The sequence below is a fragment of the Phocoena sinus genome, chromosome X, assembly GCF_008692025.1.
Source record: "Phocoena sinus isolate mPhoSin1 chromosome X, mPhoSin1.pri, whole genome shotgun sequence".
Lineage (NCBI taxonomy): Eukaryota > Metazoa > Chordata > Mammalia > Artiodactyla > Phocoenidae > Phocoena > Phocoena sinus.
The window spans coordinates 43,212,549-43,272,027 of record NC_045784.1 but is presented as its reverse complement, the minus strand read 5'-3'; the positions used below and the strand labels follow the sequence as shown (position 1 = coordinate 43,272,027).

The following is a 59,479-nucleotide window of genomic DNA, read 5'->3' as shown; positions in this document are numbered from 1 at the left end:
AATGAATCTTTCGGACTAGCACCTTTTCAAGAGACCTCAAAGTAAGAGGCTACCCTGTTATTACTGTGTCCTACTCCCAGCCACTGGTCTGCTCATTCAGGATTAATTTAGTGCCTAACTGTGTATACTTCATCTCCCAGTGTGAGGCCAATACAAGGTTTTATCCATTCCAAGCTGCACAAGTTTGACCTGCTTTTAATGTAAACCTCATATGGACTGTACCACACATACAGAAAAGCTCATAGACCATGGGTGACCCATGTCATGAGTTTCACAAGTGAACATACATGTGGAGCCAGAATGCAGGTTAAGGAACAACATCACCAGCCAGGGCTCCAGAAGCATTTAATTTCTTAACATCTCTGGAATCAGGCTGTGTCTTACAAGCGCTGATGGGTCATAATTTAATTGGCAGTACTTTTTTGTCTTTCTTAGCGATACATAGAATAACGATGCATTTTGTAATCAATGGTGACTCAAGATCAGGGACACCCAGTAATAACAATAGTAACAACAGCAGTAGCAGCATCTGATGCTTACAGATGCCTACAAGGAGGCAGGAACTTTGCAGACACCATCTACTTTAATTTTTATCTTCATTTTAAAGACTGAGGAAACTGAGTCCCGGGGAGGTCAAGCAACTCACCCACAGTCAACTCTTTTACTACAGGTCTGTGCTTGCTCTAGCCTGTGCTCCTGGGGCTTCAGAGGTTGTGTGATGTAAGGTCTTTTCCAGGACAAAGCCTGCCCAAGGGGTTACAGAACTCTGGGTTTGGCGAGGGGAGGTGGGGGAGAAGTGATATGATAGGCCCTTCCTAGACTCAGTGCTCGCCACGGGAACCGACCAGGGTTGGGTGGGTAGTGGAGTAGGGGATGAAGAGTAATGAAAGAATTAAAGGGAACCTGAGGCTGCCCCCTTCTCCAGCTTCCACGGCTGCGGGAGAATTCTTAAGGGGCAAAGCCAGCTCCACTCCCCACACCTCTGCCCTCCCCTAAACCCTCAAGCTGCCCTTGGATGGTTCAGAAATTCTTCCACTAGTCTTGCAGATGGAAGAAGTCTGCCCTTTTTGAATTCCTCCTCACCTTTATCTTCCTCCCTGCTTTCTTCTTCCTCTAAAGGTAGGAAATCTGAGATCTTGAATCCACCAGGTTTCAGAAATGGGAAGGAGTAGGCACCTCTATTCTAGGCTTTGATGTACAAGAGTTTCTAATTACTCCTTTGGAAACAGCTTTAAACACCGCGGACAGTTTTGAGTTGTGCTTTTTTTTTTTTTTTTCCTGGAGAGAAAGTTCTAGAGGACGAGGGTGACCCAGTGGGATCCCAGTTGGAAAAGGTTACATATTGTTGCCCCCATTGTATAGATGAGGAAACTGAGGCTCAGAGGTGAGGCATCTTGCCCGGGTTCTAGAGCAGATCTATCTGATTATTAAGTCTTTGCTTCTTCCATTGCCATTGGCCAGGACTTGGTTTGCACTGGGAACTGGGCAGAACCAAATTTTAAAATTGAGAGGGAGATCCTGCCCATCAGGATCGTAGTGTGTGAGTTGTGTGCATGGAGAATGGGGAAGTCTGACCATCGAGTACTCTCTTGATCTAATATTATGTTGATTGGACGTTTTTTAAAAAAAAAGAATAAGTAAGTGATTGAACAAATAACTCTCTCACACATTCACCACACTCAGCCTCACACCAAGCTTTTTCCCACCTCAGGGCCTTTGCACTGGCTGTTCCCTCTGCCTGGAATGCCCTTCTCCCCAAATATTCACATGGTTGATTCCTCTCTCTTTAGATCCAGAATAACGGTCACCTCCTCCAAGTGGCTTTCCTTGAACATTCCATCTTAATGTCACTTCCCCTCAGCACATCATAGCACTTATCATGATCTATAACTCTCTTTTTAAAAAATTAATTAATTTTATTTTTTGGCTGTGTTGGGTCTTTGTTGCTGCATGCAGGCTTTCTCTTGTTGGGGCGGGTGGGGGCTACTCTTCGTTGCCATGCGCAGACTTCTCATTGCGGTGGCTTCTCTTGTTGAGGAGCACGGGCTCTAGGTGCGCGGGCTTCAGTAGTTGTGGCACGCGGGCTCAGTAGTTGTGGCTCGTGGGCTCTAGAGTGCAGGCCCAATAGTTGTGGAGCACGGGTTTAGTTGCTCCGCGGCATGTGGGATCTTCCCGGACCAGGGCTCGAACCCGTGTCCCCTGCATTGGCCGGCGGATTCTTAACCACTGTGCCACCAGGGAAGTCCTATAACTATCTTTTGTTTCGATTTAATTCCTTGTTTCTTGTGTGTCTTCTGCCCTAGAATGTTGACCTCACAAGACCAAGAATTTTTGTTGTTTTTTCCCCACTGCCCTATCCCTAGCCCCTAAAGTAGTTCCTGGCAATAAATATCTGTGGAAAGAAAGAAGGGCTGAAGGAAACAAAGAAGTACAGGCTAAATGACCGAGGGAATAAATGAATGTATACCTATAAGGTTAAATAAATGAAATGGGAATAAAAGGGACTTTGGGGAAAAAGGACCCCAAATTCCCACATTTGGAATATAAAGGAAGTAAGATTTAAAGAAACAAAAAGACAGTTATTTTATTTTTGTTTAAAAATCCTTGAGTGAGAAGAACTGAGAAATTTTGTATAAAAAGGTCCCCTACTATTGCTAGGGTGAGTGTTGGGGGGGCAGTCAGAGATAACAGCACTGAAGGGGTGGGTGGAGAAGAAACAGGGCTTAGGGGCCTGGAAGCTGAGAGTGGAGGGTGGCGAGCAGGGCTGCCAAGGGAGTGAGCACAGAACAGTGGGAGGGGTGGTGACTCAGTCGTCCCATTCATCATCCTCATCGTCATCGCCAGCCTGGTCCTCCCCTTCGTCTAGAGGGAGAGAGAGAGTGGAACTCAGGATGGGCAGGAGGGTTCAAAAGCCCTAGGGAGGGGGGTTACTAGGGCCTGGGAGGTTGGGGCTCAGGACCCTGGGGGACTGAGATCTCATGCTTGGAAATTAGATCTGGGGCCTGTGTGTTGGATGAAGAAGGGACCCCCTCAGAGGAGGGAGATTTAGGGGTAAGGTAGGGACTATAGCTGGGGTCTGGGTTCTAGTTGGAATCGAGGTTAATATTATTGTCAAAAATGTGTGGTTAGTTGGGATATTATTGTCATACAAAGGGTTGATTTTAACAGACTTATCACTTAATGGGGTGGATTTAAATATTAGCAAAGGTGGAGGAAATTACAATATTATGGTTTCATAATGGGTTACGGTTAACATTGTTGACACGGAATGGGGTTCATGATGATGTCATGGTCAAAAGATGAGGTTCGTTATGATATTGTCATGTAATGGATTCATGTTTATCTTGTGAACAGACTCTGGGGTTGATGTTAGTATTATTGTCAAAGTTGGAGTTAATTATATTATTGTCACATAATAGGTTGAGGTTAATATTATCCTCATATAATTGTCATATAATGACAATACTGTTGACACGTTAAGGGATTAATGTCAACATTATTGTAAAAGATTGGGTTAGTTATAATATTATCACATAATGTGTTAAGGTTAATCTGTTGACACATGGAGTTAGAGTCAATATGATGGTCGAAGATGGGGGCTCCTTATTATCATCACATAGCGGCTAATGTTAATACTATTGAACATATGGGATTAATGTTAATACTATTGTCAAAGATAGATAGAGTTAATCATATTACTGTTACATAATGACAGTTAACGTTGTAGAAAAAGAGACTGATAAAAGATTCATGTTCATGCTCTCATCAACATATGGGCTAATGTTACTATTGATGGTGGCTGTTAGGGGTGTTTTTAGGCTGACACTAGCTGGGAACCAGGGTCGGGGTCCTGGCAGGATGGGCTCCGAATGGCAGGCTCGCAGGGGAGGGGGGGCTCTCACCCGAGGAGTGGATGGCTCTGCTTCTCTTCTGCATCACGTGCATCAGGGCCCCCACCAGCCCCTCGGAGCTCTGAGGTGGCGGTTGCAGCGCTGAGCTCTCTGGGGCCCCAGGGGTCTGCAGCAAGCAGGGTCCAGCACACAAGGCTCAGGGCCTGTGAGAGAAGCGCTTCTCCCCGCCCCTCATCATCCTTTCTCCTCCCACACACTCCAGTCTCCCCACCAACCTCCCAACCTTATCACTCAACCCCCAAATCCTGGAACCCCCATCAGTCTCGGCCCTGGCCCCCTAATATCCTGACTTGTGCAGCACACCCCAGAGTCCCAGTCCCCCAATCCTCCATCACGCCGGCCCTCACCTTGTTCAGCTGAATTCCCTGCCGGATTTGATCCAAAAGCGCCCCCCGACCCCCACCAGGGGCCAGGCCCCCCACAAGCCCCAGAGAAGGAGGGGGTGGGGGAGCGATCGGTCCGACCCCAGAGCTGGGTGGTGGCAGTGGTGGTGGTGGTGGCGGAGGCAGGGGCGGCCCCCCAGCTCCAGGGGGGGGAGGGGGCGGTGGTACAGAGCGTCCAGTGGCTGGAGGGGGTGGTGGCGGAGGGCCCCCTCGGCCCGGGGGTGGGGGTCCCCGGGGAGTTGGCGGGGGAGGAGCACCTCCCGAAGGTACAGGGGGTAGTGGGCCAGAGCGACCCTTGTTACTCCCCACAGCTGGGGGCCGGGGGGGCTGGTTCCCTCCTCGGGATGGCGGTGGGGGCGGTGGAAGCGGCTCTGAGGGGGAAAGATAACACAGAGCTATTATTATAGTTTTCTTTAGAGCCTCAGTTTTGCTCATTTGTAAAATGGGTACCCTAACCGACCAACTCCCAATTTGAGCGGTATAGGGGTTTCCATGAGGACTGAGTGCCTACAATGTATCTCTTAGAGATCAGCTACCAGGGTTGGAGAAGAAGGGGGTGTCCAGAAAGAAGGTGGCTCACCCTGGCGCCTCATCTCCTTCCGCACAGCCTCCAGCCCACCCTGGTTCTCAATGAAGTCATAGATAAATTTGGAGGTCTCCGCGTCAGTGAGCTGGGCCTCACTGATTCCAGCCCTGGAGAACAGGCTCCGCAGATCTGGGTCCAGATTGTTCACCTGCCCAGGAGGTAAAAGGCCGGGGCAGGGGTGTGAGAATAAGGTGGGGAGGGAAGGGGCACAGATTATCATGGGGTCCACCCCAGAGAGGGATCTAAGAGGGGTGTGGGAAGGGTGGGGTCTGGGGAGTAGGTCTGGAGCAGTGGACTATGGAAAGGTAGGTGGGAGTTGAGTGGGGTCCAGGGGACTTTGGAGTTACTCACGTCAAATCCATTCTGGGGGTCCCACCCCACGTGGCTGACATGTCTGGGGGAGGTGAGGAGACCCCAGTGAAGCCCCACGGCCCTTCCTTCCCTCTCTTCCTAGTGAAGCCCTCTTGCCCTCTCCTGCCCAGAGGGACTCTGAGGGGCCAGAATTAATGTATGAGTCTTAAGTGAATGAAGGAGTGAGAGCAGTAGTTATGGAACTAGAAGGGGTCCATAGTTTGTGGTACCCATCTGTCCGCCCAGCCCTCTTTCCACCATCCATCCACCCATCTATTTGCCCACGTAGCCATTCACATTCACCTGTTGGACCATTGATCTATATACATTTGTCTCCCCACTCATCTGTCCACACACATCTATTTACCCATTTGTCCACCAATCTGTCCTAACCCACACTTGTCCATCCACCCATCCATCTACCCATGTGCCCATCTTTCCATCCATTCACTCACTTGACTACCCATTCAACCACACACTTCTGTCCATTTACCCATTGAATTGTCCATTCATCCACATATCTGGCCACCTATCCATCCCCATCCACCTTGTCTGTGAACAAATCAGCCCACATATTCATCCACTCACCCATCCATCTACCTACCCATTTCCCATTTACCCATCCATTCATTCTCCAATCCACCCATTCATTCATTCATCCAATTATCCATCTACCCACCGATCCACTCACCCACCAGCCCACCCAGGGTGGGACTAGGGTGGGACTAGCTTGAGGTGAGTGAGGAGCAAAATTTCAGGAGGCACTCACTCTCTGAGTCATGAATTGTAGTTGCATGGCCCGGAGAGTGACTGCCTCTGTAAAAGTTGGGAACCTTGGTGCCTTTGGTGCCTCTCCCTAGTCCCCGGCTTTGAACCCACCCACATACCCATCCACTCATCTACCTACTCCCCCACCCATCCATCCATTTTCCCATCCTTCCATCCACTCAACCATCCTCCTATCCACCTGCTCATCTGCTCCCCCACCCCCAGGATCCGTGGGCCCACTGGGGAGAGATTCTCACTTGAATCCACTGGGTGCACCAATATCAGCCTTGCTGATCTTTTTCTTCCCTGAGCGTTTCTTATCACCTGGACCAGGCCCAGGTGCAGGGAGCCCACGGTATCGTGAATTCGTGATGTCTGGGTTCTGGATGTCCACTGTCACCAGCCCCAGGGACAGTGAGCCAGCTGCTGGGCCTGTGGGGAAAAATGGGTGACTGGGCCACTGACCCATTTACCTACCAACCAGAGCATAGGAGCAAGAGACAGGAAGATGGTTGAGGGAATCTGTGTGTTTGATGGTCATGGAGGGAGTGGATGAGGGGTCCAGATAGGGTTTATGGAGAAGCGGCTGGGTGGGTGCCACAAACCATCCATACATTCACTGATTAATTAATTAATTTATTTACTCATGCTTATCACTTAAGTACTGACTCATTTATTCACTGGCTCATGGACTAATTTGTTAAAGTATTTGTTCACTCATTCAATAGTTACTTTCTTCACCGATTGAAATGTTATGTCACTTATTCATTTATTCACTGCCGAATTCATTCAATCACTCATTCATTAATTAATGAATCATCCATCCACCTATTCATCCATTTATCCACATACCCACTCACCTATACATCTCTACACCCACTTATACATCTATCTATATTTTCATCCTTCCATCAATTCATGCCCCCGTTCAACCATCTTTCCACCACCAATCCATCCACCCACACATTCACCCACTTATCGCTGCACCCACCCACCTACTCATCCATCCACCCACTCCCCACCTGTGTATCCATTCACCCTACCACCACCTGCCCATGTAGAGACACAGGAAAGAATAGCACTCACCCCCTTGGTCTCCACCTGGGTGTGGAGGCAGGGGTGGGAGCCCTCCTCTTCTCTCTGGGAAGACGGAATGGGTAGAGAGCTATCGCAACCCTGCCACAGGCTCCTGGGCTAGCCCCTTCTTACTCTTCCTTGCACTAGAGGACTCACCTTCACTGGCTGGCACTGGTGGAGTGGGGAGCTGGCGCCTGTCTGTGGAGAGACAGGTGGACTGGGAACCAGAACCATGAGAGGGGCTTTTCCAGCTCCCTACTCTTGCGCTCACTTCTGCTCAACCTCTTTTCCTCCCCCAAGGCCTCCTCACCTCCACTTTGCCTCTGATTTCGTTTTTGTATCTTCTCCTGCACCAGGGTCCGGAAGGCCTGGGCCTCACCCTCGTCTGCGAAGTTCAGCCCCGCTTGGCAGTCCTGCACGTGCGTGGGGGGGTCAGTGGCCTTCCAGGCCCCCCCCACATTTCCCGTCTCCTCCCTGCACCCCAACTGAGGCCCAGGGGTTAGGTGGTCACTTACATCTCCAGCGAAGGTGTGGAAAAAGGGGGTGGGAGTAGAGTAGACCAGCTGTGAGTACAGCTCCTGTTCCCAGAGCAGCCGGCCAGCCTGGAGAAGTGGGGAACATACTGGCACTGAGGCGTGCCCTGGGTGGCAGGCCTCTGTTTTCTGGACAGGGAACATGGTATACAAACTTGGGGCCCAGGGGTCTGATTTGGAGATTTCCAGCTCTGCATCGGAGAGTTGGGGGTCTAGGTGTCAGATGTGGAGGGTTGGGGTACAGTATGGGAATCAGACACTTCAGTGAGAGATTTGGATTTGGGGTCCAGGGCCCTAGATGTGGAACTTGGGGGCTTGAATTTGAGGATTTTGGACTCTAGTCCTAGGAAACTGAGCCCATTCGTAGAATCATCCCAAATCCCCCCTTTTATGGGGGCCTTCATTTGGGCAGGTAGGGCTCCAGTATTAGGAGTTGGGGTTGAGATTTGAGGTTCAGACATATAAACTTGGGAGGTTTTTTTGGAGGTGGGTTTAGCCAACGTATGTGCAATTTGAGGTTTGTGGAGCAGAGTTATGGCTTAGGGGTTTGGTCAATATTTTATGGCCCTGGGATCTTGATGTGGTCCTACTGGATCCACCTTTATGGTTTAGAAGGATGAATTTGGGGTTTATGCTTAGAGAGTTTAGGTTGAGGATTTGTGGAACAGATTTATGACTTAGGAGCTAGGCAGAATTCTGGAGTTCAGGAGTTCTGATGGGCGATTTCTGAGACCCAAAATGTTGAGTTTCGAACAGATTGGAGGTTCAGGTAAAAATACAGTACTCATTTTTTTGGAGTTTGTGGAACAGATCAGACTTAGGAGGTATACTAATATTGGGGGTTATAGATCTTGACATGAAGACTCTGGGGTCAGTCATCGTGGACTTAGAAAGACAAACCAGAGGTTGACATTTGGATGAAGTCTTTGGTTCTGGGGCTCAGGGGTTCATTGATCTGCCTGAGGGCTCAGGGCTATGGACACAGCTCCGGGTTTGTCGGTTGAAAACTGGGTTGTCTGTCCAGTGGGGGGCGGGGGTCACCTGAAGGCCGTAAAGGCGAATGAAGTAAGACTTCTGGGGGTTATCCTTCACGAAGCACACAGCCCCACAATGTTCCTTGGTCCAGTGCTCGGCTCCACGGGGCAGCGCCAGGTACAGCTGAACAACCGCGGTGGCCAGCGTCTGGGAGGGGAGAGCAGGACTCAGTGGAATCTGGTCAGGGGCAGCCAGAGGGTCTGGGAACCAGACCTGGTCCTTCCTTGCCCATGGCTGTCATGGCTCTGAAGGAAGAGCTGCAGCCAGAGGGAAACTGAATGGACATCAAGATCTTCCTGGGATTGGTGAATGGGGGTAAGTGGATTCTAGGAGAGATGATGGAGAGGAAGAGGAGGAGGGGAAGAAAGAGAAAGAGAGGAGGATGGGGAAGATGAGGAGAGAGGAAGGAGGGGAAAGGAGGAGAGGGGGAGGATGGGGAAGATGAAGAGGCAGAAGAGGAGGAGGAGAGGGAGGAGAGGAAGAAGAGGAAAGGGAGACAGGGAGGGCCAGGAGATCCCCAGCTCACCCAGCATTTCCGTCCGAGCATCTCAAAGAGTCGCTGATTCTCATGGTCCTGGAGGAGGGTGGAGGGTATGTTCTGCTGAACCCCGGGTCCTCCACGGCCCCCAGGCCTGCCTCCCGAAGGGCCCCCACTCATGGTGCCTCCTGCCCTTGTCCTCTCCGGCTAGGCTCTGAGTGCAGGGTAAGAAGAGGAACTTTCGCAGCGAGCAGGGGAACAGGAAGTGCAAAAAACCACAAGGGAAACAAGTCCTCCAGGGGCCCCTCGGTGGGCCTGGCCTCCTCCTCCTCCCTTAGACTGGGGCCCTCCTCCATTTGACTGGTTAGACCCATGTTTTGGACCAGCTCATGTCCTCCTCCTTTTTTCTTACTGTCTGGGGCCCATCTCCCTCTAACTAGCTCGGGCCCTCCTCCCCCTGGTTGGCTGGCAGCAAGAGCTAGGCCACTGCAGCATTTTTGCAGTGTGGCGGGGAGCAGTCATGGGCTGGGCGGCCTCCTTCCTCCCCAAAGCATCTAGTTAGTCTGGGCCCGAGGTCCAAGGCCCCTAGCGCTAAAGGGTTGCTGTGCTAAAGCTTTTCCTTTAATTACACAGCGAGCGCCTGGGATCCCACCCCTCTCCTGAGACCCCAACAACTTGCTCGCACCCAGCTCATCTTCCCCATCCCTACCCCTGCCTCCCTGCAGCTCCCAAATTACTTGCTGCTTATCATCCCCTTTTTGTAAGAAATGGATTTTATAGCATATATAAATGCCTAAACAACATTTTGTTTAGTTGCTGTTGCCTTTGAACTTTTGAAAGTATGGGATATTTGGAGACTTGTCTTTCTCCCCACTCAACATTCTATTTTTATCTAACAAACATTCATGTAGCACTGAACGTGTGTGCCAGGCACTGTTCTGAAATATTGACTCATTTAAATACTGACTCATTGAAATCCTCACATCAGCCCGGGGGACACACACAATTTTTACCATGCCCATTTGATGGAGGGAAACTGAGGCACAGAGTGGTTAAATGATTTCCCCAGTAGCTCCTAGCTAGCAAGTGGTAGAGCCCAGACTGCATGCCAGGCAGGCTGGGTACAGAGTGTGCACTTTTCGTCAGGATGCTCCACGCCTGCTCTGTTACTAAGATTCATATTTGCCTGTTACTGCTATATAGTATTCTATTGTGTTACTGTACAATTTGTTCATATTCTCCTGTTAACAGACATCTGAGCTGTTTCTGGCTTTTGTGGTTGGCAGCAAGGCTGCTGTGTTCCCTCCTGTATGCATCTCCTGGTCCACGTAGGCATGCACACTCAGGAGGGGAATTGGGGCGTTGTAGGGTTTGCGTAGTTCTAACTTTAACAGACTATTTCCCCAAGTGGATGCCAGCTCGGTCCCCACTCCTCTCTGGGCCTGTTGCCTGTTTGGAGACGTGAAGTTCTCAGGTACACATACAGCAGCTTGGGGGAGCTGAGCATGTCTGGGGTGTGCCTGGCATTCCCAGGTACCTGAAGGGAAACAGCACATCTCAAGGCAGGACCCACAGTCCTACCTGGAAACCTGTATGGCTCCCACACCTGCAGATGCCAAGCTTCTCTCCTAAACCTAGGCTCAAGGCCCCTTCTGGTGTGGCAATTCCAACCTCCCTCCCTCCTTTCTCTGTTCACAACCCAGCGAATGGTGCTCCCAACTTACCAGGTGATTTCATACCTCCCGGCCTGGAGCCCCTTCTAGCCTGTTCATTAGGGCAAGGTCCTGCTTTTTCCTTAAGAAGCCACTGCATTCATTCATGTTGACACTGTTCATTGAGCTCTCACTGTGTGCCAGGCGTCTCTCCAGTATCTGGCACTAACTAGACACTCAATAAATGTTTCTTGAAGGAATGAATGAGGGATTAATGTCTAATTTGATTTAGTGTTTTCTGATCTTTATCTAAGTGCCTCACACTTATGTACTCATTTCATGGGCACAGACGACCCCCTGAGGTAAGCACTCCAGCTATCTACATTTTACTGATAGGGAAGCTGAGGCCCAGAGAAGCTTAGCTAACTTGCCTGAGGTCACACAGCTTGTGAGTGGTGGAGCTGAGGCCAATTATGTGAGAAATGGTTCCTAAACTGTTAAATGCCACATGGGGCCCCAGATAAAATTCTTCTGCTCCTTTTCTGTCTTTTGTTCTCCTTTCTCCGCTCCTAGATCTGTCCCCTTTAAGTCTACATCAGGGGGCTTTAAACCTCTGCTACATTTGCTGGTTATTTTGTAAATTAACATTTAAAAGTTGTATATTTCCTGTTCTTACTTCTAAGGAGCAGACAGGTTTAAAACTTATATTTTTCTCCAAATGAAAAACCTAAAGTAGATTTTTATTATTTTAGTCCCTAATAGAATGAGTTTCCCCACCCTGGAAAACAGTGATTTATTCATCATTTTACAATCATTTTTCATCTTATTTGGATTATTGAATTGCTCTGGTGACCTGCACTAATAATTTGGAGCTGGTTTATTTTACTTTTATTTGTTCCCATCAACTCTTGCTTTTCTGTACTGGATGACAGTATTTGGTGAGGTGATGACCTCAAAGGTAATTTGCTCTCCTGGGCCTTCAAATAGATTAAAAAAGAACAAAAACCCTAATCTAGCTTTTCCGGTTGTTCTCAGCGGGAGAGTGGATTGAATACTTACAAGTCAGCCCACCACAGAGGGGAGCAAAAGTTTTAACGTACTTCTTAGTAATCCAGTGAATACCCAGGAACCCCCAAGAACCAGGATATGCCTAATAACTTACACCCACCTGATGCTCCCCCATCACCTCTCTCTGCCAACCCCCAGGGATCACCAGACAGAGAGTCATTTCCTGTTTATATCTTGTGCTTATTTTGCTTTATTTTGAGGGGATATTGCTTACAAGATTCTGACTGCCATGCCTCAAGTCCTGAGTAGGTAATAAGACATTGTCGGTTATAAGACATGGGAGTGTCTTCCACACCCCAGTCACTGCCACGCGATTGAACCCACGGAGGAGATATAGGAATGGGCAGGGTCCTGCTGAAATTGCACACAACTGAGATTGGGACTTGAACCCACAGGCTGGGACTCGAACCCAGCCAAAACCCAGATTGGGACTTGAACCCACTGTCTTTTAATTGAGATCACACACCTGGTCTCAGAACTTAATGAAGTTCAGGTTCTTGATGTCTCCTTACAGAAAGAATTCAGTGAGAGACAAAGTGATAGGTAAGAAGTGGATTTATTTAGAGAGAAACACACTCCACAGACAGAATGCGGTCCATCTCAAAAGGCAGGAACGGCCTTAGGAGAAGCACTCCACAGAGTGTGGGCCATCTCAGAAGGCGAGAGGCCCCGAAATACAGCGTGGTTAGTTTTTATGGGCTGGGTGATTTCATAGGCTAATGAGTGGGAGGATTATTCCAACTGTTTGGGGGAAGGGGCGGGGATTTCCAGGAATTGGGCCACCACCCACTTTTGACCTTTTATGGTCAGCTTTGGAACTGTCATGGCGCTGATGGATGTGTCATTTAGTGTATGCTAACGTATTACAATGAGCATATAATGAGGCTCAAGGTCTACTGGAAGTTGAATCTTCCACCATCTTGCACCTAGTCGGTTCTAGTCAGTTTTTGTTATGTCCTATGGCTATGCCATTCTTTTAAAAGTTATGTCCTGCTCCTTTCCCTCCTGTTTCACTACCGCTGTCCTCAAAGGCCAAACTGAGGCCAAGGTGGCAAAATTTCCTTTGCCATGCCATCCTTCTCCTCCCCCTTCCTTCCTGCCCCTCGTGGTCCTCCCTACCCCTGACTGAGGGGTGCTTCCTGGGGACAGGCCTAAGGAAACAGCAGTTCCCAACCCTTGGACCCAATGCTCCCTTTTCATAAGAAACATTTTGGGAGGCCTCTTTTTACCATCCAGGAATGACAATCGTGGATGTTACGAGTCTTGGTGGTGTGGAGCTGTCCCCCAGCAACTCAGGCCCCTGCCTATTCAATGCCAAAGCACCTCCATCATTGTGATAACCAAAGTCTGCCTACCAGGAATTCCCCAAACACACTTCCAGGGCAGGCAGGAACTGGACCCTCGTCTGCCTTGTTCATTGCCATACCTCCACCACCTAGCATAAGACCCTGCATGCAAAAGATCAATCAATATTTGTTGAATAATCGTTGTACGGTCTAGATATCTATGCTGTGATTTACTGCCCTCTTCCCACTGGGCTCCCCTGTCCTCTCTTCACCTCCCTGCATGGGGAAAGAGGGAAGAAAAACAGCTCAGAGTGTGCAGGGGACAGCCCCTCCCACAGAGATGTCTACACTGTTCACTGATGCTATGGGCAAATGGGTGCTTTAGGGGCCCTCAGGAGAGGGGCTGATTTCTAGTCCTGGTCAGGATGGAGTGAGGACAGGGTGGGCACAGAAAAGCAGAGACGACTGTAGAGATAAGAATTGCTCAGTGGCTAGAACCAGATTCTGGAGCCCTACAGCCTGGCTCTGGCTCTGGCACTTACCAGCTGTTTAAAGTCTTGTAATCCCTCAGTGCCTCAGTTCTCTCACCCATAAAGTGGAGATAATAATAGCAGTGACTGTTGGGAAGATTAAATGAGATAATTCATGTGATGAGGGCAGAGCTTAACACGTTATAATTTTGCATTGTTGTTTGTTTTCATGGAATAGCTGAGTAACTTGGATGAATTAACTATCCTTCCCTCAGTCTAGCATTCTCCCCACTCCTGCACCAATCCTCTCCTCCCCCTCCTCCATCAGACGTTCAGGTCCCACCACCATTGGTGGATGGTCAGAGACTGAACACGGCCCCCTTCCCACTGCCCTTTCTCTACTTTTCCTTGCTGCAAAGTCCATCTCAGAGATCCATTGTGTGGGCCCAGCTAGACTCTTCCAGGGCCGTGACATGTTCCTGGAGACCTCCCTGCCAACCTCGGACGTCCCACCCACCACATGTTTCCTGCCCTACTCCTCCCATCAGCACGGGAAAACACTGTGCCAGCCAGCTCTCTCCTTCCCTTCTAGGTTTGTGCTGCTAACCTCAGACCAGCCGGGGAGCTAAAGGTCCCCTCCTGGTCCCTACACTGCCCACAACCTCAAAGTCATCACCAACTTTCCCTAAATGGGTACTCCCTACCCCCTACCCCGATCTGTGACCCCAAGTGTCTACTTCCCAGTCTGTGACACCAGAAGGATACACACCCGAATGTGTGTGACTCTAAGAGCTTCAACTTTCCGGTCAGTGGGTCCCAAGGGCCGCCCACTTCCTTGACTTTGTGAGCCCAAGACTATTAACGGGGCAGTCTGGAATGGACCACTGCGGGAGTGGGGAGGAACGCAAAATGGAACGGTCGCCCAGGATCATACCACTGCGGAGGGGGTGGCCATCTTGCAACATACCATTTTGTGGGGGAGGGATACGACGGCTGCCTCATTCCCTAATGGAGAGGGGAGTGTCACAATTCTGCTTGTCCCAAGATGATTCCCACCTGCTTCGGGCGAGCCTCACTCTGTGGTCTCACCCTCAGCCTTCTCACATCTGCCATCTTAACCACTTTCACCACCCCCTCGATTCCTTAATTTCAAAGCAGCTCGCGACGCACCGAAGCCGGCAATTGGCTCACAGGTGGGGAGAGCAGGAGACCGCCGTGGCCTCTGATTGGTCGATGACCGAGTTCTCGTCCTTGTTGTTCTTTGAAGCTACGCGAGTTCGGAGAATAACATAATCCCGCCTCCGCTCCCTTGCTCCGGGCTCCCATTGGTCATGGGTTCGAGGCATGCGCAGTAGATGCCAGTCCAGTGTTCCGGGCCACTTAAGCTGGGTTTTGGGGATTTCGGGTGGTGGGTTTGAATACAGCCTCAGAAGTTCAGATTGTTCAAGTGTAGGAGGGGCAGAAGGTGGAGTTTACTGTTGGGGTTTACTAAGATCATACATCAGGGCGTGGCGCCTCGTGCACTGGGCGTTAACAATCGTAAAGTCTGTAACTCACCCGCTAGGGTTTTCATGCCTGTGCCATGGTTCTTCGTTCATTTATTCTATAGTTTACTCAAAATAAAAAGCGTTCTTTGAGTTAGGGTTTTAGGAAAACTCTCAAAAGTTACTTTAGTTTTTTTAATTAAATTTTTTTAAAATTTTTAAATAAATTTATTTTATTTATTTGTTTTTGGCTGCATTGGGTCTTTGTTGCCGCGTGCAGGCTTTCTCTAGTTGCAGTGAGCTACTCTTCGTTGCAGTGCACGGGCTTCTCATTGCGGTGGCTTCTCTTATTGTGGAGCACGGTCTCTAGGTGCACCGGCTCAGTAGTTGTGGCTCACGGGCTCAGTAGTTGTGGCGCATGGGCTTAGTTGCTCCGTCATATGTGGGATCTTCCCGGACCAGGGCTCAAACCCGTATCCCCTGCATTGGCAGGCGGATTCTTAACCACTGTGCCACCAAGGAAGCTCCTCAGAAGTTACTTTAATAAAATTAAATCCTGCCGCAGTAGGACGGGCACCGTGGGGTGTCTGGCTCTCCCAAGACCGTAAATCGCAGAGTGAACATCTTGTGGTCTTCGAATACGGTGTACTAAAATTATTAATTTTACTGACAAAACAGGTACAAAGCTTACAGCAGTTAAAAGCCCTAACTGGCGAGGCCTTTGACAAAACGTGTTTAAGAGAATAAACACTTCACCCAGTATTCAATGTGCAAAGTGATGGTTTTGGAGCATTAGCCCTGCTCAGGTGGGACAGGATTGCTATGATTGACATGTGTTATTTAATATACATCATAGGCAATATAGCCAGTTACCGATTTTAAAGTCTGCAACTTTTACATTATATATGTAAATTAAAATACAAATATAGATTACATTGAATTATAAAAAATATGAATAAATACATGATTCATAGGGATATAGATATAGATGATATAGATGGAGCAGTGGGGCCCCTGTTCACTGCCCTGAGTCGGTCACATGCTGAAAGGGAGGGGACCGTTTTTTGGGGGTTTTTTAATTTATTATTTTTTTTTGCCGTGCCGCGGCACTTGTGGGATCTTAGTGCCCGACCAGGGATTGAACCCGGGCCATCCGCAGTGAAAGTGTGGCGTCCTAACCATTGGACTGCCGGGGAATTCCCTGGAGGAGACTGCTGATAATTTAACACAGTGCCCCAAATTTTAGGAAGGCTGATCCCTGAGTCCCCTGCTTTCACCAGATAGGACAAGTTTCCCTTAATTCGCTTGGAAATTCCAAGTCTATGCCCAGCACTGCCTCCACTGCTGAAAACACAAGCTGGCCTTTATATCAGCTCTGATCCTAGGAAGATTGTTATTTTAAGTGTGTACATGGGCACTTGGGGTGCTGGGTAGAACAAATCAAAGGGTTGGTTAAAGTGTAGGCCCTTGGTCATTACTGAATGTTTCTTTCTGATGGTGGCTGTATTTGTAACATACATACTTCAATTTAGTATCTCCACTCAGGGGCCATAGATAGAGGGGGGTGAATTGTTTTTGTTTGGGATCTTGCCCTAATGGTTATAGTATGGTATAACCCAACATGCAATAAGCTATATAGTCTCTATTACAGAAATATACCCCGAAGTGATACAATTAAAGAAGACAGAGGGAAACAGAAGAAGATCTTTATCTTATGAATAAAAAGATGAGCCTATTTGAATAAAATAAAATGCTTTTTTAAAAAAACCTCCAAAAATATGGCTTGCACTGTATGTCTGGAGCCCTTTAAATTATACAGATTTCATCATCATCAACTTGTTTATACCCTGATTACAGGCAACTTGAAGAGAAAAAGAATTTTTTTTTAATCTGCTAAGTTTGGCAATTATGGGAGAACCCACCGTGTGTGTTTATAATCTTATAATCGCTAGAGCTTTCAGAAAATTGGGTGATAAAGATGTACATATGCATAGTGTTAGCATAGCTTGTGTGAGTGCTACAAGTTGGACAGGAAGCTTTAAAAACTTCTTTGAGGGACTTCCCTGGTGATCCAGTGGTAAAGAATCCGCCTTACAATGCAGGAGACGCAGGTTCCATCCCTGGTCAGGGAACTAAGATCCCACATGCCGCGGGGCAACTAAGCCCGCGCGCCACAACTACTGAGCTCGAGCGCCTGGACGACAGCCCGCGTGCTGCAAACTACAGAGCCCACGTGCCATGGAGCCTGCGCGCCACAACTAGAGTAGAGAAAATCCTCGCGCCACAACTAGAAAGAAGCCTGCACACCACCATGAAGAGCCCGCATGCCACAACTAAGACCGGACGCAGCCAAAAATAAATCTTTAAAAAATATACATATATAGTAAAAACTTCTTTGTTGCCAACAATGGTCTTTTGAAATCAAAGTAAAATCTATATATTTTTTTTTTTTGGCCGCTGTGCACGTCATTCGCGATCTTAGTTCCCCGACCAGGGATCGAATCTGTACCCCCCTGCAGTGGAAGCGCAGTCTTAACTACTGGACTGCCAGGGAAGTTCCCACAAAATCTTTTAAAGAAATGAAACTTTTTGATTTTCTTTGATTTATGACTGAAAGTTGTTTTGTCAATGTTTAAGAGTATTTAGGCAGCTGGGTGGGGGGGGGCAAGCTACACGATGGAATGGGGCAGCAAGACGCAGGCCCAGGACATTCTGGGGAGCAGGGATTAAAAAAAGAGAAAAATATTCATCCTTTCCAAGCTTTTTTTCCCTGATAATTAGTAACAGTCTTATCAAAGACAGATGAACTCCTTATGTAAAATTTTGATTATAAAAAAATTATAGCAGTGCCGGGTATTCGGCAATGAGTGAGGCCAGTTACCAAACAGAATCTCTCCTCCCTCCCCAAATCTCTGAATACCTGCTTGTGATATCCCTGAAGGTCCTAATGGTTTGGATTTCACAAAGGGTAACAGTAGATGCCAGGCTACAGTGCAGTTAGTGGCTAGACAGCTTCTGAGCCTCATCCCAAAGATTTATTCTCCCAAAAGAAATAAACCTTGTACTCAAATCAAAACAAGTAAATGGAGTAAAATATCTTGTAATGTGTTTATAACTAAATGCATTGCGTAGATTGTTTGCAAAGATGATGCTATGGACCCAGTTGTGTCCCTCCAAAATTCATATATTGAAGTCCTAACCCCCAGTGTGACTGTATTTGGAGATGGGGCCTTTAAAGAGGTAATTAAGGTTAAATGAGGTCATAAGGATGGACCCTAATCCAATATAACTGGTGTTTTTATAAGAAGAGGAAGAGACACCAGAGATGCATGCGCACAGAGAAAAGTCCACATGAGGACACAATGAGGAGGCAGCCAACTTTCAACCAAGGAGAGAGGCCTCAGGAACCAAACCTGCCAACATCTTAATCTTGGACTTCCAACCTCAACTGAAAAAATACATTTCTGTTGTTTAAGCCCAATAGTCCGTGGTACTCCATTAGGATAGCCCGAGCAGATTAATACAGATGGCCGCAAACGTTCCTCCCCTGTCTGTAGCTGAGTCCCCTGGCAATGTGACTTTGCAGCTCCCCATCCAGAGGTGGAGTCTATTTCCTCACCCCTTGAACCTGGGCTGGCTTTGTGACTTGCTTTGGCCAACAGAATGCAACAGAACTCCCATTATGTGAAATCTAGAGCCTAGGCCTCAAGAGACCTTGCAGCTTCTGCCTGGGCCCTAGTACAGTGCTGCCCTGAGCCCTCCATGCAAGGAAGCTGGTTGGGAGGTTGAGAGGGAGTGTGAAAGAGAACCAAAGCACCCCTGCTGACAGCGGCACCAACTGCCAGACATGTGAGCAAGGCCATTGGAACTTCCAGCCCAGACGATCCTTCAGTTGACTGTAGCCACAGGATTGAGCAGAGAGATATCCAAGAGTGGAACCACCAGCTGATCCCAGCTCAAATTGCCTACCTACAGGATTGTGAGCAAATACACTGTTGTAATTCAAAGTCACTAAGTTTTGCAGTCCTTTGCTTTGCAGCGGTAACTAAGCTGACACAGCATTCTTCTCTCCCTGCCTAGCGCTGAGCGAACCTGAACATATTCCTAAAGGGAAAACGTTTTTTGGGCAGCCAAAGGGCCAATTCTTTTCTTTTCTTTCTTTTTTTTTTTTTTTGCGGTACATGGGCCTCTCACTGTTGTGGCCTCTCCCGTTGCGGAGCACAGGCTCCGGACGTGCAGGCTCAGCGACCATGGCTCATGGGCCTAGCCGCTCCGCGGCATGTGGGATCCTCCCGGACCAGGGCACAAACCCGTGTCCCCTGCAACAGCAGGCGGACTCTCAACCACTGTGCCACCAGGGAAGCCCTCTTTTTTTAAAAAAATATCTTTATTGGAGTATAATTGCTTTACAATGTTTTGTTAATTTCTGCTGTACAACAAAGTGAATCAACTGTATGTATGCATATATCCCCATATCCACTCCCTCTTGAGCCTCGCTCCCACCCCCCCCATCCCACCCCTCTAAGTGGTCACAAAGCACCAAGCTGATCTCCCTGTGCTATGCGGCTGCTTCCCACTAGCCACCCATTTTACATTTGGCAGTGTATATATGTCAATGCTACTCTCTCACTTCATCCCAGCTTCCCCTTCACGTCCTGTGTCCTCAGGTCCATTCTCTATGTCTGCGCGAAGGACCAATTCTTGTCCATAAGCCAGGGAACTCCCACAAGGAGGTAGAGGAGACACTCCAGCCCCATGTCTGGGAGCCCCATTATGACACTCAACACTTGTCCACTTCAATTCTCTTTCCCCAGATTCAGAGTCCGTAGCCTTTGCTGTCTTTGAAATTGTGGTAATAACTACTGGAAATTCAAAAAAGAAAAAGTTTTTTTTTTAAAGCAATTATGAGCCTTCAACCAAAGAAGTGTCACTGCAAGGTTTATATCTATATTTATGTCACTTTTTATTTTATTTTTGGCTGCATTTGGTCTTCGTTGCTATGCGCGGGCTTCCTTGAGCGGGGGCTACTCTTCGTTGCGGTGCGCGGGCTTCTCATTGCGGTGGCTTCTCTTGTTGCAGATCAGGGGCTCTAGGGCACAGGCTCAGTAGTTGTGGCACGTTGGCTTAGTTGCTCTGCGGCATGTGGAGTCTTCCCAGACCAGGGATCGAACCCATGTCCTCTGCATTGGCAGGTGGATTCTTAACCACTGTGCCACCAGGGAAGTCCCCTCTATCTCATATTTTGATTAAGCTTTGAATAGGTTTGTTTTTGATCAACATAAAGGCTTACATGCTAACAATACTGCCTTGAGATATTAGCTCTCAACTTCCAGCCTTTAGTTTCCTCAAAGTTATTCCCTGTGGTCAAGTGACATTTTTCATTCAGGAAAGTGGTATCACAGCAATCCTTCTAAACCTTCATTGAAATAGGAAACTGAAACACATCCCCACTTGGCAGAGGGAAAGCTGAACCACAAGGCTGAGAAATCTCCAGAAACTCAGCTAATGAGCTGAAAAGGCTTCTGACAAGCTATGTGACCTTTATATGGCCCTTCTTCAGACAAACACATGTGTATATACTTTATATGAACACTCACACAGACAAGTGCATGCGTGCTTGTGAGGACTGTTAAAACCATAGATTGGTCGGGGGCCTCAAGGTGAAAAGCCTAATTATGTGGACTGATCAAAGTAATTTGGTAGGCAACACCCCACCCTAGAGAGCCAGTTATTCTTTTAAAATAATTCAGTGAGGTTTTCACACAAGAGTTTGGGATTCGATCTTAGGCAGGAGAGGAACACCTGTAAAATTTATAGAATGTATTAGATCTGCCTAATCAAAATTCATTTACTCAACAAACATTTTTATTGAGGTATAATTGACATATAACATGATATTATTTTCAGGTGTACAACATAATGATTGGTTATTTGTATACATTGCAAAATGATAACCACAATAAGTCTAGTTACCATCTGTCACCACATAAAATTACAAAATGTTTTTTCTTGTGATGAGAACTTTTAAGATTTAACTTCTAGCAACTTTCAAATATGCAATACAATATTATTGATTTTAGTCACCATTCTGTACATTACATCCCCATGACTTATTTATTTTATAACTGGAAGTTTATACCTCTTGACCTCCTTCATCCACCTTCCCAACCCCCAGTCCCTCTGGCAACCACCAATCTGTTCTCTGTATCTGTGAGTTTAGTTTAGTTTGATTTGGTTGTTCGTTTTGTTTTTCAGATTCCACATATAAGGGAAATCATACAATATTTGTCTTTCTCTGTCTGCCTTTTTTCACTTAGCATAATACCCTTAAGGTCCATCCATGTTGTTGCAAATGGCAAAATTTCATTCATTTTTATGGCTGAGTAATATTCCATTGTGTATATATACCACAACTTCTTTATCCATTCATCCATAGATGGACACCTAGATTGTTTCCATGTCTTGACTATTGCAAACAATGCTGCAGTGAACATAGGGGTGCATATATCTTTTCAAATCAGTGTTTTCGATTTTTTTGGATAAATACCCAAAAGTGGAACTGCTGGATCACGTGGTAGTTCTATTTTTAATTTTTGAGAAACCTCTATACTGTTTTCCATAGTGGCTGCACCAATTTACATTCCCACCAACAGTGCACAAGGGTTCCCTTTTCTCCACATCCTCACCAACACGTGTTCTTTCTTCTAGTTTTTTTTTTTCTTTAATTATTTATTTATTTATTTTTGGCTGGCCATGCAGCATGCAGGATCTTAGTTCCCCGACCAGGGATCAAATCTCCGCCCCCTGCAGTGGAAACACAGAGTCTTAACCACTGGACAGCCAGGGAAGTCCCTCTTTCTTGTCTTTTTGATGATGGCCATTCTGACAGACGTGAGTGAGGTGGTATCTCATTGTGGTTTTGATTTGCATTTCCCTGATGATTAGTGATGTTGAGCATCTTTTCATGTGCCTGTTGGCCATCTGTATGTCTTCTTTAGAAAAATGTCTGTTGGGCTTCCCTGGTGGCTCAGTGGTTAAGAATCCGCCAGCCAATGCAGGGGACACGGGTTTGAACCCTGGTCCGGGAAGATCCCACATGCCACAGAGCAACTAAGCCCCTCGCCACAACTACTGAGCCTGCACTCTGGAGCCTGCGAGCCACAACTACTGGGCCCACGTGCCACAGCTACTGAGGCCTGCATGCCTGGAGCCCATGCTCCGCAACAAGAGAAGCCACCGCAATGAGAAGCCCATGCACTACAACGAGGAGTAGCCCCCGCTCACCACAACTAGAGAAAGCCAGTGCACAGCAACAAACACCCAATGCAGCCAAAAATAAATAAAAATAAAATCAATTTTTTTTAAAAAAAGAAAAATGTCTATTCAGATCCTCTGCCCATTTTTAAATTGGATTGTTTGGAATTTTGCTATGTAGTTGTAGTTATATATTTGGATATTAACCCTTTATTGGATATATAATTTGCAAATATTTTCTCCCATTCCATAGGTTGATTTTTCATTTGTTGATGGTTTTCTTTATTGTGCAGAAGCTTTTTAGTTTGATGTAGTCTCACTTGTTTATTTTTGCTTTTGGAGTCAGATCCAAAAAATCATCTCCAAGACTGATATCAAGGACTTGCTATCTTTGTTTTCTTTTAGGAGTTTTATGGTTTCAGGTCTTACATTCAAGTCTTCAATCCATTTTGAGTTAATTTTTGTGTGTGGTGTTAGATATTGGTCTAGTTTCATCTTTTACATGTGGCAGTCCAGTTTTCCCAACACAATGTATTGAAAAGACTGTCCTTACCCCATTATATATTCTTGGCTCCTTTGTCATGAATTAATTGACCGTATATGCATGGGTTTATTTCTGGGCTCTCTATTCTGTTCCATCGATCTATGTGTGTGTTTTTATACCATGATCAAGTTAGTTAACACACTCATCACCTCACAGAGTTACTGTTTGTGTGTATGTGTGTGTGTGTGTGTGGTGAGACCACTTAAAATCTACTCTCTTAGCAAATTTCAAGCGTACAATACAGTATTGTTACTATAGTCACCACACTGTACATTAGATCTCTAGAACTTATTCATCTCATAACTGGATGTTTGTACCCTTTGATCAACATCTCCCCATTTTTCCCAATGCCCCTCCCCCCCCAGCCCCTAGCAACCACTATCTCATTCTAAAGACATCATTACAGCATTGTGTCTTTTAAAATCCAGTTAACTATGTTTCCCAAACTCGGCTAACTCAGCAAAAATGAGGGATTTCTCAGTCTCAATAACTTGGTTCTATTTTGGACACAGAACTGAACATTTCCCTGCTTGAGTAAATCTGATCTTCTCACTTCCACACAGGGAAATTTAGGACCCTAAACACCAAATCTGCCCTTTTATTAGAACATGAAGCTGCTGCCAATGATGGGAGGTGACAACTAAGCCAACCAGAGCACCATCAGCTGCCCTTTCCCCGGCCTCAGTGTAGAAATTTCTTGAGTGTGCCCCCTGCAGCCATGAATTGGAACTTTCAGGATCAATTTCCTTTTTGGCCTAATACATCATTTGCAAAACAAAATTATTTGGCGTCTGATGGCCTGCAACTGTAGTAACCACCTACTGGTTTGGTCTGTTGTCATTGATAGCTGAACGCTTGACGTCTTCTTGGTTCACGCTTAGTTGACTCGAGTTTTCAGAGCCAAAGTGAATTGGATCTCAAACTGAATCCTTGCCCCCAGACAAAAGCTCTGTCCCTGCTTTAATACAGGGGATTGACCTGATGAATTACTCAAGCATCTCTACTCCCTGAGAGGTCTCTTGAATATCTACTGTTCAAGGTGTTCTGCCAGAGGCTTTACATACATTCTCTCCTTTAACCATCACAACCAGTCCACAAGGTAGCTACTTTTGTCTGCATTTTACTAAGGAGGAAACTGAAATTCAGAGAATTTAGGTGACCTGTTTGTTCAAGGCCACACAACCAGCACAAATAAAGCTGAGTGGTGTCTTCTAAAATTCGGTCCCCTGTTCCCCTATCCCCTCACCTCACTCATCTATCAAACTCCTATTCATCCTTTGGATTTTAGCTGAGGCACCTCTTTCCACAGGACTCCTTCCCTGACACCCCTAGCTCAGGTTCTGTGCCTCTCCTGTGGGCTCCTGTGGCCCCTGGACTTACCCCATCATCCCTCCTCTGTAATCCGTAAGTGGCCAAGAGACTTGTGGCTTGACTTTACAGTTTCAAGCGTGTAGGAGATGTTCAAGAAATAGCTTTGGGATGAGTAAATAAATGAATGCATGAACGGTGCACTCCCCAGGTTTCCACAAAACCTCATAGTCTCCCATAACCCACAGTAAGCCCAGCGCTGAGCCCTCTGGGGTGGGGGACAAAAATGAATGAGTCCCGCCCTTGTGGTTTCTTTGCTAGTTGAAGAGACAATCCAGAAAACAATGATTGGTAATGCAGTGTCCTCTGAGCTAGAGGAGAGGGTGCGGTGGATGGAGGGCAACTGAGGCAGGAAGATCAACTGATGTCATTGGCGAGGAGGCAAATAAAGTTTGGTTCATCCAAATTAGTTTCTCGATCCAAATATGAGAACAATCACATGAATATAAATTATGAACTGGGGAATCAAGCCTGATACCTTCATAGTCAGATGCGGATGGATAGGCTAAATGCACTCTTACCTGTGAGTGATGTATTATCTACAAGTAGGTATTATTACAAGTGATGTAATATTTGTCAGTAATTCCGGGGCATTTTGCATGCCACTTGTCCCCTTCTCCCTGCTCTCACCTTCTCAAGCCCTAGTCTTCCATAGAACCTGCCCTCCTTGGTCACGGTCATGCGTTGCCTTCCCGCTGGACTTCACCCAGTCCTTGCTCAGCCACGCCGGCTCTGCTGGTTCCATTTTGGGGCAGCACGGGCCTCGGCTGAGCTGTGCTCTCTCTGAGGCTGATGGCAGTCCGAGGACAAGAATAGAGCGTGCCTCATATTCCTGTGTTCCCTCCACAGTGCCTGGGTTAGAGCAGGCCGAAAGATAGAGAAAGGTATACTATATGTGTGTGATAGAGAATTTATTACTTCCTTAAAAATGTTTAGAGCAATCTGTCTATCAGACTGTGATTCAGAGTTTCCTGGTCTAATAGTTTGTGATTTCACTCCTGCAAGCATCAGAGGTTTGCCTCTGCTTGAAGCACACGCTAACTTCAGCCCAAAGCCAAATAGCTCTGCTCTCATCATTCACTGGCCAGCCTGAGGGCAGCTGGATGAGCCGGAGGGAGTGGAATTTATTCTTTTTTAAAAAAAATTTATTTATTTGGCTGGGTCGGGTCTTAGTTGCAGTGCATGGGCTCAGTAGTTGCGGCATGGGCTTAGTTGCCCCTCGGCATGTGGGATCTTAGTTCCCCGACCAGGGATTGAGCCTGCACCCCCTGCATTGGAAGTGCGAAGTCTTAACTACTGGACCTCCAGGGAAGTCCCTGGAATTTATTCTGTATGTTCTTTTTGTCATCCTGAAAGGAAAAGGACTATCGCTTTTTTGTTTTACTTTTCCTTCTGTAATGTATCTTTTTTTCTTTGCAGATAAGAATAGATAATATTGTGCCTTTAATTAAGGAAAATAAAAGCAATTTGAGCACATTGCTTCAACACTGCAACTCGAGCACCAAATTACAAGAGAAAGGGAGAAAATCCCCTTTTCATCTGTTGTTATAAAATTCTTAGGATTTATAGATATTATGTACCTACTGTCAATAGTTCTAAAATGCTCAGGTTAGTGTATATAGGCTGGTGACAATTATAGGCAAGAAATGTGAAAGGCATACATATTGAATGTAAAAAAATATAAATAATAAATGTAAGAAGGTGTTGTACAGCAGAAACTAACACAACATTGTAAGTTAACTATACTCCAGTAAAAACTTTTTTTAATGTAAAAAGGGAATTCCCTGGCAGTCCAGTGGTTAGGACTCCATGCTTTCACTGCCAAGGGTCTGGGTTCAATCCCTGGTCAGGGAACTAAGATCCTGCAAGCCATGCGGCATGGCCAAAAAATAAATAAATAAATAAAATTAAATCAATTAACCTTAAAAATATATACAGTGCTTCAGGTTTCATGGGAGCCATTTTATTTGCAGAAGGTAAAAGTCTAGTAGGAACACAAGAGAGAGGATAGCTGAGAGAAAGATCGCTGAGGAGGTAGGAGGCAATGGGGGTCAGAGCCCAGGGAAAGGGTTGCCTGGAATAGGAGAAGCCATCTCTACCCCTCAGATCTGAGGCAAAGAGGTGAGAGTGCCACAGACAAAAAAAAAACCATGATAATGCGGTAATCATTTCACAACATACACATATATCAAATCATTATGTTGCACACCTAAAACTAATACAGAGGTATATGCTAATTATATCTCAATTTCGAAATAATAAACATTTTTTTAAAAAAGGAAACGAACAACCTGATCAAAAAATGGGCCAGGGACTTCCCTGGTGGCACAGTGGCTAAGAATCCGCCTGCCAGTGCAGGGGACACGGGTTCGATCCCTGGTCTGAGAAGATCCCAGATGCTGTGGAGCAACCAAGCCCGTGTGCCACAACTACTGAGCCTGCGCTCTAGAGCCCGCGAGCCACAACTACTGAAGCCTGAAAGCCTAGAGCCCATGCTCTGCAACAAACAAGAGAAGCCACCACAATGAGAAGCCCGCACACTGCAACGAAGAGTAGCCCCTGCTCGCTGCAACTAGGGAAAGCCTGCACACAGCAACGAAGACCCAAGGCAGCCAAAAATAAATAAATAAATTTATTTTTTTTAAAAATGGGCCAAAGACCTGAACAGACACCTCATCCAAGAAAATATACAGATGGCAAATAAGCATATGAAAAGATGCTCCACACCATATATCATCAGGGAAATGCAAATTAAAACGACAATAAGATACCACTACAGACCTATTAGAACGGCCAAAATCCAGAACACTGACGACACCAAACGCTGGTGAGGAGGTGGAGCAACAGGAACTCTCATTCGTTGCTAGTGGAAATGCAAAATGGTACAGCCACTTTGCAAGACAGTTGGGCAGTTTCTTACAAAACTAAACATACTTTTGCTGTACAAGCCAGCAATTGCTCTCCTTGGTATTTACCCAAAGGAGCTGAAAACTTATGTCCACACAAAAACCTGCACGTGGATGTTTACAGCAGCTTTATTCATAATTGCCAAAACTTGGAAGCAACCAAAATGTCCTTCAGTGGGTGAATAAGTAAACTGTGATACATCCAGACAATGGAACATTATTCAGTGGTCAAAGGAAAAGAGTTATCAAGCCATGAAAAGACACGGAGGAACCTTAAACACACATTACTAAGTGAAAGAATCCAATGTGAGAAGGCTCCAACTAAGCCCGTGCACCACAAGTACTGAGCCTGCGCCTAGAGCCCGTGCTCCGCAACAAGAGAAGCTACCTCAATGAGAAGCCTGCGCACCGCAACGAAGAGTAGCCCCCGCTCACCACAACTAGAGAGAGCCCGCGTGCAGCAACGAAGACCCAACGCAGCCAAAAATAAATAAATTTTAAAATGTTTTTAAAATAAAATAAAAGTTTAAAATAATTTATTTAAAAAATTTTTAAAAAGGAGAAAGGACATAATCTCAGAATATAGCCACATCATCCTCTGGGGCTCCAGAGACCCAGAGAAGGAAGCAAGAATGGGGGTTAAGATGGCAATGACTGAGCAGGAAGGAGAGAAAAAAGGTAAGGAGAATTCCATTTTTCCAGATCATGTAGAGTGGGACATCTGCTGGAAGAAAAAAGGAAATAAGCTTGGGGTTAGTGGTAAAACTTTGGAAGATCTTTTGAGGGAAATGGGAATTTCTTCCCAGAGGCAAACAAAAGGTCTGTTTGATGGTGTTAAGGCCCAATAGCACCTGTGATCCCTTCTTGGTTAAGAAATTGCTGCAGCTGCACCTCACTAGTTATTAGTATGATTTGGGGAGAAACAGGGAGATAGCACAGAAATTATGGTCTATTTGTGGAAGACTGGAAAAGTCTGATTGCAAGCCAAGAAAATGAAATCTTTTGTGGCAAAGAACGCTAGAAAAGCTTCTCACAATTCTAATAGCAGGTCCTTGAGGAAGTCAGTAGTCTTTGGTCAAGAGAACAGTGGTGGCAGCAGCATCTCCTTAGCCCTGGTTCCTCATCTGGCTCATCTTCCAGGCACACACTGTGGTTGGTTGTTGCTGTGACTGCTGGGGCAAGATAAAGCCTGTTCATCTCTCCTGAGTCTGGGCACGTGTTTTATAGCTTCATCAGGGTATAATGTACATATCATAAAATTCACGCATTGTAAGTGTACAATTCAATGATTTTTTAAAAAAAATTATTTTTGGCTGCATTGGGTCTTTGTTGCTGTGTACGGGCTTTCTCTAGTTGTGGTGAGTGGGGGCTACTCTTCCTTGCGGTGTGCAGGCTTCTCATTGTGGTGCCTTCTCTTGTTGCGGAGCACTGGCTCTAGGTGCGTGGGCTTCAGTAGTTGTGGCACGCAGGCTCAGTGGTTGTGGCTCACGGGCTTAGTTGCTCCGCGGCATGTGGGATCTTCCTGGACCAGGGATCGATCCTGTGTCCCCTGCGATGGCAGGAGGATTCTTAACCACTGTGTCACCAGGGAAGCCCAATTCAATGATTTTTAATAAATTGATAGAATCATACAACCAACATCACAATCCAGTTTCAGAATTTTTTCATCACTTCCAAAATTTCCCTCAAGTCCACTTTTAGTCACTCCCCACTCCCGACCTCCCCAGCCCCAGGCAACCACTGACCTTTCTGTCCCTGTGGATTTACCTTTTCTGGACTTTTCACATAAATGGAATCATACAACATGTAGGCCTTTCTATCTGGCTCCTTTCGCTCAGTGTAATGTTTTTGAGGTTCATCCATGTGGTAGAATGTATCAGTATTTTGTTCCTTTTTATTGCTGATAGTAATTCATTGTTTGGATATACTACATTTTATTTATCCATTCACCAGTAATGGACATATGGATAGTTTCTAGATTTTGGTTATTATGAATAATGCTGCTATAAATATTCACATACAAGTCTTCGTGTGGACATGCTTTTATTCTCTTGAGTAGATTCCTAGGAGCAAAATTGCTGGGTTGTATAGTTAGTTTATAAATAAAATTTCAAGAAACCTGTCAAACACCTTTCCAAATGACTGTACCATTTTAAATTCCCATCAACAATGTATGAGGGTTCTAGTTTCTCCACATCCTTGTCAACACTTCGTATTATTTTTCTTTTTGGCAATAGCCATTCTAAATGGTGTGTAGTGGCATCTTATTGTGGTTTTTTTTTTTTTTTTTTTTTTTTTTGCGGTACGCGGGCCTCTCACTGCTGTGGCCTCTCCCGTTGCGGAGCACAGGCTCCGGACGCGCAGGCACAGCGGCCACGGCTCACGGGCCCAGCCGCTCTGCGGCATGTGGGATCTTCCCGGACCGGGGCACGAGCCCGTGTCCCCTGCATCGGCAGGGGGACTCCCAACCACTGCGTCACCAGGGAAGCCCTTATTGTGGTTTTAATTTGCATTTCCTTAAAGACTAATGAAACCGAGCATCTATTTCTCATGTGGTTATTAGCCATTCCTATATCTTCTTTGGTGAAATATCTACTCAAATTTTTGCCAATTTTTAAATTGGGTTGTTTGTCTTCTTACTGAGTTTGAAGAGTTCTTTGTATTTTCCAGATATCAGTCCTTTATCAGATATGTGACTTGAAAATATTTTCTTTCAGTCTATGGTTTGTCTTTTTTTTAGAGAAAAATACGATTTTATTTTACAATATTCATTGAAAAAAATACTGGAAGAATATATATAAAGCCTTCAACAGTGTTTATTCTGGGGTGATAGAAATTTTAGGTAGTAAACTTTACTTTTCATGCTACATATTTCTGGAATTTAAAACATTTTTTCATTTTAATGGGTATTACTTTTTATGTTTTAAAAATATGGAATGCTTCATAAATTTGTGTGCCATCTTTGTGCAGGGGACATGCTAATCTTCTCTATATTGTTCCAATTTTAGTATATGGGCTGCTGAAGCAAGCACTGTCTTTGCATTTTCTTAGGTATATCTTTTGAAGTGTAAACATTTTAAATTTTAATGATGTCTGGTTTACCTTTTTTCTTTTATGGGTTTTTTGGTGTCTTTTTGAAAAACTCTTTGCCTAATCTCAAAGTTGCAAAGATTTTCTCCTATGCTTTCTTCTAAACATTTTATAGTTTTACATATAGGTTTATGGTCCATTTTGAATTAATTTTTATGTGTGGTGTGAGATAACAGTCTTTTCCCCATTGAATTATCTTAGTACCTTTGTCAAAATCAATTGACCATAAATTTAGGGGTTATTTCTAGACTTTCAATTCTATTACATTGATCTATATGCCTATCTTTATGCAAATACCACACTGTCTTGATTATTGTAGGTTTATAGTAAGTTTTGAAATTGGGTAGTAGAAGTCCTTCAGCTTTGCTCTTTTTCAAAATTGTTTTGGCTATTCCAGGTCCTTTGCACTTCCCTATAAATTTTAGGTTTAGCTTGTCAATTTCTACAACAAAGCCTCCTAGGATTTTCTTAGAGAGTTCATTGAATCTATAGATCAATTTTGGGAAAATTGCCACCTTAACAATATTGAGTGTTTCCCATGAACATGAATTGTTTCTCCATTTAATTTAGACCTTCTTTAATTTCTCTCAGCAATGCTTTAAGTTTTCAGAGCACAAATCTTGAGTTTCTTTTGTTAAATTTATTCCTAAGTATTTTATTCTTTTGGATACAATTGTCAATGCAGTTGTCTTCTTCTTTTTTCTTTTTTTTCTTTTGCAGTACGCGGGCCTCTCACTGCTGTGGCCTCTCCCGTTGCGGAGCACAGGCTCCGGACGCGCAGGCTCAGTGGCCATGGCTCACGGGCCCAGCTGCTCCGCGGCATGTGCGATCTTCCCGGACCAGGGCACGAACTCGCGTCCCCTGCATCGGCAGGCGGACTCTCAACCACTGCACCACCAGGGAAGCCCAGTTGTCTTCTTTTTAAAAAACATTCTTATAGAGGGACTTCCCTGGTGGTCCAGCGGTAAGACTCCGTGCTCCCAGTGCAGCGGCCCGGGTTCGATCTCTGGTCAGGGAACTGGATCCCGCATGCCACAATTAAGATCCTGCGTGCTGCAACTAAGACCCGACGCAGCCAAATAAATAAATATTTTTTAAAATCTTATAGAAATATAGTTGATTTACAATGTTGTGTTAGTTTCAGGTGTACAGCAAAGTGATTCAGTTATATATATGTATATATTAATATACTCCTTTTTACATTCTCTTGCATTATAGGTTATTACAAGATATTGAGTATAGTTCCCTGTGCTATACAGTAGGTCCTTGTTGGTAATGCAGTTGTTTTAATTTTACTTTTGGATTGTTCATTGCTAGTATGTAAAACTGCAATTGATTTTGTATGTTGATCTTGTATCCTGAAACCTTGCTAAACTCATTTATTAGTTCTAGTAGTTATTTTTATTTTAAAAAATTTATTTATTAATTTGGCTGTGCCAATTCTTAGTTGTGGCATGTGGGATCTTCGTTGTGGCATGTGGGATCTAGTTCCCTGACCAGGGATCGAACCTGGGCCCCTGCATTGGGAGCGCAGTGTCTTAGCCACTGGACCACCAGGGAAGTCCCTCTAGTAGTTATTTTTAAAAGGATTTCTTAGAATAGGATTTTCTACATATAGGATCATATCGTTTATGAATGAAGATAGTTTTACTTCTTCCTTTCCAATGTGCATGTCTTTATTCTCCCTTCCTTTTTTTTTTTTTTTTGTTGTTTGTACTGGCTTGAATCTCCACTACAGTGTTAAATGGAAATGGCAAGAGCAGACATCTTCACCTTGCTCCTGACACTAATGAAACAAACTTTTCCTTCATTTCAAATAAGGCGCTCTATGCAAAGATATTTTTGATGATGCTTGAACAATAACAAGGGCTTAGTTAAAAATATCCTTTTCCTGGGCTTCCCTGGTGGCGCAGTGGTTGAGAGTCCGCCTGCCGATGCAGGGGACACGGGTTCGTGCCCTGGTCTGGGAAGATCCCACATGCCGCGGAGCGGCTGGGCCCGTGAGCCATGGCCGCTGAGCCTGCGCGTCCGGAGCCTGTCCTCCGCAACGGGAGAGGCCACAACAGTGAGAGGCCCGCGTAACGCATAAAAAAAAAAAAAATATCCTTTTCCATCTTTATGTTGGTATTATATAAATCACTTTAAGAATTGAGTATTGGGACTTCCATGGTGGCGCAGTGGTTAAGAATCCGCCTGCTAATGCAGGGGACACGGGTTCGAGCCCTGGTCCAGGAAGATCCCACATGCCGCGGAGCAACTAAGCCCGTGCACCACAACTACCGAGCCTGCACCCTAGAGCCCAAGCTCCACAACAAGAGAAGCCACCGCAAGTGAGAAGCTCACGCACCACAATGAAGACTAGCCCCCACTCGCCACAACTGCCCGCGTGCAGCAACAAAGACCCAACACAGCCGAACTTAAACAAATATTTTTTTAAAAAAAGAATTGCGCATTAGTTGGCTTTTGCTGCATACGACACAGCCCCAAAACTTAGTGTCTTAAAACAATAAACATTAAATTACTTCTCATGATTCTGTGGGTCAGCTGGGTGACTCTTCCGGTGTAGGTAGGCCAGCTCAGTTGGTGCTGGAGGGTACAGGATGGCCTCGCTCACGTATCTGGCAGTTGGCAGGTTGGTAGGTATATGAGAGGCCTCTGCTGGCCTGGCTCACGTCCCTAACCCTAACTCTAACCCCTAACCCTAACCCTAACCCTAACCCTAACCCCTAACCCTAACCCTAACCCTAACCCCTAACCCTAACCCTCACCCTAACCCCTCACCCTCACCCTAACCCTAACCCCTAACCCTAACCCTAACCCTAACCCTAACCCTAACCCCTCACCCTAACCCCTCACCCTCACCCTAACCCTAACCCTAACCCTAACCCTAACCCTAACCCTAGGCTTAGGGTTCCCAAGAGCAGCATATGTAAGCATACCTCAAGCCTCTGCTTTCATCACATTTGCTACTGTCCTATGGGCCAGAGCAAGTCCTAAGGCAGCTTAGATTCGAGGGGTGAAGAAATAAACTCCACCTCTTGATGGGAGGAGCTGTGAAGTTACATTGAACAAGGACATGGAAACAGGGAAGAGTGGAGAATTAAGGCCATTTCCACAATCTACCACAAATAGGTTTGATTTCTACCTTTAAATACTTAGAGGCCCCTGGGTGTCACTTACATTAATTATGAATTTTATGTTTGTCAACAAAGTGTGCAGAAATAAAGCTTATAATTTAACTAGATCACCCTTGATTATGCTTTGCACAAATTAATTTTTCTTCAAATTATCTGATCTTTTTTTTTTTTGCATGCGAGATCTTAGTTCCCCAACCAGGGATCGAACTCACACCCCCTGCATTGGAAGCGCGGATTCTTAACCATTGGACCGTCAGGGAAGTCCCTATCTGATCTTGAGTATGATGCTGAACTGGAGCATAAAGAAGAGACTGCTAGGTGCTCTCTCACTTCCTTCAAAGTTCTCATTCAGATCAGAGGAAACCATGGACCATCAAGGAACTTCTTGGGAAAACAAAGACCTTCATTTCAGAGGCAAACCATTAGGCTGACTGGAGCTTCCAGATGGGGCTGAAGCTTCCAGTAACTTCACACAAAGGCTCACATGGGTGGTGGCCTGGACTCTCATAGGACATTTGGCATTCAGTTCCACTGCTAACAGGAAATACTCCTACTTTGCAAGACCCAATGAAGTTAAAGAAATTACCCTTGTGGCACAACTGGGTATTATATAAATCATTTTAAGAATTGTGTATTGGGACTTCCCTGGTGGTCCAGTGGCTAAGACTCCATACTCCCAATGCAGGGGGCCCAGGTTCGATCCCTGGTCAGGGAACTAGATCCCACGTGCTGCAACTAAGAGTTCACATGCTGCAACTGAGTCCGCATGCCACAACAACAGATCCCGCATGCCGCAACTAAAAAGATCCTATGTGCTGCAATGAAGATCTCGCACGTGGCAATGAAGATCCCGTGAGCTGCAACTAAGACCCAGTGCAGCCAAAAAAAAAAAAAAGAAGAACATAAAGGACAAAGAAAACCACATGATCATCTCAATCGATGCAGAAAAGGCATTTGACAAAATCCAACACCCTTTCATGATAAAAAGTCAACAAACTAGGAATGGTAGTGAACTTCCTAAACCTGATAAGGGCATTCACAAAAAAAAGTCTACAACTAACATCATACTGGTGAAAGACTGATTGCTTTCACCCTAAGATTGGGAAGAAGGCATGGATGTTCACTCTTACCACTTCTACTGGACATAGTACTGGCAGTCTTCACTAGTGCAATTAGGCAAGAAAAAGGGAAAAGGCATACAGATTGAAAAGGAAGAAATTAATCTGTCCTTATTCACAGACAACAAGATTTTCTGTGCAGATATAGAGAACAAACTAGTGGTTACCAGTGAGGAGAGGGAATGGGGGAAGGGCAATAACGGGTTAGGGGATTAAGAGGTACAAATTATTATATATAAAATAAGCTACAAGGATTGTAGCTTATTTGTACAACACAGAGAATATAGCCAATATTTTATAATAACTATAATTGGAGTGTAACCTTTAAAAATTGTAATCACTATATTGTACACCTATAACTTGTAAAATATTGTACAACAACTATACTTCAATAAAATTTTTTTAAAAATTAAAAAAAAAGATTGCCTATGTAGAAAATCTCAAGGAATCTACAAAAGCAAAACAAAACAAAAAATGCCTGGAACTCATAATTAAGCAAAGCAGGGTCAGAGTATACGAGGTCAACAAACAAAAATCAATCACACTTCTATAAACTAGAAATGTACAATTGGAAACTCCCCCAAAATGTACAACAGTTCCAACAAAAATGAAATAGTTATAAACCTAACAAAACACATACAGAAACTGTATGCTGTAAACTACATGTTGATGAAAGAAATCAGCAAGAGCGCAATAAATGTGTTCAGTGGCTGGAAGGCTCAATGCAGGAAAGATGTCCATTCCCCCAAGCCGATCAAGGTATTTAATGCAATACTAATCAAAATCCCAGCAGGAGTTTCTGTAGATTTAGACAAAGTGATTCTAAAATTTATACGGAAGGACAAAGGAATTAGAGTAGTTAAGAGGATTTTGAAAAGGGAGAATAATGTTGGAGGAATCACCCTACTCATTTTTAAGAATTTCGGTAAAACTACAGTATTCAAGACAGTATGGTATTGGCAAAGGAATAGACACATAGATCAATGGAGCAAAAGTTCAGAAATAGACTCACGCAAATACTGACCTTTGATTTTTGATGAAGTTGCAAAAGAAATTCAATGGAAGCAGGATAGTCTTTTTAAAAAGTGGCACTGGAAAAATTAGTAATCCATGTGCAAAAAATGAATCTCAATGGAAACCTCAAACTTTAGACAAAAATTAACAAAAGCAGATCATAGAGCTATATGTCAAACATAAAACTATCAAATTTTAAAAGAAAACATTGGGGGACTTTCCTGGTGGTCCAGTGGTTAGGACTCTGTGCTTCCACTGCAGGGGGCGCAGGTTCTATCTATCCCTGCTTGGGGAACTAAGATCCTGCATGCCGCTCAGCCCAGCAAAAAAAAAAAAAAGAAAAAACTTTTTAACCAGGAATTAGGGGAAGAGTTCTTAAACATGACATTAAACACACGATCCATAACAGAAAAATGATTAAATTCGACCTCACCAAAATTAAAAACTTTTGCTCTTTGAAAGACAGTGTTAAAAGAATGAAGCTACAGATTAGGAGAAAGTATTTGCACATCAGACAAAGAACTTGTATCCAGAGTATGTAAAGGATTCTTGAAGCTCAACAATAAGAAAACAAGCCCATTTTTTAAAATGGGGAGAAGATCTGAATAGATATGTCATCAAAGAAGATATAAGGTGGAATATAAACACATGAAAAGATGTTCAACCTCATTACAATTAAGGAAATGCAGATACCCACCATGATGAGATACACACGTTCTAATGAATGACTAAAATAAATAATATTGACCACACCAAATGCTGGCAAGAATATGGAGAAACTGGATCACTCATGCATTGCTGGTGGGAAAGCAAAATGTCACAACCACTCTGGAAATTGATCGCAGTTTCACATAAAGTTAAATATACACTTACCTCATGACCCAGCAATTTCACTTCTGAGTATAAACTAGTATACCCTTGTACATGAATGCTTATAGAAACTCTGAGCATAATTTCCCAAAGCTGGAAACAATCCAAGTATCCATGAATATATAAATGGATAAACAAACTATGGTGCATCCATATAATAGAATATTACTGCAATGTTACTCATACACAGCACAACTTGAAGAAATCTCAACATCATTATGTTGAATGAAAGAAACCTGTCTGAAAAGATTACATACTTTATGATTACATTTATACGATATTCTTGAAAAATCAAAACTCTAGTGATGGGAAGAGATCAGTGGTTTACAGAGGGTTGGGGTGGGGTGGGGTGTATCTAGAAAGGGATAGTTGGGGTGATGGAAGTGTTTTGTATCCTGATTGCTGTGGTGCTCACGTGAATATGTGGTAAAATTCATAGAACTGTACAATAAAAGGATAAAAGTCCATTCTGTGTTATGATAAATAAAACAAAATAAAAGACACAACCCTTGTTCTGAAGAGTACGCAGATCAGTCAGAGAGCTGGAGGTTTAGACATATCCTACACTGTATAAGACATAGGTCACTGAGAGCACTGTGAGAGCACAGAGCAAGGAAATTATCACTTGAGGGGGTGGGAATCAAAGAGGGCATCACAGAGAAATAACACTTCTTTGATTATCAGGCAGCTGTTGAATATATTTTCATGTGTATTTTTTTTAATATGTGAATTTATTTATTTATTTATTTTTGGCTGCGTTGGGTCCTCATTGCTGCGCGCGGGCTTTCTCTAGTTGCGGCGGGCGGGGACTACTCTTCGTTGTGGTGCACAGTCTTCTCATTGCCGTGGCTTCTCTTGTTGCAGAGCACGAGCTCTAGGGGCGCTGGCTTCAGTAGTTGTGGCGCACGGGCTCAGTAGTTGTGAATCACAGGCCCAGGTGCTCCGCGGCATGTGGGATCTTCCCGGACCAGGGCTCGAACCCGTGTCCCCTGCATTGGCAGGTGGATTCTTAACCACTGCGCCACCAGGGAAGCCCTTTCATGTGTATTCTGACCACTTGTGGTGTTTTAAAAAAAAATAATTTGTCATCCTTTACCCATTTAAAAAATTTGAATTTTTTTTTTTTGGTTTGTAAGAATTCTTTATGTATTAAAGAGAACACTTTGGATTTTATCTCTGTATATTTTTCCATTTATTTTCCTTTTATTTGTGTGTTGTAAGTTTGTAATAAACACAATTTTATTTTTAAGCAAGAAGAAGAGTAGATGTTTTTGTTGATCTTGAACCCCTTATGGACCTTCATGTTGGACAACTTGAAGGATAGGTGGATCACCCCAGGCTGATCCCAAGGCCCTTCTTGTTCACCCCACTTCTTCCCCACCCCTTGCCCCATCCACCTCCTTCCCTGACTGGCTCCCACTGGCAATGGCTGACAGAGGAGCGTCCCCACCCATCCTTTCAGTGAAGCTGAGGCCTCCTCACAGCATTCCTTATCACTTTGGTAAATGAGTGAAACTTAAAAAATGTAAAGATTAAAAGAAAATCCTAAAAAGGTAAAATAAAAAAGGACAGATTAAATTTGTGAGAATAGGATCAAAGTGATATCTCATTTCTCATTCGATTGAATGGTGAAGATAAGAGCTATTTGTTCATTGTTTTTCCTCTCATGTATGCAGTCTCTAGAACAGTACCTGACACCAAGTGGGCACTCAATAAATATTTGTTATATGACTGATTGGAGTAGTAGCTTGAAAACTAGCTTTAAACTTAGATCTATAACACTACTCAATTAACGAATAGGACAAAATACAGTTATGACTGGACAAATAAGGATGTGATGATCAATGCCCACAGACCTGAGGTGAAAAATGTACCAAAGAATGTACTCCAGCTAACAGGAATATAACACAACGAAGTAGTGGGATGCAAGGGTCAAAAGTGAGCAAAGAATTTGGTATAGAATGCTGGTATAGACAAACAAACATTGACTATCAAAAAAGATAACAGTAATTATATACGTTACACTTCTGATAAGTTTTGATAACAAGCTAGGCATTAAATTACCAAAAATATTAACAGGAGAGATGGGAGGAAGAAAAGTGTCCTGTGATGCTGATGAATCTGTTTTGGTTAAAGTGATTCCTCGGACTTTTAAAAAGCAGACAATAGAGATACTAATTAACTCTAGTCATTGGTAGGAATAGAAAATATAACTTGCAAGCCACTGAGGAAAAAAAAAAGAATAAAAACTCCTAAATCAATCCAAGAAGTAAAACAAATGTACATATACATCGATATTTTGTTGTAAAAATATTTATAGCCATATATGGGTAGATTAAAATTAGAAGTTATGGGGTTTCCCTGGTGGCGCAGTGGTTGAGAGTCCGCCTGCCAATGCAGGGGACACGGGTTTGTGCCCCGGTCCGGGAAGATCCCACATGCCGCGGAGCAGCTGGGCCCGTGAGCCATGGCCGCTGAGCCTGCGCGTCCGGAGCCTGTGCTCTGCAACGGGAGAGGCCACAGCAGTGAGAGGCCTGCGTACCGCAAAAATAAATAAATAAATAATAAAAAAATAAAAATAAATAAAATTAGAAGTTATACTACTAATTAAATTAAATCATACTGCTAATTAAATATAAAAGTAATTAGGTCTGAGGAATAGGATTAGCCTGTTTAGGCCTTTACTTTTTGGATAATTTTTGGAATGCAAACTTGTGAGTAATGGTCATAATATGAGGAATAGAGAAATATTATATAAAACTGTAGAAATTCATTTCATTTTTATGTGAAATATAAATATTATTCATGCAGAAAATGAATGCACCTAGAACTTTTAAACATGTGATTTTATATGAGGGTTAAAAGTAAATGATTTTCTCATTTATAATTTCTAATTTTTCTAAACTTTGTAAATGAATGTGTTGACTTTCCAATTAGAATAAACACTAGGTATTTTTTTAAATCTATAAAAAAATAAAGAAATAGCAGGCACTTTGAGAATAACTATATGGGACATTTTTATAACATGAGGGTGAATGATGAATTGAGGGCATGAAACACTATATGTGATATGATCTTAATTGTATAAAAATGTGTAATGTGTTGTTTATAACTATGTTTACATATACAATTAGATGTATCTTACAAGATTAATATTATATGGATTGGTCTGATGAACCCTGGGCATTTGTATTCATGCTCATATATATTAGATATAATTGAATGATTGTATACAAATAGATATAGTCTGAAATTATGCAAATCAAGCTGGTAATGTTGGATATATTTCTAGAAAGTTAGGTTGAGATTTGAAATATTTATTTTATGTTTCTATATTTTAAAATTTTCACTATAATCAAGTATTACATTTTAATTTTTTTTTTTTTTTTTTTTATGCGTTACGCGGGCCTCTCACTGTTGTGGCCTCTCCCGTTGCGGAGGACAGGCTCCGGACGCGCAGGCTCAGCGGCCATGGCTCACGGGCCCAGCCGCTCCGCGGCATGTGGGATCTTCCCGGACCGGGGCACGAACCCGTGTCCCCTGCATCGGCAGGCAGACTCCCAACCACTGCGCCACCAGGGAAGCCCTACATTTTAATTTTAAAATTGTAAAATACGCATTCAGAAGTTATCATTACTGGAAAACTGCATATTATATAACAATACATACAGAAGTGAAAAGGTATGATCCAAAATATAATAGTACGTACAAGCGAACCCAATTTTAGAAAAATATATTTATGTAAATAAAAACACGGAAATTTAGAAATATATAAACTTGTAAAGTACAGAAATGAGAAACTATTCCTAGGATGTTGGGTTTATGTTTGTAATTTATTTCTACTACAACGTCGTAGTTCCTTCTTTTCTGAAAAACTTGCAAGCAGCGTGGATGACCTTTCTAATGATAAAAGAAAACACCATTTCTGGAATGAAAGTAAAAGAAATAGGAGGCAACGGAAGGCTATTTAATGGGGTGGGAAAGGGCTCCCGTTCCAATATAAATGATAAAACCGCAAGACAAAACTGTATCCCTCCCCTAGAGCGCACGCGCGCGTCCTCTGTGTGAGCATTGTATGGTGCACACCGATCAATTGATGGGGACCCTCTGACCGGGCTTTTGAGGACTTGCCCCAAATAGTTATTTCCCACTTAGCACACCTGGCCTAGTGCACTGGTTCACAGAATCTACTGGAGGGCTTGTTAAAACCTAGGCGGCAGGGCCTCATCCCCAGTTTTCCCCTTCAGTGGGTCTGGGGTGGGGTCCGAGGATTTACATTTCTAACACGTCCGCAGTATGCGGCTGCATCCCCGCTTTGAGAACTACCGGCCTCCCGTCTGGGTCCACAAACAGAGGAGGACACCCAGAGCCTGGCGGGTGTGTGAGGCCCGGGACCTCAGGCCTTGGTGGCTAGGGACGCCCTCCTCCAGGCCTTTAGCCTACAGCATTTCTTGACAACTTGGGAAAATTGCGGGGATCAAATGTGGGGTTAACTAGTGCGGATTTACAAAGCCTAGATCGAGTAGAAACGGAACTCTAGAAGTGATGTCTGATGGGACTTTACAGTTTAGACCTCAGATTTATTTCATATTCAAAGGAGAAAGAAAGGCAAGTTCTCCGGCAGTGAGCAGGTTTCCCGCAAACCCTGCAGCAAACAACTTCCTTTCCAGCAGCCGTCTGTCTCGGAGGCGTTTTTTTCAGACGCGAAAGGCGGGCGAAGAAACAGTGTAGATGCAGATGAGGTGAGGGATTGAGGGCATCTTGGCATTTCTGGAGCAACATTGCCATCAAGAGGAAAATTTAACAAAACCTCAAGCCATGTGGGCAAACAAAATGAGGCTACAATAACAGAAAGGAAAGCTTTGTTGGAACAGAAAAACCAGAAGTCATGAGTGATTGATTCAGAAAACAAATTGAAGATGATCCCACTGATTTGTAGATGGGACGATTTAAGCGTCACCAAGGTTTTAATTGTAATGGATTGAAATACATGAAATGTAAACCTGTTTGTTTATTTTTTTTGGAGGGCGCACCTGGCGGCTGGCAGGATCTTAGTTCCCAGACCAGGATAGGACTAGGGATCTAACCGCTCCCCCTGCAGTGGGAGCCTGGAGTCTTAACCACTGAACCTCCAGAGAAGTCCCTAAACCTGTTTAAAATCCACAAATTCATGATGATACAAATAAAAATAGCTTATTGGTCACCTTGGGAAACAACTCTTTTTTATTTTATTTTATTGGCCACACTGCTCACACATGCGGGGATGGATCAAACCCATACCCCTTGAAGTGGAAGGGCAGAGTCTCAACCACTGGACCGCCAGGAAAGTCCTGGGAAACAACTCTTTATATTGGAAACTGGTAAATACAGGGAAAGAATCAAGCATTTATCCTGGTTTTCTTTTTTTTTTTTTTGCAGTACGCGGCCCTCTCACTGTTGTGGCTTCTCCCGTTGCGGAGCCAGACTCCGGACGCGCAGGCCCAGCGGCCATGGCTCACGGGCCCAGCCGCTCTGCGGCATGTGGGATCTTCCCGGACCGGGGCACGAACCCGTGTCCCCTGGATTGGCAGGTGGACTCTCAACCACTGCGCCACCAGGGAAGTCCTATCCTGGTTTTCTTATACAAGGCAAAGAATTGGCAAGGGGAAGTTCCCTTTATAGATGTATTTGGGCTAATAAATGAAGAAGGAATGAGAGAATCAGAACATTCCATTTTGTCACCCCCTTGTGAATAAATGGATCCAGGCATCGCCCATCAATGACTGATGACATCACAAAAAGAGACACAACCAACAGTATGTGCCTATCCATATGAAGTCATCCTGAATATATACAAAAAATCAGGGTAATATGAAGGCTGAATGGATATTTGACACTATTTAGGATTTTTAAATATTTTTAGATGAGGAAATGGTACTGAGGTTAGATTTTCTAAAGAGTCCTTATCTTTCAGACACACATACCGACATATTCTAGATAAAATAATATGATATCTGAGATTTGCTTCAAAATAATCTGAAGGGTACATAGTGCGTGGAATATAGATGAAATAAGATTGGCCATAGTTTATAAAGGTTGCAGCTGGGTGATGGTACAGAATGCTCATTTTGATGTTCTCTAGACTTCTGTGTAAGTTTCTAATGTACCCTAATATAAAGTAAAAATAAAATTTGATTAGTGGAATTATGCCTTTTATAAGCACAGTGCCCTTAATTCAGAGCTAGCTTTGAATACACTCTTAGCATATATTCCATTTATATAACTTGTATACAAAAAGCTTGAATGAAATGGGACTTAAAAAAGTTTTACATGGCCTAGTTTCATACAATCCTGAGTCATGTCAACACTTATGAGTCATTTCCCAAATCCATGACACCTACTTACTGTTAAGGAAGTAGCAGTTCAATCCATGTTCAGCTTTTCTTTTTCTAGTAAAGACTGACACAAATTTGTGTGGTGCTGCATTTTATATGTACATGGAATTATGTTTTACTCATAGGGGTCTAGTAAACACAGTCAGAGGTTCTCAACTTGCCCTGAACCATTTCATAGTTAATTGCACATGTAGGAAATTCATGTTTCAACTACTTGTGAGAAATGAAGCTTCTCTCAATCAGCAATGTTAGCTGTTGTGTTGCTTAAAACCCTTCAATGACTCCCCGCCAAATAAAAGACACACTCTGGGGACTTCCCTGGTGGTGCAGTGGTTAAGAATCCGCCTGCCAATGCAGGGGACACAGGTTCGAGCCCTGGTCCAGGAAGATCCCACATGCTGTGGAGCAACTAAGCCTGTGCGCCACAACTACTGAAGCCCATGCACCTAGAGCCCATGCTCCGCAACAAGAGAAGCCATCGCAGTAAGAAGTCCGCGCATCACAACGAAGAGTAGCCCCTGCTCGCCGCAACTAGAGAAAGCCTGCGCACAGCAACGAAGACCCAACACAGCCAAAAATAAATTTAAAAAAATTTTAAATAGATAAGCAACAAGCATATCTATTTAAAAAAAAAAAGACACACTCTGTCCTTTAACCTGTAGGGATGCCTTCTGCTCACACTTCCACTTCTGGTTTTGTCAGCTGTGGCCAAGGTAGCAAGAAGGTTCTCAACACACAGGGAAGGGATCATTTTAACCTGGACCACAAGCACCAAATGGAGCCCCCTTCCTCCCAGGGAACAATGTGACTGTCAGCCATTTCAAGGCTTCTGGAATTGAGTTTGGAGCCTGTGGTGGAAAGAGTTAACATAGGAGGCCTGCTTGCAAAGTTGGCCCTTGGTTAGTGTAACAGACTTAATTGTGTCTCCACCCCAGATTCATATGTTGAAGCCCTACCCCCAAAGCGATCGTATTTGGAGATGGGGCCTTTAAGGAGGTAAACAAGGTTAAATGAGGTCATAAGTGCGGGGTCCTGATCCAGTAGGACTGGTGTATTTAGATGAAGAGGAAGAGACCCCAGAGATCTCGCTCTCTCGGTGCAAACAGAGGAAAGGCCATGTGAGGACATAGCGAGAAGGCAGTTGTCTACAAGCCAGGAAGAGAGTCCTCACTAGAAACCAACCCTGGTGGCACCTTGATCTTGGACTTCTAGCCTCCAGAACTGTGAGAAAATAAATTTCTGCTGTTTAAGCCACCCAGTCTGCAGTAACTTGCATGGCAGCTGACTAATGCAGCTGACATCTGGGAACTCAGATGTGGGGAGAATTCCCAGCACTTTCTAAATGGCAAGTGGCTGACTGCCTAAATGGTTGTACAAACCCTGTGGTTTATGCTGAACACCTGCTTTCCTTCTGGGGGTCTGGCATTTTGGTACATGTTAACCAGAGGGTGCCTACGTGACTGGCCCCTGATAAAAATCTTGGACTCTAACCCTGGGTGAGTTTCCCTGTAGACAGCATTTCAGATGCGTTGTCACTGTTCACTTCTGGAGGAATTAAGCGTATCCTGTGGGACTCCACCAGGACGGGAGTCTTAGAAGCTTGTTCCTGGTTCCCTCCCCACTTCACCCTGCATGGCTTTTCCCTATGCTGACTGTGCTTTGTGTCCTTTCATTGTAATAAATCATAGCCGTGAATACGACTACACAGAGTCCTGTGAGGCTTCAGAGTAAATCATCAAACTTAGGTACCCCCGACACAGAGCCTCCTGTCCATAGTAGCATGCCATCATTCTCAGAGCCCCTCCATTCATTGCTTTACTGCTTGTATTGCTGCCAGCCCCTCGGAGGCAGAGTCCTTACCTTAGTCATTACTGTATTCTCAGTGCCAGGAAAAGAGTAGGGTGCCTGTGTCTGCTGAGTCTTTTGGCAGGGGAAGCTTAAAACAACAGACATTTGGGGAATTCCCTGGTGTTCCAGTGGTTAGGACTCCGCGCCTTCACTGCCGGACGGTCCAGGTTCAATCCCTGGTCAGGGAACTAAGATCCCACAAATGGCGCTGTGCGGCATGGCAAAAAACAACAAAAACCCCCCAAATTTTTGATGGCTCTGGAAGTTACAAGTCTGAAATCAAGGTGCTGGTGGCAGGGCCATGTTCCCTCTGAAGGCTCCGGAGGAGGGTCCTTTCTTGCCTCTTCCAGCTTCTGGTGGGTTGCCAGAGATCCTTGGCAGTCCATAGCTTGCAGACGCATCACTAATTCCTGCCTCCTTCGTCACACGGCATTCTCACTGTGTATGTATCTCTGTGCCTCTTCTCATCAGGAGCCAGTGATTGGAATCAGGATCTACCTTAATCTAGTATGACCTCATCTTAACTTACATCTTTTTTAAAAATTTTATTTATTTATTTTCAGCTGCGTTGGGTCTTCGTTGCTGTGCACGGGCTTTCTCTAGTTGGGGCGAACGGGGGCTACTTGTCGTTGCGGTGCGCAGGCTTCTCATTGCGGTGGTTCCTCTTGTTGCGGAGCACGGGCTCTAGGCGCGCAGGCCTCAGGAATTGTGGCTGGCAGGCGCAGGCTCTGTAGTTGCGGCACACAGGCTTAGTTGCTCTGCAATATGTGGGATCTTCCCAGACCTGGGCTCTAACCCGTGTCCCCTGCATTGGCAGGCAGATTCTTAACCACTGCGCCACTGGGGAAGTCCCTTAACTTACATCTTAATTACACCTGCGAAGACCTAATTTCCAAATAAGGTCACATTCACAGGTACCAGGGGTTAAGACTTGAATATATTTTGAGGGGCGGATACAATTCAACCCACAACACCTTGTTTTGGCTGTACCAAGATGCCTCATTGATCAATGCTAATGATTATTGATAATAATTTTTTTTTGCCACACTATGCAGCATGCAGGATCTTAGTTCCTTGACCAGGGATTGAACCCATGCCCCCTGCAGCGGAAGCATGGAGTCCTAACCACTTGACCGCCAGGGAATTCTGACAATAATTTCTAATCTTCCCTGAGCACTTGCCATATTGCAGGCACTGGGCTAAGTACTTTATATGCATTATCTCATGTGATTCTCTCCCTCCACCATAGACACTATTATTATCCCCATTTAATTGATGAGGAAACTGAGGCCTAGTGAGGTGAAGCAACTTGCCCAGTGTCTTATTCAGTTAGTGGTAGATTATAATTTCCAAAAATGGTCACAGCAATATTTCTGGCCCCATGTGCCTTTCTAGAACCTTGTTGCTACCCATCAAGAAGCAGAACCTTGGGGCTTCCCTGGTGGCACAGTGGTTGAGAGTCCGCCTGCCGATGCAGGGGACACGGGTTCGAGCCCTGGTCTGGGAAGATCCCACATTCCGCGGAGCAACTAGGTCCGTGCGCCACAGCTACTGAGCCTACACGTCTGGAGCCTGTGCTCCGCAACAGGAGAGGCCAAGATAGTGAGAGGCCCGTGCACTGTGATGAAGAGTGGCCCTCACTTGCCGCAACTAGAGAAAGCCCACGCACAGAAACGAAGACCCAACGCAGCCAAAATAAATACATACATAAATAAATAAGTAAATTAAAAAACTCCTACCCAACACCTAGGTATTGAAAGGTTGGTTTTAAAAAAAAAAAAAAAAAAGAAGCAGAACCTGTTTTCTTCTCCATCTGAACTTGGGCAGGACCTTGTGACTGCCTCAATGAATAGGAGATGGGGGAAGTAACACTATGTAACTTCCAAAACTGGTCATGAAAGGCGATACAACTTCCACCTGTCTCTCTCTCACAGGGCTTGGCCTTGGAAGCCAGCCACCATGCTGTGAGGAAGCCCAAACCAATCACATGGAGAGGCCCAGGCTGCAGCCAGCATCAACTACCATGCATGTGAGTGAGAGAGCCTTCAGACGATCCAGCCCCTGGCCTTCAAGCCTCCCAGCTGAGGCCCCAGACAAGGAGGAGCAGAGATAAGCCATCATTGCTGATGTGCTCTGTCTGAATTCCTGACTCACAGCATACAACTGGGAGCTTCAGGTGTAGTTTGGACAAGGCTGGATCCAGGGGCTCAGATAATACCATCAAGACTCAGAATCCCTGCATTCCTCAACTTTGCCTTCTCCATGTTGTCTTCATTTTCCAGCTCCTCTTGGGGCCCCCCGGTAACCTCTGCTTCCCCATATCAAGTGATGTTTTTGAAGTTCATCCATGCTGTAGCGGGGATCAGTACTTCTTTCCTTTTCATGGTTAAATACTATTCCATCATAGGGATAGACCACATTTTGTTTATCCATTCATCAGTTGACATGTCTCCTTAAATTTTACACTCTAGACACTTTGTTTGCCTCATCCTAGCCCTGGGAGGTGATTCCAGGAAGCAATAAAATCTAAAATGGGTATTTCTAATGGGCAGGTGGCTTCTCCTCCAATCACTGACTCAGAAACCCTGGTTCCTGACATCCCATGGCGCCACCATCTCTGTCACGCTGTGTAAGAGCTCTGCTGAGTCTTTAATTGTGTCAGTGGAAAGCAAACTCTGTACAAAAACATAAACAAACACCTATCCAGACTACCTGGAAGGAAAACAAGTATAAATTCTTTGTAATTTTTAATTATAGCTTTAGAATGAAGTTTCATATTTTAAAATATATCCAGTAACTCAAGGTTAATAAGAATTATTCAGTAGCTCTTTTGGGGGCTTTTAAAATGACACACATCTGTAATTAGCACAACTTCTAATATACAAATGGTAGCTGCTGTCAAACTTAAACATGAAGATCTTTCCATTTTGGAAAGCTAAGTATATCCCTTCTTGGTTTTCTCCACTCCACCCCACCCTTGAACTGAATTTATAAAGTTCTATTGAATAAAGTTAACCAATAGTATTTGTACTAGCTACCTTTTGCTGTGTAACAAATTATCCCCAAAACTTAGTGGCTTAAAACCACAAACATTTATTATCTTGAACATTTTCAGAGGGACAGGAGTCCAGGAGTGCCTTAGCTGGATTGTTCTGGCCCCAGTTCTCTCACAAGTTTGCGGCCAGGATGGTAGTTGGGGCTGTGGTCTCATCTGACGTCTCATTTGGACAGAAGGGTCTGCTTCCAAGCTTACTTACAAGGCTGTTGGCAGGAAGCCTCAGTTCCTAATCACATGGACCCCTCCATATGGCCGCTTGATACAGCCTCACAACATGACATCTGGCTTCCCACAGGTGATCCAAGAGAAAGAACAGGCAGGAAGCTGCAGTGCCTTTTATTAGCTAGTCTAGGAAATTACATACTGTACATTTCACCAAATTCCGTTCATTAGAAGTGAGCATACTCACTATACTATACTTAGACTATACTAAGTTTAGCATACTCTCAAGGGGAGGGGAATTAAGTACCATCTCTGGAATGGAAGAGTGTCGAAGAATTCATGGACATATTCTAAACCCACCACATTAACATATTACAAGTTAACTTTCTTTAATAATTTTCTGATGAAAGATTATATGGAACCTAGTACATCTTGTACATAAGCCACAGGCAGTGCAAGTAGGATCCCTGCTCCAGGCCCTGAGATGCAGGGGCCCCCATGCTTTGGAGTGGCTTCCTCAAAGTGGCCTAAAACCCTGTCTGGTGGCTGGGACTGGCCGGGCCAGAAGTACCATTTGAGTGAGGTCCTGGTCTGGACCAGGACCCACATGAGCCCTGATCCCTATTTTTCCTTTTTGAAGGTGCTCTCTCTTACCCTTTACCCTATGTATAGGGTCAGACAGATGCCCTGATGAGCTCTGGTACTTACACCTATAGGACTGTCCCAGAGCTCTGTGGCCAGTTCTGGGCTGGGGCGTGGGGCTGGCAAGTAGATCACTCCTGATGGCTGGTGTGGCATTTCTTTCATAAGATCTTATGAGACTGGGGCATCAGAATGGTGGCGACAGCCTGATTTTGAGTGACTATCACTCATGTTGTTTATAGGCCAAGTTCAAGGCTCTAGGCCTGAACATTCAGTGCCAGTCCTTGGGCTTGAGTTGCACGTGTATCAGCTCTCACCGTGACTATTCCACCTGTGGGACTACCTCCAGTCTAGGGCACCTAAAGGTGCAGAGGTGGTGGCAGATGCCTTTACCTTGTATGGCACCCAGGGCTGTCATTCCCTCCACAAGCTCTGCACCAGGTGTCAAGCAGTACTCTGGGCCATGTCCACTTCCTGCAGAGACTTTCAAGACAATTGCTCCACAACTCCAATGGGCTCTCTTGGCTTATCAATGTGGTGACATCATGCTCCCCAGGTCAGTCTCAAGCCATGCCAGATGAAGAACGGACATTCTTTGTACAATTGGGACTTCTGCCATGGGCACCTTTCTTTCCTCCCCCTTGGTGGTGGTGAGTGGAAGGCAGGGGTGCAGTCAAGCTTGCAATAGATCTCATTCTAGGATGCACTGATTATTGTTCAAAGAGTTCAGGAGAAGATGTGGTTAGAAGTTATCTTGTTCTACCTTTATGCTATAAAATTCCAAACAGAAAATTTAACATGACCAGAAAATGAAGTATTATTCACATTTCCCCACATCCTCTGTGTAAGGCTTGCTTTTGCGGTTCTTATCAACAAAACACAGTAACTTCTGTATGAGGAGTCACTGGAAGCCAGTATTTATGGGCAGGCCAATGGATGATGCGATGTCCCAAGTAAGATGTAACCAGCATTAAATAAATGGTATTAGGGAACTGTGGAGGCAAGAGATCTGTATTTTTCCAGTACAAACATGTTCTAAAGAGCCATGGCATTGTGAGTAATAATGGCGTTGCTACCTTCTTGTGGTGAAGATGAAATTAGCCAGGAATGGCCCTGTGAGATAATAGAAAATATATGTTTCTGCCCCAGTTCCTGACACAGAGCTCCTGAAACCCTTGTAAATTCCTACATGATAAGAGCATTAGCAGCACCTTTATTTTACTGAGGCGACTCTGGGTGGGCTCCTGGATGGTCACCAGAAAGACCAAACCATGATTAGGAGCTTGGCATTTTCAGCCCCAGGCCCCCATCCTCCAGAGAGGGGAGAGGGCTGGAAATGGAGTTAATGATCAATCATGCCTACGTGAGGAAGCCTCCATAAAATCCCAATAGCATGGAGTTCCAGGAGCTTCCGGGTGGGTGAACACATCCACATACCAGGAGGGTGATGCACCCCAACTCCACAGGGACAGAAGCTCCTGCACTAGGGACCCTCCCAAACTTCACCCTATGTATCTCTTCATCTGGCTGTTCATCGGCATCCTTTATCGTGTCCTTTAATAAACTGGTAAATGTAAGTAAGTATTTCCTTGAGTTCTGTGAGTTGCTCTACCAAATTAATCTAACCTGAAGAGGAGGTCGTGGGAACCTCCAAGTTGCAACCAAATCAGAATTTGTGGGTAACCTGGGGACCTACTACTTGTAAATGGCATCTGAAGCAGGGTGGGGGCCAGTCTTGTGGGGCTGAGCCCTTAACCTGTGGGATCTCCAGGTAGACAGTGTCAGAACTGAGTTCAATTGTAAGACACCCAGCTGATGTCACAGAGAATTGCTTGGTGTGGGGAAAAAAACCCACACATCTGGTGTCAGAGGTGTTGTGAGTGTTCTGTGTGAGTAGTAAAGGAGACACATTGGAAAGAGAAACACAAAAGGAGGTGGAAAACTTGTTTTTTCCCTACATGGGAGGTGAAAAATGGTTGTTTTTCCTTTTTAGGCATATTTGACAATAAAGAACATAAGGAGATGGTTCCTGGACCTAAGAGGAAGAGATGGAGCCTGGACACACAAGGATTATTCAGGTGTATTGATTGGACAATAAATGAATACATAAATACCTCTTCTCTATACTTTTCTCTAAATCTTCATCAATAAATCATAATATTTCATATGGACCCATGATTTTAGTACATTTTTATTCAAATTATTCATATAGACAGAGGCCTTGCAAAAAATATGTCTGTGGTCCCACATACCTTATTTTTTTAATTTATTTTATTTTTTAAATTTATATTTATTTATTTGTTTGTTTATTTATTTATTTATGGCTGTGTTGGGTCTTCATTGCTGTGCGCAGGCTTTCTCTAGTTTCGGCGAGCGGGGCTACTCTTCGTTGTGGTGCGCGGGCTTCTTACTGCGGTGGCTTCTCTTGTTGCGGAGCACGGGCTCTAGGCACGCGGGCTTCAGTAGTTGTGGCTCGAGTGCTCAGTAGCTCTGGCTCGAGGGCTCTAGAGCGCTGGCTCAGTAGTTGTGGCGCACGGGCTTAGTTGCCCCTCGGCAGGTGGGATCTTCCCGGATCAGGGATCAAACCCGTGTCCCCTGCACTGGCAGTCAGATTCCTAACCACTTCGCCACCAGGGAAGTCACACACACACACCTTAGAGGCAACCTCTAAGATGGTTCCCAATGACCCCCTCCTCCTGGTGCTCATGCTTTTGTGTCATCTCTTCCCCTTGAGTGTGGCCTGGATTTACAGAGTCACTTCTAACAAATAGAATAAGGCAGAAATGATGGAACATCATCTCAGGTTAGTTTATAAAAAGACTGCAGCTTCTGTCTTAGGTGCACTCTCTCTCACTTGCTGGTGCTCTCTCTCTCTCTCTCTTTTTCCCTCCCTCAACTGGAGCCCAGCCAATATATAAAGAGGTCCAAGCTATCCTGTGAAGGCCACATGGAGGAGAGAGGCCCTGGAGGGTCTAGCTGCAAAAGGTACAGCCTAACAAACCAGATACCCTGTGGTCAGATCATAAAGGCAAATCCCCAATCACTGCTGCCATCGATGGGCAATAACTTGGTTACAACAAGCCGAAAACATTTAACACACGGCTCGGCAGGCAGTGTGGCCTGGCCTTGGCTATCTATTTTTCTTTATTTGACCCCTGCAAGGAGCAGGGTGACACGAAGTAAAATTTTCTTCTTCCTGCACTTTTGTTATTGACTGCTGCTGGAATAGCCCTTCTAAAACTCACACTTATCTCTTTGCTCTCCTGCTCAAGAAGCCACAGTGGCTCCCTTCTTCCTGTTATCACATGGATCCCACTGATCATTTCCTCGGCTTCTGTGCCAGCCAGTCATCTGTCCTAATATGCATTGAGGCCACGGCACTCACTGTGTGTCACAATCATCAAAAGCAAGGCCAGAGGTGACCTCTGCTCTGAGGCTGCATCACTGGATGGATTTTAGGGGTCGCTGGGAATGCTGGTTTCCTGAGGGCAGAGGTTTTACCTGTTTTGTTCCCTGTTAAATCCTGGCACTGTGCCTGGCACACTGTAGAGGCGCAGGCAATATATGTCAGAAGAATGAATGAACTGACTCCCCAACTCTCAACTGGGTCTGGATAAAACTGAGGCACAGAGTGGAGTGGTGACTGGCTCAGGACCATGGATTAAAAACTGGGTCCCCAGTTGCTCACCCAGTGGCCAGACGTTTCTTTCCCAGCCCCTCTCCTCAGGTCTCTCCTGGCAGTGGTAGATGCGGATGTGCACCACCCAGACCCCCTTTCAAGGAAGCACTGGCTGCAGCTGTCAGCTTGGCAGGGTGGGCCTCCGCTGCTGAGAGCCACCTCCTTGAGATCAAGCCCTGCCGGGGCCAGCCCACATCTGGTGACCCAGAGAGGCTGAGACGTGAAGCCCAGCATTTCCTCCCAACAGGGAGCGCTCTGACGAGCAGACCACCGCGCCACCAGGGAAGTCCCTGTTTTTTGTTCTTTGTTTTTATAAATTGAGGGTTTCTTGTGGTTCAGTAATAGAGCAGTGCACATCTTTTTTAGTCAGACGAGGCTGTGAGGTAGAATTTGACCATCAGTGACTTCTTCTTTTGAATAAGCACCTGAAAATGGACCTTGTGGGAGGTGGATGCTCATAGATGCAGAGAGCAGATTGGTGGTTGCCAGAGGTATGGTGGGGGGAGTGTGAAATGGGTGAAGGGAGTCAAAAGGTACAAACTTCCAGTTATAAAATAAATAAGTCATGGGGATTTAATGTACACTGTGGCAACTATAATACTGTAATATTATAGTAATACTGTTAATAATTCTGTATTGCATATTTGAAAGTAAATCTTTCTTTAAAAATATTTATTTATTTGGCTGTGCCAGGTCTTAGCTGCAGCATGGGGGATCTCGTTCCCTGACCAGGGATCGAACCCAGGCCCCCTGCACTGGGAGTGCGGAGTCTTAGCCACTGGACCACCAGGGAAGCCCCCTGAAAGTAAATCTTAAAAGTTCTCATCACAAGAAAAAAAACTGTAACTATATATGGTGATGAATGTTAACAAGACCTATTGTGGTGATCATTTCACAATTTATACAAATATCAAATCATTATATTTTATTATATTTACACCTGAAACTAATATTTTATAGTATGTCATGTATACCTCAATTTAAATTTTTAAAAAATTTTTTCGGCTGTGCTGCACGGCATGCGGGTTCTTAGTTCCCTGACCCGGGATGAACCCGTGCCCCCTGCAGTGGAAGCGCGGAGTCCTAACCACTGGACCGCCAGGGAATTCCCTAAAAAACAATTTAAAAAAAAAAACACGGACCCAGCGTCGTCAAGATCTAATAGGAACGTTAAACACTGTACCTGTGGCCACTCACATTCACTGCAAGAGAGAACACCCAAGGCCATGAGAGTGTCCCTCTTTGAGTCCGGGATAGGAAAACAAGTAGACCACTTCCTCTATTTTGCTGCATTTTCCACGAAACCTAATTTATAAGCCTATATCATATTTTTAATGTCTGGTGTGGAGACTGCTCAACTTGATCCAACCGTATGGATAAGTTGGCAAGCATTCAATTGGCTGTCTTCTATTTCTTTAGCTAAAGGTCTGGTCTCTGTTATACGGACTATAGAAATTTATGACTGTTATATTTTCAATGTTGGTCATGCCCTGGATCAGTAAAAAGGGTCCTTTTTAACTGCTTAATGCTTTTTTCCTTAATTTTATCTTGAATTTATATTGCAACTACTGTTTTCTCTGTCTTTACTTTTCTCACACATTTTTACTCATTGTTTAAAACAATCTTTCTGAATCATTTTGATTTAGACATTATTTGGTTGATTTTTGAATTTTTACTCAACCTGCGTGCCCTTGTTACTTAATGTATGGACTTTAATCCATTAATGTTTATTGTCAGAAAGTGAAATTCTGTGTTGTTTTATGTTTTTGGTATTTTTTTATGCCTTCTTGGTATTTCCTTAGTGGTCTACCTTTTGTTATGGAATCATTTCTCATTCTTTTTCAAGTGATTTGAAAGTTCTCTTTCCTGTCTTTAATTCAACTTGTGATTATCGTTACGTTTTTTAAAAAAAAAAACTTAGTTGAATCTACATTTATCTAATTATCTGCAGCAGAAATGAAAGAATATCTATTCATCTCTTCTCTCCTTTGTGAATGGAGTGTGAACACTCCTATTGTCATAAGATAGGTGTCTGAACACTTAGGGTAACAGACCGGGATGTGGAGTCCCATGAGTCATGCACAGAGCACTTTGGAAACAGGTCAAACAGACTGGGTACAGACACTCCTGGTGTAACACAGATTGTGGTATGAACACTTCTGGAGTCATACAAACTAGGGTGTCGACATGCCTCATGTCACAAAGACTAGAATGTGGACACTCTTGGGTACATATGTACTAGGGTAGGGACCTCCTGCAGTCACACAGATTGGGGTGTAGACACTTTGGGGGTCATACAGACTGGACTTTGGACATATGTGGTCATGCAGACTAGGTCGTGGAGACTCCTCGGCTCACACAGAGTCAGGTATGGATCATGGGAGAGTCTGTGTTCCAGTCTGTGACTCCACTAGAATCTACATTTATCACTGTGAACAGTTTGGTCCACATTGCAATCTCCCACCCTATTATATCTGACTGTAGTCTGTATTTCACCAGTAGTGACCACTTTGAAGTCCTTATAAGTTCAGTAGTTTTCATCCCCTATATTTGAATTCAGACAAGAAGGCCATTAATGCCGGAGTATTTTCCATAAGCCCAGGTTTGAAGTCTTAACCAAAGGGGCACAGATGGTGAAAGACTTAACAATGGTCCAGGTTCAAGGTCAGAAGGTAGGGCATGGATAATGGACTAGTTAACATGCTAGGGTCCGTGCTCTAAAAGAGTACTGACAGTGAAATTACTAACCTTGTTTAAGGTCAGGCCAGAGGGGCAATAACAGTGCTAGCCTTATCAGAGGCCCCAGTGGAAGGCAACACTGCCAGAAGGGAACTGACAGTGGAAGAATTAACACGGACTGTGGTTCAAAGTCAGAGAAGAGGAGCATTGATGGTAGAAGAGTTTACACACAGTGTTCAATAACAGACAAGAAAATCACTGATGGTGGAATAAAGAGACCCAGATTTGGGGTTATGTAAGAGAGGCCGGGATTTTTTTAATTAGTTAACAATAGTTCTGTTTGATTATCTAGACAGAGAGATGTTGATGTTAGAATAGTTAGCAAATGATTGAACTCAGACTAGAGGGGCATTAAGAGTTAACAGAGGCCCTGGTTTAGGGTCAGACCAAAGAAACAGAGATGGAGACAATTGAATAAATATCTGGGTTTGAGCTCAGTCAAGAGAGGAACAGATTCTAGAATAGTTAACAGAGTCCGGGGTTTGAGTTCAGATTCCAGGAGCACTGATGTTGGAAGAAATAACTGTACAAGTTCAATGACAGACTCACAGGCTACTGGTAACAGAACAGTTATCAGAGGATCAGGTTCGAGGTCAAATCACGGGGGAGTTAATGGTGCTATATTTAACAGAGGTTTGAGGATAGGCCTGGAGTGGAGGGATTTAAATGGCTGTGTTGGATAATTAGACAAGTAGATCATTGAATTTGGAAGAGTAAACATCAGACAGATGGCAGAGCAAGGATAGTGGAAGAGCTTTGATAAGGAAGCAGGATGACACTGAAGGTGAAATGACAATAAAAGAGACCCTGGTTTGAGAATAGACCAGCAGGACATTGATGTTGCAGCAGTTAATAGTGGACCAGGTCTGAGGTCAGACCAATGGAGCACTGTGGCTTAAGAGTTAAAATGGCCTGGGTTCAAAGTCAGATCAGAAAGGACTGAAGGTTGAATAGTTAAAAAGAAGCCCTGCACGTCTGGAACCTGTGCTCAGCAATGGGAGAGGCCGCAGCGGTGAGAGGCCCCCGTACCACAAAAAAAAATTTAAAAAAAAGAAGCCTAGGTACAACAGTGTCAGAGTCTTGGATGAAGAATTAATAAGAGGTCTGGGTTTGATTTGAGACCAGAGGGGCCTTTCAGTTAGAATATGAAATGAAGGCCTGGGTTCAAGGTCATGCCTAAGGAGCAGTGACGGGAGGATACTTAACAGAGACCTTGTTTTTATGGCAGACCAGAAGGGCACTGATGGTGGAATTATTAATAGAGGAGGTCAAACCAGAGAGGCTGGCATCTTGGAATAGTTCAAAATCAGATCGGAGGCTCCCTGACTTCAGACTATACTACAAAGCTACAGTAATCAAGACACTACGGTACTGGCACAAAAACAGAAATACAGATCAATGGAACAGGATAGAAAGCCCAGAGATAAACCCAGATACATATGGTCACCTTATCTTTGATAAAGGAGGCAAGAATATACAATGGAGAAAAGACAGCCTCTTCAATAACTGGTGCTGGGAAAACAGGACAGCTACACGTAAAAGAATGAAATTAGAACACTCCCTAATACCATACACAAAAATAAACTCAAAATGGATTAAAGACCTAAATGTAAGTCCAGACTCTATAAAACTCTTAGAGGAAAACATAGGCAGAACCCTCTATGACATAAATCACAACAAGATCCTTTTTGATCCACCTCCTAGAGAAATGGAAATAAAAACAAAAATAAACAAATGGGACCTAATGAAACTTAAAAGTTTTTGCACAGCAAAGGAAACCATAAACAAGATGAAAAGACAACCCTCAGAATGGGAGAAAAGATTTGCAAATGAAGCAACTGACAAAGAATTAATCTCCAAAATTTACAAGCAGCTCATGTAGCTCAATATCAAAAAAACAAACAACCCAATCCAAAAATGGGCAGAAGACCTAAATAGACATTTCTCCAAAGATACACAAATTGCCAACAAACACATGAAAGAATGCTCAACATCATTAATCATTAGAGAAATGCAAATCAAAACTACAATGAGGTATCACCTCACACCAGTCAGAATGGCCAGCATCAAAAAGTCTACAAACAACAAATGCTGGAGAGGGTGTGGAGAAAAGGGAACCCTCTTGCACTGTTGGTGGGAATGTAAATTGATACAGCCACTATGCAGAACAGTATGGAGGTTCCTTAAAAAAGTAAAAATAGAACTACCATATGACCCAGCAATCCCACTACTGGGCAAATACCCTGAGAAAACCATAATTCAACAAGAGTCATGTACCACAATGTTCACTGCAGCTCTATTTACAATAGCCAGGACATGGAAGCAACCTAAGTGTCCATTGACAGATGAATGGATAAAGAAGATGTGGCACATATATACAATGGAATATTACTCAGCCATAAAAAGAAACGAAATTGAGTTATTTGCAGTGAGGTGGATGGACCTAGAGTCTGTCATACAGAGTGAAGTAAGTCAGAAAGAGAAAAACAAATACCGTATGCTAACACATATATATGGAATCTAAAAAAAAAATGGTTCTGAAGAACCTAGGGGCAGGACAGGACTAAAGACGCAGACGTAGAGAATGGACTTGAGGACACGGGGAGGGGGAAGGGTAAGCTGGGACGAAGTGAGAGAGTAGCATTGACATATACACTACCAAATGTAAAACAGATAGCTAGTGGGAAGCAGCCGCATAGCACAGGGAGATCAGCTCGATGCTTTGTGACCACCTAGAGGGGTGGGATAGGGAGGGTGGGAGGGAGATGCAAGAGGGAGGAGATATGGGGATATATGTACATGTATAGCTGATTCACTTTGTTATAAAGCAGAAACTAACACACCATTGTAAAGCAATTATACTCCAAGAAAGTTGTTTAAAAAAAAATCGGATCAGAGGACCTTGATGTTAGAATAGTTAACAGAAGTCTCCACTCCCAGTCAGACCAGAGGGCTGATGATGGTGGAACAGTTTATAGAGGTCAGGGCAGAAGGGCACCAGCAGTGGAATAACTGAAAAAGCTCTGGGCTTTGGTTGAATGAGAAGCCTATCATGTTGGATTAGTTAAGAGATACCCACGTGAAACTTCAGATCAAAGCGGGTCTTGAAGGAGTAAAGGCTAACAGAGCCCGAATTTGAGGTCAGACCAGAAATGCCTTGATGATTCTAGAGTTCAAAAAGGCCCAGTTGGGACTTCCCTGGTGGCACAGTGGTTAAGAATCCACCTGCCAATGCAGGGGACATGGGTTCGAGCCCTGGTCTGGGAAGATCCCACATGCCATGGAGCAACTGAGCCCATGTGCCACAACTACTGAGCCTGTGCTCTAGAGCCCACAAGCTACAATTACTGGAGCAGGCGTGCTTAGAGCCCATGCTCTGCAACAAGAGTAGCCCCTGCTCACCGCAACTAGAGAGAGCCCGCATGCAGCAACGAAGACCCAACACAGCCCAAAATGAATAAAATAAAATAAATAAATTTTTTAAAAAGGCCCAGTCAGAGCAGAAAGCCAGTGATAGTGGGATATTAACTAGAGGCCTGCATTCAAGGTTGGACCAAAGAATAGTCAGCAGAATTTCAGTTCCAGATAAGACCAAAGGGGTATTGATGGTGGAGTGGTTAAGAGTTCCAGATCTGAGGGCTTCCCTGGTGGCGCAGTGGTTGAGAGTCCGCCTGCCGATGCAGGGGACGCATGTTCGTGCCCCAGTCCGGGAAGATCCCACATGCTGCGGAGCGGCTGGGCCCGTAAGCCATGGCCGCTGAGCCTGTGCGTCCGGAGCCTATGCTCTGCAGCGGGAGAGGCCACAACAGTGAGAGGCCCGTGTACCACACACACACACACACACACACACACACACAAAAAAGGGTTTCAGATCTGATGTTAAATCAGAGGCACAGTGATGACGAACAAGTTAACAGAGGTCCAAGTCTGACCAGTACGTTTTTTTTTTATTATTTGCTCTTTATTTATTTCCCCTTAGGTTGTAAGTCAAGAAAATCATTATGAAGAATTTAAAGCAGAAGGTCAACTCTGTTACCTCAAAATTTCGCAAGGAGGAAGTCCCCCAAATCATGTATAACATCTGTGATCAGCCATCTTGAATCCAGATGCAATGAAGACATGAAAAATGTGAAGAAAAGAAGAAAGTATTAGAGAAAAATGAGGCTCCCCGAAATGATTTTGTGATCTGCTAACCTTAGTGGAAACCAAGCGTCTTTTTGGTGCTCCATACTGTGCAGACAAGAGTTAACAGCAGGCCTCAATTGCTGTCTTTGGAAAGGCCTGCTTTAAGGGGGGCCCTTGGCTGGCATCTGGAAATTTAGATTCCAGGAAGATTCCCACCACTCTCTAATTGATAAGAGTGACCCACTGTGCCTGAATTGTTTGTCCAAGCACCGTGGTTTATGCTAAACACCTGCTTTCCTTCAGGGTGTCAGGGAGTTGGGTATGTGCCAGGCAGAGGGTGCTTACATGACCAACCCCTAATAGAAACCATGGGCGGAGTCTCTAACAAGCTTCCGTGGTTCACAGTGTTTAACATGTGTTGTCACAACTGAGGGAATTAAGGGTGTCCTGTGAGGCTTCACTGGAAGAT

General features: G+C 44.5%; 1 protein-coding gene and 2 non-coding genes across 3 annotated transcripts; all 3 read right to left on the bottom strand.

Annotated features, from left to right (window-relative positions):
- Window positions 1–2,558: 2,558 nt before the first annotated feature.
- Window positions 2,559–9,352, bottom strand: WAS (WASP actin nucleation promoting factor). Its single transcript, XM_032619146.1, has 12 exons — window positions 9,171–9,352; window positions 8,651–8,791; window positions 7,592–7,678; window positions 7,387–7,489; window positions 7,233–7,274; window positions 7,086–7,139; window positions 6,257–6,431; window positions 5,232–5,274; window positions 4,875–5,028; window positions 4,259–4,665; window positions 3,903–4,017; window positions 2,559–2,862 (listed from the first exon to the last, which is right to left on the bottom strand). Exons 1-12 carry the CDS (start codon window positions 9,300–9,302, stop codon window positions 2,807–2,809), a joined length of 1,509 nt encoding a protein of 502 aa, XP_032475037.1. The 5' UTR covers window positions 9,303–9,352; the 3' UTR covers window positions 2,559–2,806.
- Window positions 9,353–30,079: 20,727 nt separating this feature from the next.
- Window positions 30,080–30,186, bottom strand: LOC116748225. Its single transcript, XR_004348236.1, has one exon. It is a non-coding gene; the product is annotated as a U6 spliceosomal RNA (small nuclear RNA).
- A 1,546-nt stretch (window positions 30,187–31,732) lies between these two features.
- On the bottom strand, window positions 31,733–31,804 carry TRNAG-CCC. The gene has a single exon. It is a non-coding gene; the product is annotated as a tRNA-Gly (tRNA).
- Between the last annotated feature and the right edge of the window lie 27,675 nt (window positions 31,805–59,479).

Bases quoted from the DNA above. Each gene is read 5' to 3' on its own strand.
- WAS (XM_032619146.1), bottom strand. From the start codon at position 9,302: ATGAGTGGGGGCCCTTCGGGAGGCAGGCCTGGGGGCCGTGGAGGACCC. The intron at 8,792-9,170 runs GTGAGCTGGGGA...CTCCCCTCCCAG, and splicing joins TGCTCGGACGGAAATGCTGG to ACGCTGGCCACCGCGGTTGT. The intron at 7,679-8,650 runs GTGACCCCCGCC...CCACTTCTCCAG, and splicing joins TTCGCCTTTACGGCCTTCAG to GCTGGCCGGCTGCTCTGGGA.